Here is a 61124-nt window from a genome sequence, read left to right on the forward strand (position 1 = left end):
TGTAGGCATTCCTTGGAATAACTTTCAGTCAATTGTTTCCCCAACCTAGGGCAAGGTTTTCTTTAGCAGTCAAAATGAAGGGGCTGATTAAATAGTATCAAGATCCCTTTGGTTTTAACTTTCTATAACATTAAAAAATGTAATAGTAATAGCATACTAATATAGTTTTTTTTACCTTATCCTTTTTTATTTTTTATCATTTTTTAAAATATATTTTATTGATTTTTTTACAGAGAGGAAGGGAAAGGGATAGAGATAGAGAGATAGCTAGAAACATCGATGAGAGAGAAACACTGATCAGCTGCCTCCTGCACATCTCCTACTCGGGTTGTGCCTGCAACCAAAATGCATGCCCTTGATCGGAATCGAACCTGGGACCTTTCAGTCTGCAGGCCGACGCTCTATTCACTGAGCCAAACTGGTTGGGCTTTATCCATGTTTTTGTTTTTTTTGTTTTTTTTTAATTATCTTTATTACTGAGAGTACTACAGATGTTCTCCCCCCTTTTTCCCTCTTAATTTTATCCTTGCTTACAATTTGTCAGAACCCATTTAATTGAAGATGTGGTATTAATATATTGGTTTCAAGTATATCCTTTCTAAAACATATTTCAATGCATATTATTAAACAACTAGATGCCCAGTGCATGAAATTTGTGCACGGGAGGGGGGTGTCACTCAGTCCAGCCTGCACCCTCTCCAATCTGGGACCCCTTGAGGCATGTCTGACTGCCCGTTTAGACCTGATTCCAGTGGAATTAGGCCTAAATGGGCAGTCGGACATCCTTCTCACAATCCCAACTGTTCGCCTGCCTGCCTCCTGAATGCCCCTAACCACTTCTGTCTGCCTGCCTGATCACCCCCTAACCACTCCCCTGCCAGCCTGATTGATGTCTAACTGCTCCCCTGCCAGCCTGTTTGCCCCCAACTTCCCTACTCTGCCGGCCTGGTCACACCTAACTGCACTCCCACACAGGGTTGATCACCTCCAAATGCCCTCCCTTGCAGGCCTGGTCCCTCCCAACTGCCCTCCCCTGCTGGCCATCTTGTGTCCACATGGGGGCACTCATCTTGTATGTTGGAGTGATGGTCAATCTGCATATTACTCTTTTATTAGATAGGATAGAGGCCTGGTGCATGGGTGGGGGCCAGCTGATTTGCCCTGAAGGGTGTCCCAGATCAGGGTAGGGGTTCCCTTGGGACGTGAGACAGCCTGGGTGAGGCGCCTGTGGTGGTTTGCAGGCTGGCCACACACACACACACACACACACACACACACCCGGGTGACCCAAGCAGAGGCCCTGGTATCTGGGATTTATTCATCTTCTACAATTGAAACTTTGTAGCCTGAAGCAGAGCCAAGCCTTCAGCTCGCTCCATGGTGGCAGCCATTTCTGTTGGGACTTATTTATGTTCTATAATTGAAACTTTGTAGCCTTAAGCAGAGGCCTGGGCTGGCCAGGGTGTGCAGAAAGCTTGGCTTCCTCCACCACCGGGGAAACCCAAGTCTCCCTCCTGCTCTCTCTGTGGCCTCAGCCATCTTGGTTGGGTTACTTTGCATACTTGCTCCTGAATAGCTTGTGGGTACAGTGGAGTGATGGTTAATTTGCATATTACTCTTTTATTGGATAGAATTTGCAGTAATAATGGCCTCCACAAACATTTCAGCTTCCTCATAAATCTGACTATAAAACATCCTACATTTTAGCTGAAACCAGTTTGGCCTGAGGACTGAAGGGTCTCAGGTTTGATTCTGATAAAGGGCACGTGTCTTGGTTGCGGGTACATCCCCAGTGAGAGGTGTGCAGGAGGTGGCTGATCGATGTTTCTCTCTCATAGATGTTTCTGGCTCTCTATCCTTCTCTCTTCCTCTTTGTAAAAGTCAAAATATATTTTAAAAAATCCTACATTTCAATGGATTTAACTCAACACTAAATCTGAAAATCACCAGTGATATCTATTCAAAATTTAAATACATCTTTTAATATTTTGCATCACAGAACATCAGTGTCAGATGGAACACTGGACTGATTTAGTCCACAGCACTCACATTAAAATAAATAGGTCCAGGGAGGTTCAAGTGATTTTCCTATGGTCACATACCTAGACAGAAACAGAGTAAAGACTAAAAGTTATTTAAAAGCCAGGTCTGTTTATTTCCTGTCCAGTGTTTCTATTCCATGTTTGTAAATGTACTGTGGTCCAGTACCATATAACTTGATAATCTGTCTGGGTAACTTTCAAATCAATTATTTAGTACCAAACAGGAATTAAATAGTCACAGTGTTCACTGACTGGGACAAAAGCTAGATGAACCATTGAAAACAGCTATTCGCCAAAACCGGTTTGGCTCAGTGGTAGAGCATTGGTCTGTGGACTGAAAGGTCCCAGGTTCGATTCCAGTCAGGGGCATGTACATTGGTTGCAGGCACATCCCCAGTAGGGGGTGTGCAAGAGACAGCTGGTCGATGTTTCTCTCTCATCGGCGTTTCTAGCTCTTTATCTCTCTCCCTTCCTCTCTGTAAAAAATCAATAAAAAATATGAAAACAGCTATTCATCTACTTATCTTGGCTGTTTTGACTAATCTAATGGTGATTACACTAATGAAGGATAACATATGGAATCCTGGAAGAATGCAACTCAACCTAGAATTTCCTTCGGCCATCAAATTCACTGTCATTAGGACAATAAGAAAGTTAATTATATTTTTCAAAATGGAATATCATAATATTACAATACTAGTAGTTTAGAGTTTTAAATTCACCCCCCTTTTTATGTTAATAAAAAACTCAGAATTTAGATTGTAAAAGTTTATTGACATGGTCAAAAAGCAAACAGCCAGACATTTGGTTATTTTTGCCACTACAATGTGTCATTTTGAATAGTATTTTTAAAATGTATAACAAATAATATTTAAACCATTACTAGAAAAGTAAAGAGTCTAAGGCACTTCATATGAAAGCTAATTTCAAAATTTTCACAAAGTTAACACTATTCTAAGTGTAGTAAACCTGCTTTCTACAGATTTTAGCCAGAATGCAACTTTTCTCCTTACAGAAAAAGAATGTGCTCTTAAGGAAGATAAAACAAATGCAACAAAACTGTCATTATTTTAATGCTTATGGCAAAGTATCTGGAGCTATACAGATTACATGACAGTAGTATTTTCTTGATCAGTCTATATAGATTAGGGCATTTTAATACAAGTCTCATAGGAATCACAGCATGAATTTATTTGGCCTGAGACAAGTACAAGAACAGCAGATAAGGTATCCAGAATCACAAAATTTATAGGGGAGTAACTAACAAAAAGTGGCTCCATTAAAGAGTAAAAGGTTTTCCTCGTCAGCTCTGCGTGCGCCTGCGCGTCTCCGGGTTCCTGGAGTTGCTATAAATTGCAGCGCAGCCGCAGGCTGCAGGACTCCCAGATGCCCCAAGCTTGAGGCAGCCGCCGCCAGGATCCTGGCGGTAGAGGGACTTCGCTGTCCTCTTTTTTTGTTTATCTACTTAATTTGTTTTGTCTTGATTTTTTAATAAAACTGTTGGTCTAAAAAAATAAAAAATAAAAATGAAATAAAATAGAGTAAAAGGTTGACTATATACCTCCACCCACCAAATCTAATGAAAAACACAAAAAGACCCTACATAAAACATTTCTTCTTATACAATTATATCCATCTCTTTCTGCAAACCTCTATTATATAAGACTTCTAGATCACATGAAAGACTTATTAGATAGTAAATAGTAGAAGGCAGTCACAGTATTATTTTGATTCAATACTCCTCAAGTTTCTTTAAAATTTTTTATCAATCATAATTCTAATGTCATTTCAGTATACTGTTCATAACTATGAGAAGATTATAACTAGATCTAATTATAACTATCAACTTTCATTCTTCAAAGAAATTTCTTTAGCACATATGGTTATTTCCACTGACAAAAAAAAAAGACAAAATTCAAACAAAACCCTTTTAAATGTTTACTTTGTTTCTCCACGTAAAGTGGAGAATAAAGGCTACAATAATAGCAAAAACAGAATAGCTTTCAAGAAACATTTACTTTTTATTCACAGGCAATAACAATTATTTCCTTCTTTTCCTAACCTTGGGGACTTATTTTCCTAAACACAAGGATTATTAAAATATTTTGTAACTAAAAAAATATTTTGTAACTGTAATACAGTAATCAAATTAACCAGATAAGCCTATTTTTCCCCCTCTTAGATACAAATGAAATAAGTGACAATCTCAAATTTGCAAACATTTTGAACCATTTTTAAGTTACATTGATTTTTAGCTACATTTTTATTAGAGTTGGCTACCTTAAATAAAACTAGGGAGACAGAATGAACCTGAAATCTTTCCAAATACAAGGTAGTTACTTCCATACTTATGCAGAAATCATAATCCTGTTTTTAGAGATACTTTTTTTTTAAACATCTACAGCCACCAGGAAGCATAGACAGTCAGTACTGTATTTCAATAGGGAAGATGGAGGAGGAGGACTAGCTACTTTTTTCCCCCCTAAAAGCTAGACATATACTCTGAAGAATGGTATTTTGTTTTCAGAAGATCACATAGCACATATGACTTCTCTGCCGGAAAGGAAAGATGTGCAAAAGTATACACATCCATGCAAAAATGGAAAAGCTAACATTGGCTTCCTGATGCAGTTATCTATAACAGGCATATGCAGGAACACCTGGTCAGAACCAACCCCCCACTACCATCTTTGGGTAAGATAAAATCATTTGGCCAAAAGTTAACTAAAGCAGTTTTGAACCTTGTTCTAATTAAGACTGAGTCATAGTTTTGAAATTTTCATGAAATTTTCAGTATTACTAAATTAAAGGTTCCATAAAGTTCACTGGGAAGGGTAGGTAAAGAGGAAAATTGTATTCAAATACTTAATGATTATGATAGGAAATTGCTGTTAAGGCACTACACATCTTCTTTGGTTAAATGATTAACTAAAATCACTTAAAAAAGGAGGTAATACAAAATACACAAATTGCATTCTTCTTTTCATACACGCAACTTTTTCATTTTTCAATTTCCATTACTCCAGTGTTTATATATCTCTGGGATCCTTTTTAGCTCATCAGAAAGCTGAAACAAAAATATATAACAATCTATTAGTCTCTGAAAGAAAAGTAGGCTTTAAATAGCTTGATTTTAACATAGCAAAGAATGTTTGAATGTATGTATTGTATAATAAACTTTGAGTATCGATAACAAAAAGTGAGAAACCCTGAGATACTGAGGTAGTCTTAGAAGAGAAAATGTAATAGATATAACTTCAAGTTAAAATATCTCCTAAAGCCGAGGCCAGTTTGGCTCAGTGGATAGAGCGTTGGCCTGCGGACTGAAAGGTCCCGGGTTCGATTCCGGTCAAGGGCATGTACCTTGGTTGCGGGCACATCCCCAGTGGGGGGTGTACATGGGGCAGCTCATCGATGATTCTCTCTCATCGATGTTTCTAACTCTCTCTCTCTCTCTCTTCTTCTCTGTAAAAAATCAATAAAATATATTTTAAAATAAAAAAATAAAAAAATGAAAAAATAAAATATCTCCTAAAGAGCCCAGCTGGCATGGCTCAGTGGTTGAGTTGATCTATGAACCAGAAGGTCACAGCTCGATCTCCAGTGTGGGGCATGTGAGCCCCAGTGTGGGGTGCGCAGAAGGCAGCCGACTGGCGATTCTCTCTCATCACTGATATTTCTATCTCCCCCTCTCTGAAATCAATAAAAATATTTTAAAAAATATCTCCTAAAGATAGACACCAATTAATAATTGAAGTAATCATAATTATCAAATAAGTAACAGAAGTCCCAGCAAAATTACCCTTGTATCCCAGTTAGTATTCTACAGAAGAGAATACTTACACAGAGCAATGAAAGTATAAAGTTGGTAGGTTATAAGTCAAGAATCAAGACCTAGTAGGATTTAGTCTTAAATAAGTTTGCAAGGAAAAAATGCAAGATTAATTTATATTTTTCACTGATTAAAAAGCATCTAAGAATGTCACAATATAATGAATCAACTAGAGAGTTGTTCAAAATTATATATGAAAAAGTTGTGTTAAAATATAAAGATTGAATTTAGGTTTAAAAATATCATTGGATATACTTTACCTTTAGTGTTCATAATCATTTATATAACAGTAAAATGTTGTATTAAAAGACTAGGAATTATAGTAACTGGCACTCAGGTTATAAAATTAAACTAAATCACAATAATCCCAATTTATGTAGGTACATTTCTCTTGGCTATTAACAGAGTAAAATTGATAACTTATAACCAGGAGATTAATTTCCTTCCTGAGCCTATGAACATTTCAAGATGTTCTTACATACTCTTTTGTACACTGTCTACAAAATGGATTTTCATCAAATGTTCTGTTTATGGCATAAAGAGCCTTGAAAAGTAGAGGTAAAAAGTCTTCAAAAACATTTAAAAATAATTATCCCCTTGCCCTGGCCGATTTTGCTCATTGCTTAGAGCTGTGGTCAGCAAACTGTGGCTCACAAGCCACATGTGGCTCTTTGGCCCTTTGATTGTAGCTCTTCCACAAAATACCACAGCCTGGGCGAGTCTATTTTGAAGAAGTGGCGTTAGAAGAAGTTTAAGTTTAAAAATTTGGCTCTCAAAAGAAATTTCAATCGTTGTACTGTTGATATTTGGCTGTGTTGACTAATGAGTTTGCCAACCACTGGCATAGAGCATCAGGTTGCAGATCGAAGGACCACAAGTTCGATTCCTGGTTAAGGGCATGTACCTTGGTTGTGTGTGTGAGGCAACCAATTGATGTGTTGCCTTTCTCTCTCCTCTTCCTCCTCCCTGCCTCCCACTCTCTCTAAAAAATATCCTCGAGTAAAGATTTAAAAAATAGTAATAATTTCCCCCTCAAGAGATAGTATTGCATTCACACAAGGAATTATTGTAAGTAGATATAGTATAAAATGTTCTAATTATTTTGTTCTATAGATTTCTAGATTAAATTAGGTGATGTTAGAATGACCATGAAAGATGATCCTGAGAAATCAAATACCATTGTCCATTATATAATTAAACTAATTTTATATGATATATACCTAAATTAAATTAAAGCCTATCTCTTTGCTTTACAAGCTAGAAGAAAAAACAAACAAAGAAAAAGTATTATAAAGCAGCATAAGCTCTGATCTTTGTAAATATAGGTAATCATTATATAAATCATACCTATATGGATATCCATGATATTTAGATCTAAAAATAGAGAGCAACCAACTGAAGAATAATACAACGAGTCCAATACCAGCCACACACATTACTGTAGAAAAACAAAAGCAGAGTAAAATGAGCATGTTAAGAAGTGTAATGACAAACCAGTGCATACATTTTAGTCTACACTTTCAAGAGTGAAAAAACAAGAGCTATAACTTATTGGTAAATCTCAACTTTCCATCCCCATTCTTTTCTCTTCAGGATTCTGCCTTCCCCTTTAATTTGTTCTATTACAATATACTAGAGTAGCTTCATTTGCATAATTGTGCAATTTAATTGTATGAATTAATGAATTCCTTTCATGCCATGATAATCAAGAATTTGGTGTTAAAAATAGTTTTATTATCAATAAGAAAATTACTTATTAAACTCCTTTTAAACCCTTAAATATGTTTTTTTATTTATACTGATTTAAAGATATCTGATCACATTGTAACAATGTCACTTGAAAGTACCCATGCATAAGTAACTACACTGCCTGCATAAGGAACTCATTCAACATGGATGCCTCATTTATCTAAATGAGGGGGAGAAACCCTGATTCCTAAATTCATAGCTCTTTGCGTTAATCTCATATGCTCTGGTTTAGCTTAGAAGTTAACGACTTTAACTCCATATACTGATTCCACAATGCTCAAGTATGATTCCCATAACTTGAGACTCTTTGAGTCCCTGGACTAAGACTGGCTACGAAGCATAAAGATAGGGATGTAGGAAAGCATGTGTGCTACAGCAGTGGAGGTTTGAGTGAAATATACTTATTGGCCAATACTGAAAACAAATTTTACTTTTCTTATATTAGAACAATTCTTTTTCCCTTTTTAATTTCCACACAATATGATTAGGGGTTAAATGTAAAAGTTAAACATATGTAAAATACATATAACAGCTGATTCTATTACATTTTCAAAGTGTATATACATTTTTGGGATACTATATATATATATATATATATATATATATATATATATATATATATATAGTATCACTCTATATGTTATATTTTACTTTTTTCACAGAACATATCTAAAAGTACTTAGGGCAGTTCCTGGTACACAGTAAGTACTAATGAAATTTTTATTATTTATGATTATTTCATTAGGTTAGAATCTTAGAAGTATATCAAATTGTGATGATTTTAATGTCTCCAAAGTGTTTTACAACTTAAATTCATGCCAGCAGTGTAGCACCAAGATGGCTTTTTTCCAGTAATGAATACTGAAATAGACAATTTTTAAAAAGTCAAGCAATTAAAAGATGTATATTAACTGAATAAAAAATTGATACATTAGTTATATTTTCCTAATATGTAAAAATTCATGTTAATGTAGCAAAATAAATAACTTTCAAATTTGAAATCTAATGTCATCATCATTTTTTAGAAGAAAAAGTAAGTAGATTTAGCTAAGTTAATTTTGATGACTTTTAACTTTTAACCATAAAAGGAAAACTCGCACTTAAACTGATTTCATGTAAGTAAAATAAAACTATATTGTTAGCATTACTTTGCAACAAATACCATGTGTGAATATTCGAATATATAAAAAGTCCATGCAAACCAATAGGAAAAGGACTAAGACTAACAGATAAATGGCAAAAGTCAAAAAAGATGTTTTACAGAAAGAAAAGCACAAAAAGCTAATAAGCATTTAGGAAAATATTCATTTCACTAATAACCAATGAAGTACAATATAATATAACATCTCCCCCTTGTCTGATTAGACAATAAACACACATGTACACATGCTTTGTTAAGGAGGTTACCTAATGCTGATAAAGTTACAGTGAAAGAAGCATTCCTAAATACCACTAGTAGGAATCTAAATTATTGTAACATTTGGGAAAAGAAGTTGGCATCATCAATTTAAAACATCAAGAGAATTGAAACTACCCATACACAGAACCACACAGTCATTCTATTTCTAGGAATCTACCTTAAGCTATTGTGGTTTTTTTTTTTTTTAGTTTTTATTTTTATTTTGGGGTGAAACTGGACAACTTGAACATATAGGTTTCCAGTGTGGGTTTCTATGTTATCATACAAGATCTGTATATTGCACCATGTGCTCACCACCCAAAGTCAAATCTTCTCTTGTCACATATATTGAACCTTTTTCTCCCCCTACCTTAAGATATTAATATGAAATGAGGAAAAAGCTTAATATACCATGATACTCACTAAAGTAGACTTTATAATAATGAAAGAAAAAAGCACACTAAATATAAGCAAAAAATCAGAATGGTTAAGTAAATTACAGTATAGAGTATAAATTCAAAATTATGTAGAGGAAAATATTTACTAGTGAATTATTTAACTCCAGTTAAAAAGGGGGAGTACAAGACTCAAACTGTGATACTACAACTTAAAAGATGTTTTACATAATGGATAGAACTATATTACAACATTAAAATTACTTATTTTTAGTGGTGGAATAATGGGTAACTCTCTGCTCAAATGTTTCATACTCCTATTTCACATCACATTTTCTATAATTACTTTTAAAATAGTAAAGAAGTAAAATAACATACTTATAAACAAGAGGGAAAGTGATTAGAGGACATGCTTTTTTATACTGGATTAAAGGCAGATTGGCATATGATATGACTTACTCTTTCGCTTTCCAATATCCATGTCAGATGTAGCAGCTTCACATAAAAGTACCATCCCTAAGGTAACTCCACCATCTTAAAAACTGTTTAAGGACCAATTCACATAGACACAAAAGGCATACCACTTTAAAGAAAATTATAACAAATACATAAATCTACATTTAATTACATAATACTGTAAATAACTAACCTTGTGTCTACACAGCATAAATATTTACTATGAAGATATAATAAAAGCATTTAGGGTAGGTTGAACTATTACTTTATCGTTAAAAATAAAAATTGGTATTTTAAACAAATGTACTATGAAACTCATAGATGAACTATGAGTTTTCCTTTGATATAACATTCCTGGACAGTCTTCCAACTCTTGCTTCAATCTCACACACATTTTAAAATATTACCCAGCTGGCATGGCTCAGTGGTTGAGCATCAACCTATTAACCAGGAAGTCATGGTTCGATTTCCAGTCAGGGCATATGCCTGGATTGCAGGCTCAATCCCCAGTGTGGGGTGTGCAGGAAGCAGCTGATCAATGATTCTCTCTCAACATTGATGCTTGTTTCTCTCTCTCTCTCTCTCTCTCTCTCCCTCCCTCCCTCCCTCCCTCCCTCCCTTCTTCCCTTCCAGGTTCGATTCCGGTCAAGGGCATGTACCTTGGTTGCGGGCACATCCCCAGTAGGGGGTGTGCAAGAGGCAGCTGATCAATGATTCTCTCTCACCGATGCTTCTAACTCTCTATCCCTCTCTCTTCCTCTCTGTAATAAATCAATAAAATATATTTTTTAAATATATCAAACAGACATCTGAGTAATATTTCAACCACCCTCCAAAGAACACATTTAAAATACACACAATTTAGAGAATAGCAACTAATTTTTACCTGAAAAAGAACTTTTCAAAAATTCTCCAGAATTGCAACAATTAGCTTTTAAAGTATAAATTACTAATTTTGTCCTATTCTAATAAAACAAGAAAATCCTACATACCATGACTTCAAAATTAGTCCGCTTAGTATAGAAGTTATTGTATATAGCCCTAACTGATTTGGCTCGATGGATAGAACATTAGCCTGAGGACTGAAGGGTCCCAGGTTCAATTCCGGTCAAGGGCATATACCTTGGTTGCAGGCACATCCCCAGTGGGGAGTGTGCAGGAGGCAGCTGATCAATGTTTCTCTCTCATTGATGTTTCTGGCTCTCTATTCCTCTCTGTAAAAAAAACTCAATAAAAAATATATATATATATATATATTTAAATATATCTTATTGATTTTTCTTACAGAGAGGAAGGGAGAGGGATAGAGAGCTAGAAACGTCAATGAGAGAGAAACATCGACCAGCTGCCTCTTGCACACCCCCTACTGGGGATGTGCCCGCAACCAATGTACATGCCCTTGACCAGAATCGAACCTGGGACCTTTCAGTCCACAGACCGACGCTCTACCACAGAGCCAAACCGGTTTCGGCTCAATAAAATATATTTTTAAAAAATATAGAAGCTAAATAAATAAATACAAAATAGGCATTTCCAGCAAATAGGTAACATATGGCATGGTTGAATGCTAAAATAAAAACTGAATTTAAAACTAATATAATGTATTCTAGTAGAAAACAGAGATACATCCTGAAGTTTGGTTAATACAAACAGCAAGTAAAAATACCCAAATTAATTATGCATACATGCATGCACACTGTATGCTCTGCATGTGGGTATACTTAAAGTAGAAAGGGAAATAAAAGTGTTCAGATAAGGCCTACATTAATAACTGGGTCTCGAATTTGTCTATTCATCCCTTCATTACTATCTTGCGCTTTCTCTTCCATAGCCTCATTAGGAATGATGCCTATTCATCACATTTTCAGTTGCTTGGCTAAGTCTTCTTTTCCAGAGATTATTTTTTTCTTATTGAGGTTCTTTATATCCTGGTATGTATAAAGATTGATCATTCCTATAGGCTCTGGTTACAGGGTACTTTAGTTAATGGTTGACACTTTTGTATTTGAAAAGATTAGGGCCTTGCCTTACTTTCTTATTTCTCTGTGATTCCCATGCACTTTTGTATCTATGAAGGCCATACAATGATATAGAAAATGCTTATAATGCATTAAGAAACCAAACTACTGCCGAAACCGGTTTGGCTCGGTGGATAGAGCATTGGTCTGTGGACTGAAGGGTCCCAGGTTCGATTCTGATCAAGGGCATGTACCTCAGTTTCCGGCACATCCCCAGTAGGGGGTGTACAGGAAGCAGCTGGTCGATGTTTCTCATCGAAGTTTCTAGCTCTCTATCCCCCTCCCTTCCTCTCTGTAAAAAATCAATAAAATAAATTTTAAAAAAAGAAAGAAAGAAAGAAAGAAAGAAACCAAACTACAGTTAAAATATGTCTTTTTAAAAAAATGTTTTCAGCCGGGACCGGTTTGGTTCAGTGGATAGAGCGTCGGCCTGCGGACTGAAAGGTCCCAGGTTCGATTCCCGGCAAGGGCATGTATCTTGGTTGCGGGCACATCCCCAGTAGGGGGTGTGCAAGAGGCAGCTGATCGATGATTCTCTCTCATCGATGTTTCTCTCTCTCTCTTCCTCTCTGTGAAAAATCAATAAAATATATCTTAAAAAAATGTTTCCATAGATTTTTTTTTTTAAGAGGGAGAAAAAGAGAAAAGGGTAGATAGAATCATCAATGAGAGAGAACATCTATGAAGGAGAACATGGATTGGCTGCCTTCTGCATGCCCCCTACCAGGGATTGAACCTGAAACCTGGGCATGTACCCAGAGCGAGAATAGAACCAGTGACCTTTTACTGTATGGGTCAATGCTCAACCACTGAGCAACACTGGCTGAGCTTAAGTATGTCTCTACGTGCAGGGGCCTCCTACAGTCCATCCTGACCCACTGGGAGCCCATGTTCTCCCGCCCTGCGCCCGCTCAGGGGCCCTGAGACCCGGCTGCCGCTCACGGCCCCGCGTGCACCGTCGCCGCCCTGGTGGTCAGCTGGGTGCTGTGCATGGCGACCGAGGGCCCGTTCAGCGGGGCTGAGGCTGCGGGCCTCCTGGCCTGGCTGCGGGCCCACGTGGAGCGGCAGCCGGAGGTTGTGGCCAGGCTCCTCGCGGAGGGCGCGGTGAGGGGCGGCCTGTTTCGTTTGTACAGCCGGCTCTGCACCGAGGGGCCAGCGCCCGAGCTCAACGCGCTGATGCTGCCGCTGACGGCGGCCCTGAGCCCCTGGGTGGTGGTGGTGGGGGGGGTGGTGGCCCACCTCCCGGCCTCGGAGACACTCTGCCTGGCTTCCCTGGATGACAAGGAGGAAGCCACGCGAGCCTCCGCCGCCTTCCTGCTGTCCCTGCACGTCCAGGACGTCTGGCTGGGGGCCCAGCGGCCAGACTCACTCCTCGCCCACGTCCCCATGGTCTGCCCAGCGCCGACCAGGAGCCCAGGAGCCCATCGTCCGGCTCTGTGAGGAGATCGCCGCCCTGGCCCCGGACAGTGCGGTCCTCCCAGGTTCCAGGAGGCCCGAGGTGGGCGGGGCTGTGCAGTGACTCACTCTTCTATTTATCTGGCAGTGAATGGAAGGCAGGCGGGGACGGGAGCGTGATGGCCATCCGTGGGCCGGCCCTTCTCTCTTTCCTCCCTCTCAGAGGAACTTCTCACTCGAGTGGCACTGAGCACGCGAGGGTTCCTGTGTGACGTTAAAGCTGCCCGTCCACAATGTGTCCCATGAAATAAAGGGCGCGGACGGAGGTGCTCGGGGCTGTCTGTAGGGCTGGACACGTGTAACGGGTGCCACAGCTTAACTCCATTAAATGCATGGGGCTGCTCAGACCCTTAGGGTGCAATCGCCTTGACCTCTGCTCGGGGAAGCAGCCTGTTTTGTAACTGATAATAAATGTCTACTTTTATTAAAAAAATAAATAAATAAAGTATGTCTCTAACTATAAAAAAGAACCCCTCCCTCCTACCCCTTACTGTAAAATACAAAGAATATGAGCAAAGACTGCAAGAAGATATGCAAAAAATAAATACATAGTTTAATAATAGTGTTTTAGATTACAGGTGAAAATATTGCTACCTTATAATTTTTTTCAAGTATAACTATTATTATGATTAATATCATAAGCGATGGGTAAAGACAATTTTAAAAAGTCATTTCTGAGTTCAGAATAACCTATAGTTATAGACCTGGTTTATGTCTTAGTACAGCTTCTACTTTATTTAATTTAAATATATTTAATGTATGAGTCTATTTATGTAAAGTTAAAAAATTAGGTAAAACTAATACATGGTGTTAACAATTTAAAAGTTTAAAATATAGCTGAAGCCGGTTTGGCTCAGTGGTAGAGCATCGGTCTGTGGACTGAAAGGTTCCCGGTTCGATTCCGGTCAAGGGCATGTACCTTGGTTGCGGGTACATCCCCAGTAGGGGGTGTGCAAGAGGCAGCTGGTCGATGTTTCTCTCTCATCGACGTTTCTAGCTATTTCTCTCCCTTCCTCTCTGTAAAAAATCAATAAAATATATTTTAAAAATAAAAGTTTAAAATATAATTTTAAAACTTGCTCAGTAGAGCAGGCAAATCATCATACAATTTGCTTTATTAATCATGCAACAAATTGTAGAATATTAAAAACTAGTAGCCCATTGTGCAATATCGCGCACAGTAGGCCACCCATTGCTTCCGCCCTCTCCACTCCCCCAGGACTGGGGGACTCAGGTGGGGCTGAGTCTGGGCACCACCATCTTTGTGATGGAGTCATGGTTAATTTGCATATTACCCTTTTATTAGATAGGATGATGAGTAGGTGGATATTTTCCAAAATCATTACTACTTAGTAATAGTCTCATTATATTAATTCTTATCAACATTTAAAAAATTGTTATCTGAGTTTTGAACCTTTAGGCTTTGTGTAATTTGTTGCATGATTAATAAAACAAATTATATGATGATTTGCCTGCTCTACTGAGCAAGTTTTAAAATTATATTTTAAACTTTTAAATTTGAAGTATTGTATTCATGTAGAAAAGTTTACAATTCATAAGTGTACAGTTTGACGAATTTTCATGAAGTGAACACAATTGTGTAACCAGCACCCAGTTGAAGAAATAAAATTTTACTCACATCCCAGAGTAACCTTCTACCTCATCACCCCTCCCGATCATTCTCTTTCTGCCCAAAGTTAACTACTATTCTGATTGTTAACACCATGAATTAGGTTTACCTAATTTTTTTTATTTTATTGATTTTTTACAGAGAGGAGGAGAGGGATAGAGAGATAGAAACGTCAATGAGAGAGAAACATCGACCAGTTGCCTCTTGCACACCCCCTACCGGGGATGTGCCCTCAACCAATGTACATGCCCCTGACCAGAATCGAACCTGGGACCTTTCAGTCCGTAGACCGATGCTCTACCACTGAGCCAAACCGGTTTTGGCAGGTTTACCTAATTTTTTAACTTTACATAAAACACTCCCCTTCTGTGGGAGGCAGGCCTGCCATTTCCTCCCCGGGCCTGTGCTCAGCAGTGGAGGCTGCTGCCCAGAGGCCCTCCCTGGGGCTGGGGCAGAATGGTTGCCTTGGCGATGAAGCAAACATTTCGCCAGGCTGCTCAGGCTGCCTGCTCTCAGTGGCTGCCCCCCCAGGACTGGGGGACTCAGGCAGGGCTGAGGAGACTGGGCACCACCATCTTTGTGATGGAGTCATGGTTAATTTGCATATCACCCTTTTATTGGATGGGTTGATGAGTAGGTGAATATTTTTCAAATCATTACTACTTAGTAATAGTCTCATTATATTAATTCTTATAACATTTTTAAAAAATTGTTATTGCCAAAACCAGTTTGGCTCAGTGGATAGAGCGTCGGCCTGCGGACTGAAGGGTTCGATTCTGGTCAAGGGCATGTACCTTGGTTGCGGGCACGTGCCCAGTAGGGGGCTTGCAGGAGGCAGCTGATCGATGTTTCTAACTCTCTATCCCTCTCTCTTCCTCTCTGTAAAAAATCAATAAAAATATATATATAATTAAGGCCATTTCCAGATACCGAAAATTTTCCATGGTATAATAACTGGTTAATCTACCAAATCATAAATGAACATTTTCAACATAAATTTTGAAATAATTTAAAATAAAGAGAAAGACAAATACTATATGATCTCTGTGGAATCTCTCTCTATATATCTCTATCTCTATATCCAAACAAGCTTTTAGATATAGAGAACAGGTTGGTGGCTGCCAAAGGCAAGGGGTAGAAAGTGAGAGAAATGGATGAACTGTTTGTTGTTTGTTTTTCAGTTTAAATAAATTGAATAAAAATAAATAAATTTTAGAATTGAAGAAAAAAAAACATGAAGTTAAGGTAATATATTTTTTTTCAATCTTCTTTCTCATCATTGGGACTTATTACATATTATACTTTTCAGCTCACCATTCCACGGTTGAATAGATGAAGTCTTCTGACTACAGACTGAATTTTAAGCAGGTATATTTATTTTTCATATTACATAATATTGTTTTAAGAAAATATAATTTCCCCAAATGTTCTCAAAAAAAAAAAAAAAAAAAAGACTTAAATTTTTTTTCCAGAATGTTTTCCTTAAAACATCTCTATTAAATCACTGACATATCCCTAACCAATTTGGCTCAGTGGATTACGCATCAGCCTATGGATTGAAGGGTCCTGGATTTGATTCCAGTCAAGGGCACATGCTCAGGTTGTGGGCTCGATCCCCAGTGGGGCGTGTGCAGCCGATCAATGATTCTCTTCATTGATGTTTCTTTCTCTCCCTCTCCCTTCTTCTCTGAAATCAATAAAAATATATTTTAAAAAATTACTGACATAAAATGGGGAATGATTTACAAGGGGTCGGCAAAAGTAGGTTTACAGTTGTATGTGAAATAGTTTATTCTTATATTATTTTTTAAATTAATTATTGTATTTATCATGAACAACTAAAACCTACTTTTGCCCACCCCTATACATGAACATTTACTAAAGGTGGTATTTCAGGGGTTTTGACTTTTTTCTTTCCTTTTTTTAAAAATATATTTTATTGACTTTTTATAGAGAGGAAGGGAGAGGGATAGAGAGTTAAGAAACATCTATGAGAGAGAAGCATGATCAGCTGCACACCCCCTAATGGGGATGTGCCTGCAACCAAGGTACATGCTCTTGATTGGAATTGAACCTGGGACCCTTCAGTCCACTAAGCCAAACTGGCTAGGGCTGACTTTTTTCTTTATATAGTACTTAAACTACTGGTTTCTTACTGAATGAAGAACACTTTTCTCTGAAATCATACATTGATTCATATTAAACATTCCATTCCTGCCTGGAGGATAAAAGTCCCTCAATTTCCAAGTATAAATTTTTTTGTTAAAATGTATTTTTATTTATTTCAGAGTGGAAGGGAAAGGGAGAAAGAAGCATCAATGATGGGAGTGAATCACTGACTGGCTGCCTCCTGTACGCCCCCTACTGTGGATCGAGCTTGCACATTCTGACCTGGAATTGAACCGTGATCTAGTTCATAGGTCGACGCTCAACCACTGACTGAGCCAAGACAGCTAGGCTACAAGTAAATTTTTTTTTTTTTGACAATTTGCATATTAGCCTTTAATTATATAGGATTGTTGTTCATCATTTTCTGTGCCTAATTTATAAATTATAGGTATGTGTGTATAAGACAAAACATATATAAGGTTTGGCTCTAGCTTGCCAACCTGATGTTCACTGATACCACTGCCAGTGTGTAAACGCTGCGGGGAAGGTCACTTCCCTGGAAGACTTCTTCAGCTGTCCCCTGTCGCGGGTGTTAGATGATGTCTCCAAACTCTGGCTGACGCCAGCTCTATGAAATACTTCCTGTTACTAACTCCCTTGTCTCGGTGAAGCAACTTGTTAGTCCACACAGCTGGGTATTTAAGACCTTCCTCACTTGTAAAATGGGGATAATTAATAGAAACTACATCAAATGGAAATGTTAGGATTCATGGCGTTATTGCATATAAAGCATTCAGAACAGTACAGTAGCCCCGCCTTATCTGCAGGGAATATGTTCTAAGACTCCAATGGATGCCTGAATCCACGTAAAGTACCCTATATATGTTTTTCTTATTGTTGTTGTTTTTACAAGTAAAATTTTTTAGTAGCCTCTATTTACAACCAAAGTATAGAGCTTCAAATAAAGAGTTCTGAAGACAACAATCCCACATTTATCTAAAATTTGTAGTTTCCAAGAAACAGAACCCTGTCCACTTCACAGTCCCAACCTGGGGCTGACCCCTTTACAGTTAGCCAGGTATTGCTTTGAGTTTAGCAAGACATTGTTTCATCTACATTTCACATAAGCCCCACTCCTTACCCAAATCTTAGAACCCTATCTTTCCTAAGGTAAGATGTCCCTTGGTTCCCCTGACATGCAATCTACCTTATAGCAAGAGCCAATAAACCTGGCTTTATCAGACAGCAGGTTTGTCCCTGGTGGTCTTCAGTTGATCAGGCTAAAGACAGATGATATAGTAATATGATTACAAAGATATTAGGACTTGCATTAATAAGAGAGTAGCCTCAACCGAACTGTACAGAGAATACTATAATGTGAAAAAAAAGACAAAAACTCAGCACCAAGGGCTTATTTTAAAGAGGATACTGAATAGAAGAACAATATGTGTTTCAGCTACAAACTGGGCTTGACTGCTTCCATGGATATAATTCTGGGAGGAAAAAAAGAGACAAAATTAAGTCTTTAAATATACATTAAATAAATGTATGTTTTGGTATCTTAATCCTAAAATGGGCTATTTTCAAACTTTATGAAATTGATTCACCTTATATATGTAAGCATCAGGTCTGTTGCATTCAACATAAATAAAAGCTATTTCTGTGTTATTTAAAATTTTTATTTTTTCATTGTACTTATACTGTCTTTTCAACAACAGAATCAGGAGAAAACTAGTATTTCAGTATATAGATCTGTGAGGTACATAATGTAAGCTCCAGGATGACAGGGATCATATTTTTCTTGTTTATCACTATATCTAATAATATATAGCACAGTGCCTAGAAACAGTAGAGGCTCAAGTACTTGATCAAATATTGTATTTAGCTGAAGGAAGACTTTCATTCTTAGCTGGATAATTCAAAAGGACACAACAAATAGTATAAGGAACTTTTAAGAGCACTGCATCTTCTTTTCAACAACTGAAGCTCATAAACAGAAAGACTGAAAATACAAAACTAAATCTAGTTCTCTCATATGCTGACACTGGTCTCACAGGCTAATCATTATTAAGGTTAACTGTGGTATACAATGAAAAGAAATCCTGGACTTTCCTTACCACATGTCCTGTGTGGGGATTCTTATGAGCATATGGTGGTCCTCTTATATGATTCCACATTTGACCAGATGTCATAGCAAGCACAAAACACTAGGAAACAAAAGATAATGACATACTATTTAACATAATGCAGTTGTTTCCACCTTGATTAAATTGATAGGCATATGAAAAGTACATCTGCTTAAGTAATATATGAAGAACATATTTTTTCAGATAAATTATTTCTTTTTTAAAAACATTTTATTGATTTTTTACAGAGAGAAAGGGAGAGGGATAGAAAGTTAGAAACATCAATGAGAAAGAAACATTGATCAGCTGCCTCTTGCACACACCCCCCGCCCCCGGTGATGTGCCCGCAACCAAGGTACATGCCCTTGACTGGAATCGAACCAGGGACCCTTCAGTCCACAGGCTGATGCTCTGTCCACTGAACCAAACCGGTTTCGGCAAATTATTTCTTAATTAAGGCTTATATTTCACAAGGATCACAAGAATAAATATTTACTTCAAAAGGAAAACACATTTAAAAATTATAAATAAGTTGATACAAGTTTTAAAATTGAATATTGAAAAGACCTTTAAAATAATAATTTTAAAAAAACTAAAGATTTTCTAGAGGTGACAGTCTATCACTTAGGTTGAACAAAAAACTAGGTACTCTCCAAGCTCTGGCCATCCTAATGATATAATGGAGGAGACAAACTGATTTTAAGGCATAAAATAAAAATACATAAAATCCTTTCCACAGTAAGAAATAAACAAAATGCTACCTACCAATACAATATTAGTTTTATTCATGTAATTTTTTTCTAAAATGTACTCACCAAAGCTGCAAAAGCCCATCCAGTTTTATTAAAGAGAAATTCCATATTGCTTCTTCGGAGATACACAAGTCCACCAATAACAGCTAAAAGCAATCCCAACATAAGGGGACCAGCATAATTTGGAGGTCTTATTACTCTAATCTAATGGAAAGGAGAGAAAAATATTTTAAATTATGAAATTGATTCACTAATTACATAGGTCACCATAATTTGAAATGAAAGCAATCAAATCAGTGTAGTTCCTTTCAGGGAAATTTACACTTTTTTATTTTCATCCTAATCATGAGATTCTACATGCTTGGCTCTACAATGTATCTTAAAATGGGATGGAGTAAGTACAATATTCTGTTTAACCACAACATAATTCCTTTCATTAATAAGTATTTGCCAAGTACAACTAGAAAGTCCACACTTAATAATGTCAAAAGAGTGGTTTCCATTCTGAATTCAATAACAAAGGATGTTTTGTAATTTTACTCTTTCATCATGACGATTCTGTTAAATGCTACTTATGAAGGGACTGCCAAACTACTTATTATCACCTCAGTGATATGGGTTCAAGACTAATTAGGATATCCCCAGTAAGATTCCAAGTGGATAATGGCAAAGTAACTTTCTACAAAGTAGGGAAACTTACAGTGACATCAGTTCTGTCAGCAATCCACCGGGCAATCTGCTCAGCTGAAAAACCACGCACCTGCAACTCATACGTATCACCTCTTTTGGGTTTCCCTTTTGCAGGAAAGTTGATAAAAGTTGGAGCTGAATTCATGTTTAGCTAAATTAAAAGTAGTCCATGAAAATATAAGTTATCAAGGAAAAGAAGTAACAGCAAATATTATCTTGAAAATTAGGCATTTTATGAAGATGAGGAAGCCCAGGTTTAAGTAGGTTAAGTGACTTGCCTGAGGAAAATGGTAAATGGCAGAGACAGGATTCAAATCCAAGGCTGCCTGTAACATTAATTAGCATACTGCTGACCAAATAGAAACTCCTAGCTAAGAAACCTACATTTTACTCCTGCAGAATGGAAAATCGCCCATACCACCAACATTTTAATCTGTTCTGAGATTATGCAAAAAAGAATACATTTATTATAATAGAACTAAAACTCTTATGTAGCTGAGGCAAGATCCAAATAGAGTACATTCTCAATTAGAAAGAAACTAAAATAGGGCTCTGACATTGCAATGAAAACCAATACAAAATGGTAGCCATAAGCAGAATAGTTAATTCTAAAAGGTTCATAAATGTTTACTGAGAAGCACCACAGTTCTCAATACTCTATGATGAAACCAAGGTATGTTTAAGAAGACAACAATGAAATTGCTAAAATAAAGAAACCATGACTGACTTATCTGCATTCTATTTTTCCTGAACTAATTGTTCTTGTGAAAAACAGAAAGTCTGACTAAGTCCAGGGAAAAATGATGGACATCAGATGCAAGCATTCAGGTTAACTCAACAGGTAACCCTAAAATGAAGACTACCTAGTATAAAACAATTATAATTAAAAGATATCAGCCAATATAATAACCCAACTTCCTTGCTTTGATTTTGTACTCACAATAAAACCCTTCTAGACATAGTTATTTAGACTTATCCATAGTGGAGAGGGTATACTAATTAGTGGATATGATTACTTTGGTCTCCCTGGCAGTATATTACAGGGAATTAATAGATTAGCTTTTTGGCTACCAAATCCTATGGACTTGTAAAAAAATGTTTTTATTGATTTCAGATAGAGGAAGGGAGAGGGAGAGATAGAAACATCAATGATGAGAGAGAATCATTGATCAGCTGCTTTCTGCTCAACCACTAAGCCACACCAGCTGGATAAATACACTTCATTTTTTTTAAAAATGCAGGTGAGACTGAATGGTGTGGATCAGTGGTTGAGCATCGACCTATGAACCAGGAGGTCATGGTTTGATTCCTGGTCAGGGCATATGCCCAGATTGCAGCCTCAATCTCCAATTGCGGGGCATGTGGGAGGCAACTGATAAATGATTTTCTCTCATCATCAATGTTTCTATCTTTCTCTCTCCCTTCCTCTCTGAAGTCAATAAAAATAAATTTTTTTAAAATTAAGAAAAAAAAATTAAGCAACTGTCCGGCCAGCATGATTCAATGGTCGCGTCTTGAGCTATGAACCAGGAGGTCACGGTTCGATTCCTGGTTGCAGCTTGCCCGGGTTGTGGGCTCAATCCCCAACATGGGGCTTGCAGGAGGAAGCTGATCAATGATTCTCTCTCATCACTGATGTTTCTATCTCTCCCCCTCTCCCTTCCTCTCTGAAATCAATTAAGAAAATATAGGTGAGAGAGGTCATGATTGACAGAGATCATACACTATGGGATCCAGGGCACAGGAAAGGGGTGAAGCTTTGAACAAGGAGCTTTTTCACTAAGACAAGAAAGAAGGCAAAACCAGTTTGGCTCAGTGGTAGAGCGTCGGTCTGCAGACTGAAAGGTCCCAGGTTCGATTCCGGTCAAGGGCATGTACATTGGCAGCTGGTCGATGTTTCTCTCTCATCGACGTTTCTATCTCTCTATCTCTCTCCCTTTCTCTCTGTAAAGAATCAATAAAATATATTAAAAAAAAAAAAAGAAGAAGAAGCAGGGGGTAAAGACAAGTACAGTACCTAACTCGACTAAAAACTTCAATATTACAGTGATGGTATAATGATGGATTAATGCTGTAATCTAAAAAGTTACTTGATAAACTGTCAACTAAAATTGTTTAAAATGGTAATTTTTATTATGTATATTTACCACAATTGTGTGTGTGTCTATTACTTGATTACAACCCAATTTCCATATTCTATTAGGTTAAGCACTGACTATTACATTTCATGGCTACCTCAAGTTCAGTTTTTATTTTACTAAGTACTCTAGATCTTACATAAAACAAGTCATATTTAACTTCTTGTGGCCATTAAAAAGATGTGTTTCACTTTATCCATAGTTTGTCTATTCCTACTTAATAGAATAAACCAAAGATCTTACCATCTGAAATACATCAGAGCCTTCATCAAAATCCACCATAGCAAAAAATATCCTGTTTGTAAATGCGTTGGAGTATCGCCAGGAGTTTGCCAGGATCTGGAATTCTTCATCTGCTTGCCTGGATATAATCAGATTTGTGAAGATAAAATATAAAACATTTTAAAAAGCAATCTAGTTTATTAGAAGTAACACAGATCCAAAGACTCAACAGTAATTTTCCAATGGTGGGGGGCAAGTCAGGCTCTGCTGATGGGATTAGGACAAACGCTGACTAAGTCTGTCATTGTTTTGGCATAAGAGAAGTCTTATCCCAACTGTTTGGAGATTTCAATAGAAAGTAATAATTACCTGTCTATATCTCATACTTTGTGCCTATTTCTTATCTTAAAGCCCTTTAGTAGTCACTGGAAAATCCACCTAATTGTCTCTACCACAATTAAAAAAAAATGTTTTTATTGATTTCAGAGAGAGTAAGGGAGAGGGAGAAAGAGATAGAAACATCAATGATGAGAGAGGTTTTTTACTAAATTAGTTCTTCACAGGGCTGCTTTGTCATTTCATTTAAAGTAAATTGTCAGATCACACATACTTATTTTAAAATATATTTAAAAAAACACACAAAAAACACAAAAAGCTAAAAATCCACTATTTTTCATTATTTTTTAAAATATATTTTATTGATTTTTTACAGAGAGGAAGAAAGAGGAATAGAGAGTTAGAAACATCGATGAGAGAGAGTCACCGGTCAGCTGCCTCTTGTGCACCCCCTACTGGGGATGTGCCCGCAACCAAGGTACATGCCCTTTGACCGGAATCAAACCTGGGACCCTTCAGTCCACAGGCCGATGCTCTATCCACTGAGCCAAACCAGTCTCGGCCTCTATTTTTCATTATTCATAGTATTTTTTTAATAATTATTTTTTTAATGTATTTTTATTGATTTTTTACAGAGAGGAAGGGAGAGAGATAGAGAGCTAGAAACGTCGATGAGAGAGAAACACCGACCAGCTGCCTCTTGCACACCCCCTACTGGGGATGTGCAGGCAACCAACCTACATGCCCCTGACCGGAATCGAACCTGGGACCTTTCAGTCCGCAGACCGACGCTCTACCACTGAGCCAAACCGGTTTCGGCAATTCATAGCATTTTTGTTTGAAGAAATATCAATCTTTATTACTAAGATCATTCAGAAACAGTAAAATAAATCAATAAACCATTATTTGATGAAAGTTTATGTGAAAGTGACCTAGAATCACTGCAAAATAATCTAGAAAAAAAAAGAAACATCTCTACCATAAATCATTTATTTTCTAAAAAACTTCTCCTGTTAATTCCAAACTTGGATGCAGCCACCATTATTGTATTAATAAATCTCTCTATCTTTGGGTAGACCAGTTAAAATTTTAGAACTTGTTTTTCCCAAAATGAGAGAATATTTCCTTTACTACCTTCTGGGGCTGCTGTGATAAAACAAGAGTATGAAGTTGAAAACACAAATAATAAAACACTACATCAATGCTATTGTCATACATTTATATAAGTTGACACCAATTTAGAAAATAATTTAGATTTATTCCTGGTGGCTCCAATAACTTTATTCATGCTCTTTGTTCCCACTACTAATATGGACAACCAAGAAGTGACTATAAAAGAACAGTAGTATTGTGTGTTAGTATAAATATCTTAAGTAAGATATACACATTATGTACCCACTAAACTAATTTAGTTCTCTGGAATTGAAAAATGGTTAAAATCTTATAAGTTATTTAACTTTAAAGTGTAGTTGAAGGTTCATACTTGCACACGACACATTGTCTATGAAGTTGGAGAGCAGTGAACATGACAATAACGGAGTAGTTTCTTGGTGGGGCTTTAACAAGGCGACGGAACTTGTCTCCATTCATTCTTATTACGGGTCTTTTATTGGTCCATTCCATCAGTTGACTAACCTTTTCAGATAACACCATCTAAAAAAGACAAAGGGAACATGCCGTTCTAAACTTGTCATGTAAAAAAAAGATTAAAAAAGTAAACTTGTCATATAAAGTTTCTTTTATCTAGGCAACTTAACAGTAAGACTAACAAGTAGAGTTCCATAGGAAATTTGAGAGACCTAAAAGTAAAATTTAGGAATTGGGCCTAAAGATGATACTTATTCTTAAAATTAGATTATTTTATGATGAGATTTAGTGAAATACTATACTTTTGATATGACTTACTAATAAATAACATAAAGTCATAAACCCTTTCATCTTTGAAAGATTTCAAAGAATATGGAGTTAAACCAATTATATAGCTATAATAAGCAAGGCTGGGTGGCGGTGATGAAAGGATAGACACACAGATCAATGCAACAGAACCCAGAAATAGACTCACACAAGTGTAGCCAACAAAGTTTTCAAAAAAAATGCAAACAGCAACTCAGTAGAGCAGAGGTGGGAAATGTGCAGCACGCTAAGTCATTTAACCTGGCCCTGCTAAGGCAAATGAAGGTGGGTCTGGAAATTCAATAAATCTGGGAGCTTTCTTCTTCTTTTTTAAAAATATATTTTATTGATTTATTTATTGATTTATTTATTTATTTATTTTTTTACAGAGAGGTAGGGAGAGGGATAGAGAGCCAGAAACATCGATGAGAGAGAGACGTCGATCAGCTGCCTCCTGAACACCCACTACTGGGGATGTGCCCGCAGCCAAGGCACATGCCCTTGACCGGAAACGAACCCGGGATCCCCCAGTCTGCAGGCCGATGCTCTATCCACTGAGCCAAACTGGTTTTGGCAGAAAAAGGCGTTTTAAGGCAAAGGAGTAACAGATGAGATGAGAGTTTTCACGTGGGGACTTCTAGTTCCCTGGAGGGTCATGAACACAAGGTATCAGCTCCCAGGCATTTAGTAAAAGGAAAGCGGACAGAAATAGTGCTGTTTTGTGGACGTTTCTTTCCATTCTCTGGAAGTGCTGCTGCCCTGTTCTTGTCGGTGCGTCTGGGCAGGAGGGAGCGGGTGTGAAATCCCTCAGAGGTGGCAGGACCCATCTGAGGACCCACCTAGATCACATCCCTGGCTTGTGAACCTTCAGTTCCATGAGCCACATCACGTCTAGTCTGGTGGTGCAGCTTTTCAGACATAACTGTGGACCTCGTGCCCATCAGTGGGCGCTGCTTGTGCGGCGCCGCCCCACCCCCTCCGTGCCTCCCTGCCTGGCCCAGGCAGCCACGAGTCTGGTCTCCGTGTCTCGGGATTTATTTACTCTGCACATTTCACTAAACGGACTCGCACAATGTGTGGCTGGGATGACAGGCTTCTTTTACAGGGCAGCATGTTCTTTTAGCCCACCATGCTGGGGCATCCTCTTTATTACCAAACATATCCTATTGGGTAGACACACCGGATTTGTTTACCCACCCACCCCTGGTGGGCTTAGGGGCAGTTTCCACATTTTGATATGATGAACATCCCTGCACATGTTTGAATGGACATATGTTCTCATTTCCCAGGATAAGTAAGTATCAATACATAGGAGCGAAACTGCTGGCTCCTACGGTCACTGGTGGTATAACCCCCGAGGCCTCTCCTAGAGCAGCTGCCATAAAAAAGAAAAAGAAAAAAGGGAACCAACACTATGAGAGACAATATTTGCCAGTGATATATCTGATAAGAGGCTAAACTTAAAAATATATACACTACTCATACAACTCAACAAAAGACAAACAATCCAATTAAGAAATGGGCAGAGGTCCTAAATAGACATTTCTCCGAAGAGGACATACAAATGGCCAAGAGACATATGAAGAAATGCTTCAGTTCACTAACCATCAGAGAGATGCAAATTAAAACACCTGCCAAGCCAAAACCGGTTTGGCTCAGTGGTAGAGCGTCGGTCTGCGGACTGAAAGGTCCCAGGTTCGATTCCGGTCAAGGGCATGTACGTTGGTTGCGGGCACATCCCCGGTAGGGGGTGTGCAAGAGGCAGCTGGTCGATGTTTCTCTCTCATCGACGTTTCTAGCTCTCTATCCCTCTCCCTTCCTCTCTGTAAAAAATCAATAAAACATATAAAAAAAAAAAAAAAAAAAAAAAAAAAAAAAAAAAAAACACCTGCCAAAATGGCTTCCATCAATAAATCAACCAACAAGGCTGTGAAGAAAAAGGAACCTTAGTACACCGCTGGTGGGAATACAGACTGGTACAGCCACTATGAAAAACAGTGTGCATTTCCTCAAAAATTTTGAGAGTCGACCTATGAACTAGGTCACGGTTTGTTCGATTCCTGGTCAAGGCACAAACCCAGGGTGCGGGCTTGATCCCTAATGTAGGGTGTGCAGTAGGCAGCTAATCAATGATTCTCTCTCACCATTGACGTTTCTATCTATCTCTCTCTCTCCCTTCCTCTCAGAAATCAATAAAAATTTATATATCTATATATATAGTAACTGGCCTCTGACCCAGTGATTCCAATTTTAGGAATATATCCTAAGAAGCCTATAACACCAAGCAGAAAGAATATATGCACTTGTGTAAAGAGCGCTTGGGAGGGCAATTGGGCATTTCTTTAAATTGTCAGCTGAATCCAGTGATGTCTGGTTTGCCAAAAGGCAAGGGTGTGTGTAGTCAGCTGACCTTCAGACCAGGTGCCTGGAAGTGGGTTTTATTATGTAAACCCAGCCAAGCACCAGGAATGAATATGGAACTGGGCCCACCCTAGAATGCAAACAATCTCCTTTGTCTTGACTTTTAGTTAAACTCACTGGTATTTGGTGTATAAAATAAATGTGCTGCAACGGTCCCTGGCTCTGGGTCCCTGTCTCTCCATCGGTCCGGTCCCAGCTTTCCCTACTGTATCTGTGCCTATCTCTCATTTTCTCAATCCCCTGTCGCCCCTACTCAGGAACCGGATCGCCTTCTATCCGTGCTGGACTCAGAAAATGGGATCCCCCTCTACACACTTGTATGTTCATAGCAGCATTATTTACAATAGCTAAGATCTGGATACAGCCCACGTGCTCAAAAGTAGATGAGCACTCCTATATGCAGCTGTAATATAGGAGATAACATGGAGGGACCTGGAAAATATTATGCTAAGCGAAATAAGCCAATCAAAGAAAGACAAAAGTATCATGATCTCACTTATATATGGAATCTTAATGAACAAAATAAACTGACAAACAAAATAGATCCAAAGACATGTAAGCATGCAACAGACTGACGATTCTTAGAGGGAAGTGGAGGTGGGCTGAAGGGATCAACCAAAAAACTTGTATACATACATGCATAACCCATGGACACAGACAATAGGGTGGTGGAGGCCTGGGGTGGGAACAGGGGCGGTATAAGAGGTCAATGAAAGAAAAAGGGGGACATATGTAATACTTACAACGATAAAGATTTTTTTAAAAGTAAATTACAGAATACCTTCAGTTTGATACAATTTATATAGCTCAAGAGTAGTCAAAGCAATAGTAAATTATGAAGAAATCCAAAAGAGAGATTAACACAGAATTCAGATACTACTCTGCTGAGGGAAGGATGCAATTTGTGTGATAAATATGGAAGGTTCCTCTGTATGAAAAGTGGCTGGTAGATTCATGGATATTCACTTTAATATGCTCTATACCTCCTTGTATATCTTCTTAAATAACTTTATATGTTCTTATATGTTTTCAACCATTTTTACTATTTTAATTAAAAATAAAATAATACGAGCGCTCGGCTCCGCGGGCGGCGCGGCGAACGGAAGTGGAGACGCTGGTGTCCCCGGAGGCGGCGGCGGGAGGCAGCGGGCGGCAGTGACGGCCCCGGCGCGAACTGCGGTGGTGGGGGTGGGGGGGCGGCGTGGACGCCCGCGGAGCCGGCTGGGGCATCATCGCCGGCCTCGACCCCGAAATGGCTCTGCTGGCCGAGCACCTGCTGAAGCCGCTGCCCGAGGACAAGCAGATCGAGACCGGGCCCTTCCTGGAGGCGGTGTCCCACCTGCCGCCCTTCTTCGATTGCCTCGGGTCCCCAATGTTCACGCCCATCAAGGCGGACATGAGCGGTAACATCACGAAAATCAAAGCTGTGTACAACACCGACCCGGCCAAGTTCCGGACCCTGCAGAACATCCTAGAGGCGGAGAAGGAGATGAACGGAGCGGAGTGGCCCAAAGTGGGGGCCATGCTGGCGCTGATGTGGCTGAAAAGGGGCCTCCGCTTCACCCAGGTCTTCCTGCAGAGCATCTGCGATGACGAGCGGGACGAGAGCCACCCCAGCCTCATCCGCATCAACGCCACCAAGGCCTACGAGATGGCACTCAAGAAGTACCACGGCTGGATCGTGCAGATCTTCCAGGCCGCACCGCGCCCTACAAGTCCTCCGACTTCCTGAAGGCACTCTCCAAGGGCCAGAACGTGACGGAGGAGGAGTGCCTGGAGAAGGTCCGCCTCTTCCTGGTCAACTACACGGCCACCATCGAGTCATCTACGAGATGTACACCAAGATGAACGCCGACCTCAACTACAAGGTGTAGGCGGTCCTGGCCGGCCCTCCCAGAAGCAGAGCCAGAAAGAACACTGTGAACGGCCGAGGCCGCCCTGGCTGCGTCCCCTCGAGCGGCCCGCAGTCTGGCTGGCGCTGCAGGGGCTGCCCTGGTTTCTGAAAAGTCAATTTGGGGTCTATCCTAACAGAGCAATAAATAACCACCCTACTTCTGAATCACCTTTAATTCCACGGCAGTGCAGACCGGCTGCCTCCATTTCAGTGTGATAAAAACCAGTTAATGTTGCTAATACGTCAAGTCCTAGGGTTTCCCGTCCCCGTCCCGCCGCGTGGTGCGTGACCCTGGGGAGCCCTGTCATACGCCTCATTTTATTTTATTTTTTTAAAAAATATATTTTATTGATTTTTTAGAGAGGAAGGGAGAGAGATAGAGAGCTAGAAACCCCGATGAGAGAGAAACATCGACCAGCTGCTTCCTGCACACCCCCTACCGGGGATGTGCCCGCAACCAATGTACATGCCCCTGACCGGAATCGAACCCGGGACCTTTCAGTCCGCAGACCGACGCTCTACCGCTGAGCCAAACCGGTTTCGGCACGCCTCATTTTAAAAACGAGCATCTGAGGGGGGTGGGGAAAGGGCAGAGGGTGGGGTAGGAACCTGGTGGAGGGGAAAAAATGAGGAACTTTTGTAATAATATGAACAATAAAGGTTTATTAAAAAAAAAAAAAGATAAAAGCGCGCATCTGGTGCAGTGATGTTTCGGATCATGTGAGGACCAGGAGGAGTCTGATTGGAAATCATTCAGGATCTTTTAGGCTGGGCTGTGTGCCCTGTGGTTGCACAGCCCAGCCTCACAGCGCTGTCAGCATAGACCCCTACTCTTTCCTACTGTCTTTTTCCACACAGGTTTTCATAGTTGAAAACAACCAGCAAGCCTTTGATGACCTTGACCAAGGAGACTTTATTTTAAAGCTATCAGGCATGAGTAACTGACCAGAGATGACTGAATCTGCATTCTTCTGCATAAGTATTTCCTTCAGGGACAGCTGCCCCGCCTAAGAAACATGTGTGCTCTCTCCCAGGGAGACCACGAGCCCATGCCGAGACCCAGGAAACACCTCGTTGCCTTAACTGTCCCTCCTGGCACTAACAAGAGCTGTATTTTGAAAGTGTTGGGGCGAATAGAGGGATCCCCAAAGAATTCATGTGTGTTAAAAACCCAATGAGGAACAATTGGTGATTTTTATGCAAACATTAAATAATTCTTAATGAATAAATCTCTATTTTGGAATAAAAATAAAATAATACTTAAGTATTACTTTAAAATAAATGTGTAAAAGATGCATAATTAGAGAGAGAGAGAGAGAGAGAGAGAGAGAGAGAGAGAGAGAGAGAGAGCGCACCCGTGCGCACGTGAGATAAAAATACCTATTGACTGCCTCCAGCACACCCCCTACTGGTGATCAAGCTGCAGTCTGGGTATGCGCCCTGATCTGACCAGAAATTGAACCAGCAACCTTTCAGTGCATAGGAGGATGACCAAACAAGTGAGCCACACAGGCCATGGCACATGATATCCTTTTAAATCATGCCTAAATTCAGGTAATACTGAAAAAAACAAACAAACAAACCCTGAGAACACCCTTATGAATGAAAAGAGATAGATGGCATAAAAATTAGTTTTGTAGCAAATGTAAAATATTTTCAGTAAGAGCCAGAAAATGAATATACCACACATGTAAAACTGAATATGGACTCTAAGCCCATAGAAAAATACATACACTCTCAAAAGATTGGTATAGCAAATAACAAGACTTATGGAACAATGAATGATACTAAGGAAACAGGTCATTGCTAATGGCAGTGAAGAGAGTGAACTAGAATAGAAGGTAGATAATGTAGAGGGGTAAAGGGTAGAAGCTAGTTCATCTTTCTTTCCCCCTTTTTAAAAAATATTTTTATTGATTTCAGAGAGGGAGAGAGAGATAAAAACATTAATGATGAGAGAGAATCACTGATCAGCTGCCTTTTGCACACCCCACACTGGGGATCCAGCCCGCAACCCAGACATGTGCCCAGACCAGGAATCAAACCATGACTTCCTGCTTCCTGGTTGACACTCAACCACTGAGCCATGCCAGCCGGGCTAACAGTAGAATCAGTTAGCAATAATTGTCAAGAGTAGAGAATATTCTATTTAAATAAAAGCTGAATAGATTAAATGTTTTCAGTTTTTCCAACAAAATTATTTCTTGTTATTTGATACATCCTTAATGAGTCTCACAGCTCAGAGAACACTGCTGGTTCAGTTTTTTAAAATATGCATCTTTGTACCCTAACTTCAGCAACATATATACTAAAATTGACATGATACAGAGAAGATCAGCATGATCCCTGTGCAAGAATAAAACACAAATTCATGAAAAAAATTAAATTAAAATCATATGCATTCTCTGTTTTTAAGCAGTCATTAATTTTGTTTCATTTTCAAATTAAATTTGATAGATACCAGCAAATTCAAACATGATTTGCCTATTTTATTTACCATGGCTGCAGATTCTATTTGTGGCTATTTTAGACAAAAAGTGAAAACCCGTAACAAGTAATACAATAGTTTTTTATATAGTCTATCTCTATTTAATCACATAGATTTATGATCATTCCAACAAAACAACTATATGTGCTCTGATATTAGATATTAATATGTGGAGTCTTCTTAAACAAAAGTCCTGAATAAACTTTTCAACTTGGTCTATGTAAATCATTTATAATATTCCTGTTCCTCTTTATTAACAGCCTGAAAAGACCAGATTTCTGGCTATTCAATCTCCAAATAATTTATCCAATAAAAGAAATTAGTTCAGAGGAATTACAAATTCTCTTTAAAGCTCTTATAAAATGAGATTATCGCCTCAAAAGACTGCTTAATACAGGGACCATTAGGTTACTTTGAGTTCATTTACTTTAAAATGAATTGTAGATAGATCACAACAAAAGAAGAACTAGAACTAGTTTTAAACTTTCACAAAATTACATGAGCACATAATCACATGAACAGAATAATTAAGTTATAATCTTTATTCACAATATTAATATTTTAATATATCTTAATATAATGCCTCTCTTGATTTTTTTTTTTTTTTGGAGAAAATAGCAGCTAGTAAAGTAAGTCCTTAACATCATCCATTGGTTCTGTGACTTTAAATGAAATGAAGTATGAAGAAACCAATTTTAACGTAGGTTAATTGATACCAATAAGGATCGCATCAACATTATAAGGAAACAAAAGGATGCTATCCAGGGACTTGCTGTATTTGCAATGCTTAGTATGTATGTATCAGGCAGCAACTCCTCTTATATAAAGTACAGTGTTTAATTCAAACCTCAAAACAACACTATGAGGTACTCTATTTTTATGCTCATTTAACTTTTGAGTAACCAGAATCACAGAGGTTAAGTAACTTGCCCAAATTGTCCAAAGTTATAATAAGACACAGAACTAGGATTCAAACAATCCATGATCATTCTAAACCAGGGATACTCAACAGCACTACTAATATCTTAGGCTAGATAATTACTTGTTGAGGGGAGCTGTGCTGCACATTGCAGGATGTTGAGCAGCATCCCTAAACTCTACCCACTAGATGCCGGTAGCACCCCTACCCCCAGCTACAACCTCCAAAATTATCTCCAGACTCTGCCACATAATCCTTGGGGAGCAAAATTTCCCCCATCTCTTATTGAGAACTGTTCTAAAATGAAAAAATCTTTCACAATACGATTTGTTAATTGTTTTATGTATATTCAAAAATATTTTCTTCATTACTGCTCAGAACACATTACAAAAGATTTGATGATCAAGCAAACCAATGGATAATAGACTTTCTACACTCATGTTTCTCAAAGTGTAGCCTGTTAAAAGTACAGACTTCTGGATTTCATCCTCCAATAAATTTGATTAATTGGGTTTAGGGTAGATTCCAATAATACAGAAATTTAACATGTACCCCAAGTCTTTATATGCACTGAATTTTGAGGACTACTGCTCTACATTCTTAATTCTTATGAATAGGGATCACGTTACATAAATTTTTATGTGCAACACTGAGAAATTATATCAATATTAAGTGATTCAAATAATGAACAGGACAAAAATATAACATTTTAATAATAAATCACTACCTGATATTCCTGAACAGTTGAAGAATGTGATATAGTCTGAATAACTCAAATATAACACCTATATATTTCCTAGACACTTCTTTTTAAAAAATATATATTTTATTGATTTTTTACAGAGAGGAAGAGAGAGGGATAGAGAGTTAGAAACATCAACGAGAATCATCAATTAGCTGCTCTTGCACACCCCCTACTGGGGATGTGCCTGCGACCAAGGTACATGCCCTTGACAGGAATCGAACCCGGGACCCTTGAGTCTGCAGGCTGATGATCTATCCACTGAGCCACACCAGCGAGGGCCTAGGGATACTAAATAGCCTCTAGGAATATTTATGTATCAGACTTTTAATATATTTATATTACCAAAAATAACACTAATTCTATATAAGAGTTATTACAGCAATGTAAAAAGCATGTTTACGAGTAGATTAAGTGAAAGCAAAAAATTAATCTCAGTATCAGTCTTTGTGGGCAGATACGTTTATGCCTATAAATACACCTATGTCAATTAATTAATTCAATCTGAAAATTGTTTTGTTGTTTGGTTTAAGTAACATTAAAAATCAATTTATCGCCCTAGCCAGTTTGGCTCAGCAGATATAATGTTGGCCCATCTCAAGTGAGATTCCGGTCAAAGGGGACATACCTCGGTTGCAGGTTCTTGTGGAAGGCAACCAATTGATGTCTCTCTCATATAGGTATTTCTTTCTCTCTCTCTCTCTCTCTCCCTCCCTCCCTCCCTCCCTCCCTCCCTCCATTCTAAAAATCAATGGAAAAATATCCTCGGGTGAGAATTAACAAAAAATCAATTTATCTCTCTTGACAGATGTGTGTGGAGCTCTTGAAATTTGCCAGGGACTATGCTGGGCTATGGGAATACAGTAGCAAACAAGACAGGCCTGGCTCTTTTCTTCATGGAACTTACAATTCTACGTTGGAAGAGGTGGTAGAGTGGGGGCTTCATGTGATCTGATCCCAGCATGACTTTATGACCTTTTCTTGACCATTTCCCCACTTTTCCTAATATTACATATCAACATACTTCGTCCTCTCTTTAGTGGGTTCCTTCTTTTTATATTTGGTGCTCTTTGGAAAGTTTTTTTCTGTAACTAATCACCCCCAACATCTACCAGGTATTCTCTAGCTAAATTCAAGTTCCTTTTTTAGGTCTCATTTCTGTTTTTATTGATGAATGAGCTGAGGGTCTGAAGCAAACACATTTTTCTGTTAATTACATGCATAGCACACTCAGCTTTTGCCTGTTGTGACAGTGGTATCCATCACCAGCAAAGAACTCTATAATTCCTACAGGTGTCTCTCTTTCCACTCAGCACTTGAAGTTCCTATGAATGATAATTTCTCAATAATATACCAGCTAATCATTCATTTTTTCATATCTTTGTTTATTCCCTAAATATTCATCAACCAAATACTCTATCCCAGGAATTTTGCTTGGCCTTGGAATCCATATCATTATGGATCACAGAGTTTAGTAAAAAACACAGACTTTGAAAACATGGTGGACGACGTGGACCAGCAACAAACTACCAACACTATAGAAGAGCCCCTGGATCTTATCAGGCTCAGCCTGGATGAGCGAATTTATGTGAAAATGAGAAATGACAGAGAGCTTTGAGGTAGATTACACAGAGAGTGGAAGGGAAGGAGGGAGGGAGAGGGAGAGAGAAATGTGGATGTGAGAGAGACCCATGGATCCGTTGCCTACCGAACACACCCTGACCAGGCTTAAGATCAACATTTAAATATGATATTGGGAGATGTGGAAGAAACTGTGACCACCATAGAAATTGATGAGGAAACATATGAAGAGATATATAAATCAACAAAACGGAATATTCCAATGCTTTTTGTCTGGGGAGATGGTGTCCTAGTTGCCCCTCCATTGAGAGTTGGTTGAAACGAAGAATATATCCTATGTGGAAATGAGGAGACTTTATATGATTGCGTCTTTAAAGGTAGAAGATATTCAAAAGAGAAACCTGCGTAAATTTTGATATTAATAAATGACCAAGAATTCTTCTGCTCCTGAAATGAGTTTATGTGCAGATAACACAAATTCTTAAGCTAAATGGCATTTTTATTTTTCTCCAACCCTTCCAATAAATGTGATCACTAAAATGCAAAAAATAAAATAAAATAAAAAAAACACAAAAAACAAAAAACAAACCCACAGACTTTGGACAAATAATATGAAGTATAATGAGTGATAAAGAGAAATTTTGGGAAATACACAAGCTCAAGTAAACTTGAGAAAGGAAAACATTAAATTTATTAGTAAAGACTTTCACAATCAATTTTCCCCCTTCTTGGAGTACATTATTGGAGAACATTTTCAACTATTCAAATAAAACAAAAAGAACAATATTCATAATTAAAATATAATACCAACAAAGTAAGCTTAGTTTTTCTCTTTTCTTGAAACATTTTTTTAATCCTCACTGTAGGATATTTACCCCCCATTGATTTTTAGAGGGACTGGAAGGGAGCGGGGGGGGGGGGGGAGATATTGATTTGAGAGACACATCGATTGGCTGCCTCCCACATGTGCTCCAACCAGGGCCAGGGGTCAAACTGCAACTGAGTATGTGCCCTTGGCGGGAATCAAACCTGAGACCCTTTTTTGATCTGAAGGTCAAGGTTCTAACCACTGAGAAAACCAGCCAGGGTTCTCTTGAAATATTTAAATGAGTATGGCTACACAGCAATCCCACTAACATGAAGTCAATTAATATACCTAATCCTGTTAGTAATAATCAAGTATGAAGAAATTTTAAGGACTACAGAGATTAAGAGGGCCAAAAAAAGCGCAGTGAGATGTTTAATTTTATTCTATCTGCTTGCATAATAATTTTAACTAAATTGGTAGATTAAGCCTTAACAACTACAAAGTCCCCTTCTGTCACTGAATATCACTCATCAAAAACAGCATATAGGAATCTATTATCATTTAAAGCTAAAATATGATCCTGCTATTAAGATTTCTTTGGCCGGGACCGGTTTGGCTCAATGGATAGAGCGTCGGCTTGGGGACTGAAGGGTCCTGGGTTCGATTCTGGTCAAAGGCATGTACCTTGGTTGCGGGCATATCCCCAGTAGGGGGTGTGCAAGAGGCAGCTGATCGATGACTCTCTCTCATTGATGTTTCGAACTCTCTATCTCTCTCCCTTTCACTCTGTACAAAAATCAATAAAAATATATTAAAAAAAAAAAAGATTTCTTTGGAATTCCAGATGTAATAAAGCTAAGCACCACCAGTCTGAAGCCCTCTGAAATGTACAACCCTTTTCCCTCAAATTAATTTTTTAAAAAAAAGTATTGATTTTTTTACAGAGAGGAAAAGAGAGGAATAGAGAGTTAGAAACATCGATGAGAGAGAAATATCGATTAGTTGCTTTCTGCACACCCCCTACTGGGGATGTGCCCACAACCAAGGTACATGCCCTTGACTGGGACCCTTGAGTCCTCAGGCCGACACTCTATTCCCTGAGCCAAACTGATCAGGGATCCCTCAAACTGATTTTTTAAAAATATATTTTATTGATTTTTTACAGAGAGGAAGGGAGAGAGATAGTTAGAAACATTGATGAGAGAGAATCATCGATCAGCTGCCTCTTGCACACCCCCTACTGGGGATGTGCCTGCAACCAAGGTACGTGTCCTTGACCAGAACCGAACCCGGGACGCTTCAGTCCGCAGGCTGACGCTCTATCCACTGAGCCAAACCGGTTTCAGCATCAAACTGATTTGATTGTACTTGTGTTTTAGACCATCAGGGTTTGTTTAAAAATTCTTCATATTTTTAGCTTTCCTAATCATCCACTATTCTTGAGACACTAGTAAAATAAATTTCCTGGTTAAGCAATAACTTTCCAACTCGATCCTTATATTATGAGTGAGACTGAACAGATCTGGAAACATAATTGGCAGGTAATGACTGAAGGAGACAATAAGCAGAGAAGAGTGCACATTTAATCCTTAAATGCTATCTGCTCCATTCTCAGTTCACTTACTTCCTGGACAGGGCTACAATATACCACTATCCCCTCATTGATGTTTTATTATTGGGGAAGTGTCTCAACTTGTTTTGCAACACTTACTGAGCCTTTGGTTCTTAGTAATAAGGTATTTTGTAAAGAACTGCAGTTTTGCATGTGTGACACGTTCACATGTCAGTTCTCAAGGCGATGTCAGAGAAAGTAGAAGTTTTTTCCAATAAAATATGCAGGAAATTCCATTTTCTGAACAATCCTCATAAAAACACTACAAAAAGATCAATTGAGAAAACATTTCACTACAGCAGAGGAACACATTCTTATTTTATTTTCTAATATTCATCTAATATCTTCTACATGCCAGGGGTTTCATTTGGCACTTCATAGCCTTCATCTCATTTAATTTTCACAATATTCAAAGAAGTAGGCATTTTTCTCATTCTACTGATAAGGAAAATGAGACAGAGTAACTTGTTAAGATCACTTCAGTTACATTAACACACATGCTCTTTAAAATGTTACAAAGTTTTTTGGAGAACTGAGAAAAGGGAGGCGAACTATCTGATAATCTACCATTACTATGACCATTTTTTATTATGCTTCAGTATTCTTTGTACATTCAACTCTTTTCCATATTTCATGTTATTTTTTTTCTTTTTTTAAATATATTTTATTGATTTTTTTTTACAGAGAGGAAGAGAAAGGCATAGAGAGTTAGAAACATTGATGAGAGAGAATCATCGATCAGCTGCCTCCTGTACACCTCCTACTGGGGATGTGCCTGCAACCAAGGTACATGCCCTTGACTGGAATCGAACCTGGGACCTTTCAGTCCGCAGGCCGACACTATCCACTGAGCCAAACCGGTTTCGGCTCATGTTATTTCTTTTTTTTTTTTTTTAAATATATTTTATTGATTTTTCTTACAGAGAGGAAGGGAGAGGGATAGAAAGCTAAAAACGTCAATGAGAGAGAAACATCAACCAGCTGCCTCTTGCACAACCCCTACTGGGGATGTGCCCGCAACCAATGTACATGCCCTTGACCGGAATCGAACCTGGGACCTTTCAGTCCGCAGACCGACGCTCTACCGCTGAGCCAAACCGGTTTCGGCGTCATGTTATTTCTTTATTACAGATTCCCAGAAGTAGATCAAGAAACATGGACAATTTTATCAAATACCATGCTTTTTCATTGTTATCACCCCCCCAAAACAAAAACAAAAGCAAAAACAAAACACCAAATGCAAGGATAAGCAACTTCCCTTCTACCACAGGGAGGGAATAATTCACCATAAAAACAAAACAAGTCACTGGAAAACAAACCTTCATGTCTAGCAGAGAGCATAGGCTTTGGAATCAGACCAGGGATGAATCCCAGCTCATTCTCTAGAGCTGTGCTTCTTTGAACAAACCCCAAACCTTCCTTTTGCTCAGCATCAGTTCCCTCATCTTTCAAAAGGGGTTCATACTACTAATAAAATAAAATAAATAAAAATAAATTTAAAGGGTTAATACTCTGCAGTGTTGTTAGGCTTATAGATAATGCATGTAAACCATAGTGCCTGACATGTAGAAGGCATTGAATAATCTATACTAATAAAATGGTTATATGCTAATTAAAGCTGGAGACCTTATCAGCCTATATTAATCCCTTGTTTATTGATGAGAAAAATCCAACTTTAGGATTTAAAACCTAAACAAACCTGCAAGTGAAAGAACAGAGTTGTGATTCTATGCACACAGTTAATGAATTAATTGGATGTTTACTGAGGACCTTTCTGAAAGACACTGCTAGGGAAAGAACACTAATTTAAAAGTGTCTGTATTCAAGATGCACACAGTCTAATGGGAAAGACTGGTATATAAACAATTATAATACAATATTCTGAATTGCTCTCAATTTGCCAAAACCGGTTTGGCTCAGTGGTAGAGCGTCGGTCTGCGGACTGAAAAGTCCCGGGTTCGATTCCAGTCAAGGACATGTACCTGGGTTGCGGGCACATCCCCAGTGGGGGGTGTGCAAGAGGCAGCTGGTCGATGTTTCTCTCTCATCGACGTTTCTAGCTCTCTATCTCTCTCCCTTCCTCTCTATAAAAAATCAATAAAATATATATATATTTTAAAAAGATGATTTGAATTGTTCTCAATTCACGTGGAAGAACCAGGACAAACTTAGTTAAGGAAGAAAGTAATGTTTGAGCTAAGACTTGAAGAGTAGGAAACCTCAGGGATGGGGTAAGAGAGAAGGGAGATTCTCCAGCAGAATTCCAGCAAGTATAGACACAGAGAGTACAGAAGATCAAGGCAGGCAGTTAATTCCAAACCGGTTTCGGCTGCTTATTCCTTTTAAAAACAATTTATCTCCTACTAGGCCCTTCTGCTTCTAGTTCAGTGAGAGATTAAAGTATAAATATAACTTAACTCGTTTCTATTTTCTTTTTTTAAATAACTTTTTAAAATCTCCGCTTGCATATTTAAAAAATAAGTGGCCCTTGCTGCTTTTGCTCAGTGGATAGAGTGTGTGTCTGCAGACTGAAAGGTCCTGGGTTCAATTCCAGTCAAGGGCACAGGCCTGGGCTGTGGACTCGATCCCCAGAGAGGGGCATGCATAAGGCAGCCAATCAATGATTCTCTCTCATCATTTATGTTTCTATCTCTCTCCCTCTCCCTTCCTCTCTGAGATCAATAAAATGTATTTTTTTTTAAAAGTGGTCATTATACAAATTCAGACAATAGCAGTACATAAGATAAAAAGTTAAAGTGTTTCCCTAATGAACAATCCCAACTATCCCACAACCACTGCTAACAGATTGATGTGTATTCTTACCAAAGTTTCATTACACACACACACACACACACACACTATTTTTAACATAAAAGTAATCCTAAATATAAAAGTACATATTGCTCTCTACATCTTGTTTTACATGTAAAAATAGTTTGGATCCCTCCTAAAAAAAACACATCAATTTCTCGTTCCAGTGTATGAACCTGCTCACTTCACCATACATTTAAAAATTGTATATTTTTTTATTTTACTTTTTGCCAAGCTAATAAGCAACCGTTTTAAATTGCCAGATTGCTCCCCCCCCCCTTTTTTTAGGGAATAGTTCAAATATTCAGAAACAAAAGATAGGAATCTTTTTAAATTCAGCTCAAGTTGACAAACATCTGAGATGTTTAAATAGTATTTTAAAAGTGCATGCACAGATACTGTGTATTAGGGGAAGCCCAGAAATGTACAGGAAATAGCATAAGACTGACCAGATATAGGATTTTAGACCTTTTTCTGCAATTTAACTGTGTAAGCTTAGGGCTCGGTTTTCCTCATCTATAAAAAATAAAACTGGAGAACATAAACTATTGCTAGTAATTGTAAAGCTCTAAGAGCATATAGCTCTAAGTCTCTAGTATTTCAACACAGTATTAAAATGCCTGTTTGGATTGCTTAATTGTGAGTAAAGAATACTGTTACCTCCTCCACTCTCTAAAACCAGTAAATCTCACAAGGAGGGATCTTAGTTTTGTTCACTTATGAATACCAAGCTCCTAGAACAGTGCCCGGCACGCTTGATATTTGTTAAATGACTGAAAATGGTTTAATAGCTTCCGCTCCCCTAAATTGCTTTAAATTATTTTTTTGGACAATTTGATAAACGTGGCACAGTTTCACTCTTCAGTTTAAGTCTTACATTCCTAATTTTCCCGTTCTTACATTTCTGGAGTGAAAATGCTCTTAAGCGTCTGTAAAGGAATTTGCATCTGCTGACAGGAGAAGACTCAGATATTCTACCCGCTGGACCTAAAGTCGAACTTCCACCACCACCTGGGAGGGCCCATACTCAAAAAAGTACCGAAAGTTCTGTGTACATGCACAGGCCTAGAGAAGCCAGGCTGTCACATACCCAACCCCACTCTCAGACTCAGCATTCCCAGAACACAAGGAGTTACTTTCTTCTCTCGCAAACCCCCCAACTGCCAACACGGCGGAACTGGAGGCACTTAAGGTAGAACCGGCGGGGAAAGGAGTCAGGAAGGAGAGAACAGACCCTCTCCAGCCCCGCTCATTGGGGAAAGCCCGTGTTGCTGCAAATAGCGTCCTCACCTCCTTCTTTCTTTGGGCAGAGGCTGGAGGAACCCCAAATACAAGCAGCAGCGCCACCGCAATGGTTGCAGAGACACACCAAAGCCACGATCGCGCTGCCATGTTTGCTCCTCTCCCTCCTGGAAGCGAAACTTTCCTCCGGCTGGGGTGGCTGGTTGGGCGTGAGAACAAGCTAACCAGCCCCTTGGCCCTCCTCATTGGTCTGGCTCGGCCTCAGCAGGCGACCTCTCACTTTACGTCACGGCGCTCTGCTGGGAGGCGCCCGCTAACGACGGCTCACTTCTGATTGGTTCCCGTCAGCCAATAGGAAAAGGACAATCTGGAGGTTTGCCATTGGCCCGCTGGGACGTGGCCTCGCCCCTTTCATTTATGGAAGGAAGAAGCGCTTCGTGGCATTTCAAACGCGCATGCGCAGTTGTGAGGCTTTGCGGCTTTTCAGAGGCCAAGATGGCTTAAGCTTAATAAAATGGGGTTGTAGCAAAATTGGATCTAGCCATACGATGGATAGGATCTTAGTCCCTCAACCTACCACCAAATTATTTCAAATGAAAATAATAATTTTAAAAAGAAGGAAAGTCATGTATGGGAGTGTGTGGGGGCAATGGTAAGATATGTACACATATAATACCTTAATAAAAAAAAAAAAAAAAAGAGCCGAAACCGGTTTGGCTCAGTGGTAGAGCGTCGGTCTGCGGACTGGAAGGTCCCAGGTTCGATTCCGGTCAGGGGCATGTACGTTGGTTGCGGGCACATCCCCAGTGGGGGGTGTGCAAGAGGCAGCTGGTCGATGTTTCTCTCTCATCGACGTTTCTAGCTCTCTATCTCTCTCCTTTCCTCTCTGTGAAAAATCAATAAAATATATTTAAAAAAAAAAAAAAGAAAGAAAGAAAAAAAGAAGGAAAGTGCTCCAGTGTTAAGCTATAATCAAGAGGTCACGGTTCGATTCCAGGTCTGGGCATACACCCAGGTTTGGGAATCCGTACCTAGTTGGGGGATGGGGGGCATTCAGGAAGCTGTGGATCAATGATTCTCGTCATTTATGTTTCTCTCTCTCCTTTCCTCTCTCTAAAAGAAAAGAAATCAATATATATATATATTAAAAGCAGGAAAGCAAAATATATACTTAATATCACTGAAGGAGATTTTTAAAAAATATTTTTTTTGATTTTTTTACAGAGAGGAAGGGAGAGAGATAGAGAGCTAGAAACATCGATGAGAGAGAAACATCAGATTAGCTGCCTCCTGCACACCCACCACTGGGGATGTGCCCGCAACCAATGTACAGGCCCTTGACCGGAATCGAACTTGGGACCTTTCAGTCTGCAGGCTGACGCTCTATCCACTGAGCCAAACCAGCTTCAGCTGAGGGAGATTTTTAAAAGTAAACAAGTAAGTGCTCTTTGAATACTTTCTGTGTCCCAGGAACTTGCTGAAAAGAGCAGACATCAAAGTCATTTTAAAATGTTTTGTTTATTCATTACAATTTTAAAGTTAAAGTTCTTATTTTTAGGACTGTAGGGCAATTCAATCCTTAAGGACCATTTGTAATCTTCCTGCCACAGGAGAACAAAAGACCAAGAAAACTCGCTGAACACCAAGAGTGAGAACATACAAGGAATAGAAATGTCCTACAGTGAACTCATAAAACTCAACAAAAGGAAGATAAACAACCCAATCAAAAACTGGGCAATGAACCTGAATAGACACTTTTCAAAAGAAGACAGAAAGAAGACCAAGAGATACTTGAAAACATGCTCAAAGTCACTAATCATCCAAGAGATGAAAATCAAAACAACAATGAGGTACCATCTCACACCTGTAATTATGGCTATCATCAACAAATCAACAAAAGACAAGTGCTGGTGAGGATGTGGAGAAAAAGGAACCCTTATGCACTGCTGGTGGGAATGCAGACTGGTGCAGCCACTGTGGAGAACAGTATGGAGTTTCCTCAAAAAACCAAAAATGGAACTCCCATTTGACCCAGTGATCCCACTTCTAGGAATATATCCCAAGAAACTAGAAACACCAATTAGAAAGGACATATGCACCCCTATGTTCATAGCAGCACAATTTATAATAGCTAAGTTTTAGAAACAGCCTAAGTGCCCATCAGCAGATGAGTGGATTAAAAACCCGTGGTACATCTACACAATGGAATACTACGCTATGGTAAAAAAAAGTTCTTACCATTTGCAACAGCATGGATGGACCTGGAGAGCATTATGCTAAGTGAAATAAGCCAGGCAGAGAAAGATAAACATCATATGATCTCACTCATTTATGGAATATAATGAACAACATAAACTGATGAACAAAAACAGATCCAGAGACCGAGAAACATCGATCAGAACGTCAAACCTAAGGGAAGGTAGGAGAGGGTGTGGGTAAGGGGGAGAGATTGACCAAAGGACTGTATGCATGCATATAAGCCTAACCAATGGACACAGACAACAGGGGAGTGAGGGCATGAGAAGGGGCTAGGGAGGTAATGGGGGAATAAAGACACATATGTAACACCATAATCAATAAAGAATTTTTTTTAAAAAAAGAAACTGTCTTGAAGGCACCTGATTGTACATCTGCATTCCATCTACATTTCAAGCCCACCAGCTCAGCCTCCAGACCCACTGAAGGCAAGTTTCCCACCAGGGACAGTGTATAAGGAAGAAACTCCAGCTCCTGGGTGTTGCCATCATCTACCCAATGTCTCAGTGCTGTGCAGTCCTTCTCTTTGGATATCCTATCTCCCATCCCCTTTCCTTAAATAAATTCAATATTCTTTTTTTTAAATAAATATTTTATTGATTTTTTACAGAGAGGAAGGAAGAGAGATAGAGAGCTAGAAACGTCGATGAGAGAGAAACATCAACCAGCTGCCTCCTGCACACCCCCCACCGGGGATGTGCCCGCAACCAATGTACATGTCCTTAACCAGAATTGAACCCGGGACCTTCAGTCCGCAGACCAACGCTCTACCGCTGAGCCAAACCGGTTTCGGCTCAATATTCTTTTATCACACTTATTACTTGAGGCATCAACAGGGACTTAAATTTTAGGTTATATGGAGAAAATGTCTTTTTGTTTGGCGGATGGGAGCAAAACTAAGGTTGTAAGGAAGCACTTCTGTTTTTTTAGTTATTTGTGTCATTACTTTCATCAAACATTCAATTCCCCTATCTAAAACATAATAGAAACCCTACATAGCTGAAGAAGTTTCCATTTATTTGGCCCAGGTATGTTTATCATAGTAGGTTGTAAAACTGGGATGATTTTAATAGGGAATAATAATATATTCAAGAGGAAAAACACTAACAATAAAAACAATTACCTGTAATTTAGATTTATTTTGATAATGTGGAACATCATCTGACTATTCTTGTAGGCTCTGCTGGGAAACTCAGGCACACAGAGGAAAATAATGTCGTTATGTTGAAGAGTCAAGAAGGTGAGTATGGAAAAGAAAATAGCTGGTTTTGAAGTGAAGAGGTACTATCAAGCCCTAGCTGGTTTGGCTCAGTGAATAGAACATTAGCCTACAGACTTAAGGGTCCTGGGTTAGATTCTGGCCAAGGGCACATGCCCAGGTTGTGGGCCTGATCCCCAGTAGGGGGCATGCAGGAAGCAGCCAATTAATGATTCTCTCTCATCATTGATGTTTCTATCTCTCTCCCTCTCAGAAATCAATAATAATGTATTTTTTTTAAAAAAGAGATGTAGCCGAAACTGGTTTGGCTCAGGGGTAGAGCGTCGGTCTGTGGACTGAAAGGTCCCAGGTTCGATTCCGGTCAGGGGGCATGTACGTTGTTTGCGGGCACATCCCCGGTAGGGGGTGTGCAAGAGGCACCTGGTTGGTGTTTCTCTCTCATTGACGTTTCTAGCTCTCTATCTCTCTCCCTTCCTCTCTGTAAAAAATCAGTAAAAATATATTTTAAAAAAAGAGATGTAATCGAGAGTTATTTTAAAAATTAAAAATGTTTCCAGACATTCAAAATAAGAAAAATACAATGAGACATCAGTATGATTCCATTTATATAATATTCTGGAAAAGGCAAACTCATAGGAAAAGAACAGATCAGTGGTTATCAGGCTGGAGGTTGGAAGAGGGGCCACATATATTTGTGATTTGAAACTGTTCTGTCCTTAATTGTTGGAGTGGTTACACACTTCTATGCATTGTCAAAACTTGCAGAACTGTACACCAAAACAGAGCAAGTTTTACTGCATGTAAATTTGACATATAAAAAGTAAGGTAAGCCGAAACCAGTTTGGCTCAGTGGATAGAGCATCGGCCTGTGGACTGAAAGGTCCCAGGTTCGATTGCGGTCAAGGGCATGAACCTTGGTTGTGGGCACATCTGCTCAATGTTTTTCTCTCATCTATGTTTCTAGCTCTCTGTCTCTCTCCCTTCCTCTCTGTAAAAAATTAATTAAAATATATATTTTTTTAAAAAAGTAAGGTAAGTTTTTAAAGTATACAAAGACATTTATATCTCACTCGGCAAAATTCAGTAGAAGCTTTTATCAAGGCTGTGGGGAAACTGACACCCTCATACACTGCTGGTGGGAATGAAAGTGCTACATCTATGAAAGGTAATTTGGCAATATCTAAAAAAATGCAAATGCATTTACCTTTTTTTTTTAATCATAACCTGGGGATATTTTTTTCATTGATTTTTAAAGACAGTGGAAGGGACAAACCAGACAGAGCATAGACCAAGAGAAGTTAAGGACCCCATACTGCCTGGAATAAAGGAACTGTTCAGAGTGCATTACAGACTATGAGAGAGCAAATAGGCATGTCTTGTCTCTGCATGGAAGAATCCAGTGGCTCAGACTGACACGTGATCAGTGCTTTAAGCAGGGAAAGGGCGAGGAGAGAGAAGAGGACAAGGACACAGAGGAAATGGGAGGAGAAGAAGTTCTTTAAAAAAAAAATACATTGTAATGATTTTACAGAGAGGAAGGGAGAGTTATAGAGAATCAGAAATATCAATGAGAAACATAGATCAGCTGCCTCCTACACAACCCCCACTAGAGATGATCCTGCAACCAAGATACATGCCCTTAATCAGAATCGAACCCAGGACCCTTCAGTCAGAGGGCCAATGCTCTATCCACTGAGCCAAACCAGTTAGGGCAGAAAATTCTAACTTAAAGTTTTAAAGGCTCTGTCCCCTCTATTCCAGAGAAAGAGAAAGAGAGAGAGAGAGAGAGAGAGAGAGAGAGAGAGAGAGAGAGAGAGAGAGAGGGAGAGAAAGAGAAAGAGAGAGAAGAGAGAGTTAACTAAAATAGTCAGATACAATGAAATATTATTCAGCTTTTTAAAGGAAGGAAATCCTGTAATTTACAACAGAATGGTTGGACCTGGAAGACATGCTAAGTACAGAAAGACAAATACTGCATGATGTCACTTACATGTGAAATCTTAAAAATTAAAGTTTATAGAAACCAAGAGTTTGGTGGTTATGGTGGGGGCTGAAGGTTGAGGGAAATGGGGCGATGTTGGTCAGAAGATATAAAGTTTCAGTAAACAGATGAATAAGTTCTAAAGATTTTAATAAACAACATGCTGACTACAGTTATTAATACTGTTTGTACCCCTAGCCGGTTTTGCTCAGTGGATAGAGCATTGGCCTTCGAACTGAATGGTCCTAGGTTCAATTCCAGTCAAAGACACATGCCCAGGTTGTGGGCTCAATTCCCAGTAGGAGGCATACAGGAGGCAGCCAGTCAAAGATTCTCTCTTATCCTGAAGTTTCTATCTCTCTCCCTTCCTCTCTGAAATAAATAGAAATATATTTTAAAAGTATCTATTTAGGTCCTTTGCCCATTTTTTGATTGGATTATCTTTCTTTTGTTAAGTTATATGAGTTCCCTGTAAATTTTGGAGATTAAACAGTAAGAAGTTTCCTCAAAAAACTAAAAATGGAAGTCCCATTTGACCCACTAATCCCACTTTGAAGAATATATCCCAAGAAACCAGAAACACCAATCAGAAAGGATATATACACTCCTATGTTCATAGCAGCAAAATTTACCAAAATATTCTGAAAACTACCTAATTGTTCAATTATAGGAGACTGATTGTTGTTCATTAAAATAAATCAGAATGGAATATAACCTATTCGATTAATAAATCCATACTGATAATGAATAAATAGAAAAGATAAAATTTTATTTGTACAGTTGAACATACACCATTAAATATAGAAAGAATAATAAAAAATAACCTTTGCCCTAGCCAGTTTGGCTCAGTGGATAGAGCGTTGGCCTTTGGACTCAAGGGTTCCAGGTTCGATTCCGGTCAAGGGCACATGCCCAGGTTTCGGGCTCAATCCCTGGTAGGGGTGCAGGAGGCAGCCTATCGATGATTCTCATCATTGAGGTTTCTATCTCTCCCTTCCTCTTTGAAATCAATAAAAACATATATATAGAAAGAAAATAATCTTTTATGTAATTTTCAAACTAATAATCAATTTAGGCAAAAATCATCAATGGATACAAAAACTAGTGGGCGAAAGTTTGACAAAAAAAAGAAAAATAAATAAAGACAAAAAAAGAAAGTTTGATGAAGAACAGGATATTTACATATTTTCTATGTATTCTTCATGTTATCTTTTTAAAAATAAATATATTTTATTGATTTTTTACAGAGAGAAAGGGAGAAGGATAGAGGTAGAAACATCAATGAGAGAGAAACATCGATCAGCTGCCTCCTGCACACCCCCTACTGGGGATGTGCCTGCAACCAAGGTACATGCCCTTGATCAGAATCGAACCTGGAACCTTTCAGTCCGCAGGCTGACGCTCTATCCACTGAGCCAATCCGTTTCGGCCATGTTTAATTACAAGGGAAAAATAGTAATTTTATAGTGTAGGAACTTGAAGGCCCCTTCTTCAACCAAATTATTATTATTATTATTATTATTATTATTATTATTATTACTTTTTGAAGTGAGCATTTATTTGCACAATTACAACATGCGGACAAAACCCAGAAGAGGGGAGCAGGCCTCGCATTTGCACCCCAGTGCAATAGTTGGTCACACTACCAGCACAAAGCGAGACACACAAAGGGGCTACTATCTGCGATGATCTGTCAGAAGTGGCAAAGGTGAGGGTGCAGGCGATGCAGCTGCTACTTGTCCTCGTCAGAAGACTCTCAAATGTGCAGGCCATGAAGCAAGGGTCGGGTCTCTTGGGGACAGGGCGTGCCCCGGTTTCACAATCTCAAAGCCCATACAGCTGAAGGTAAGGAGCAGAGCGGCTCTGTCATCACGGTTCTTGTGGAAGCAAATGAAGACAGGGTCAGCACGCAGCTGCTCCTCTGCAAACTGCAAAGCTGTCTTTGCTCCCCTCTGGCAGAGCTCCGCCTGGGATCTCGATGTAGAGGCAGCTGCTGCTCAGCACTGCTCTTTAGATACCGTGTTTGACATCTGTGAACCTGGTCTGGATTGAGAATTCTCGTCTTGTACTGGAATTGGAGGTACATATTAGACATTAGTTCCTCTGTTACATCCAGCCTATTATCAGAGTAAAATAAATTAGCTGAAATATTGTGATCCCTCTGACTATTCCCTGGCGTGAATGGTGGCGCTGTGTTTATTCCCTTCCTTCTCTCTGGCGAAACAGTGGCTGTTGAGGATCCGCTGCAGGGAGGAATTCACCATCCACCCGCTGGGCTCCGAAACCAGGAAAACCTCCGCTGTGCCTCTCCACGTCTCTGCCGCTGCTCGCCATTCACCTTCAACCAAATTATTAAAGTTGGCATTACCAATCTAATATTACTTGCTTCCTATTAAGATGCCCTAAGGAGACACATCTGTTATGTAGCATTCCTGCCAGAGATACATAAACTGAATCTAATTATGAGGCAACATCAAAACATACAATTTGAGGGAACTTTTACAAAGTAACTGTCTTGTACTCTTCAAAAATATGACAGAGCACAGACCTGTGTGGCATCATAAGTTCAGTTACCAATTCTTGCACTTAGAATTATCTGATCTTGGTCTTTTAGAAGTCATTGAAGGATTCTTTACCACATTTACTTCATATGTAAAACTGCAAGAATAAAACTTAGTGAGAAATAAATTGATGCCATAAAAGACAGAGAAATGCTGAGGAACTGTTCAATTTAAGCACTGTGTGTACTTGAAAGAAATTATTTAAATAAATAAAAAACAAAAATAAAGAAAGCTTAAAAAATAAAAAGTAAAAGGAGACTAAAGATACATGACAACTAAATTCAATACAAGGACCTGGATTGAATTCTGGATGGAAACATTGGAACAACTGGTAAAATTGGAATATAAGCTATAATAGTATTATATCATTATGACGATTTCTGAATTTGATAACTGTACTGTGTTTATGTAAGAGAATATCTTATTCTTACAAAATGAACCCTGATGTATTAATGGGTAAAGGCCATACATGCATGTTATTCTCAAATGGTTCAGAAAAAAAGCAAATACACACACAGACACACATATATTTATACAGGGTGCTCCCCAAAATGTATACACACTTTGAATAATTATTAATTCAAAATGGGCTGAATCAGAAAAGAAAGAAACATTAATTGAACTATCAGCTGTTAAAGTGTGTACAGTATACATTTTTGGGACATCCTGTATATATATGTATTTATGTATAAAAATGCCGAAAGAGAACATATGTGGCAAAATATTAACAAGTTTTGGGGGGTGGGGAATTGGAATGGGGGTTTGAGGATAAATATGTGATACCTTAATCAATAAAGAAATTAATAAAAAAAAGTTTAAAAATATTAACAAATTTTGTATCTTGGTAATGTGTATACAGAAATTCGTCCCCCTCAATGTTTTATTATGAAAATTTCCAAACATAAAGAAAAAGTGGCTCTAGCTGGTATTCTACGTGGTTAGCGCACCGGCCAGGGCACACCCAGGGGTTTCTTGTTGGATTCTGAGTCTTGGTTGAGACGCATGCGGGAGACAACCAATATGTATCTACCTCCCTCCCTCCCACTTTCTCTAAAAAGCAATGGAAAAAATATCCTCCGGTGAGAATTAACAAAGATGAAAGAATTTCACGCTGAACACTCACCAAGTTTCTATAATGAAGTTACGTTTGGTTCATCAAAAATGTATCCACGAATTATGGATTCTTTTTACTATTTTTGCAACTTTTCTCTACATTTGAAATTATTTCAAAAGTAAAAGTTAAATGACTTAATATCTACGGTAATAATAGGAGACAAAAAAAATCAAAGTGAAGGAACTGGTGTGGAGCAAGACACAAGCTCAAGCCTCTGAAGCTGGTGCCTCTGACGACTCAGTAACATCAGTGCTTTAGCGCTCCTCTATAGGGTCCCAAACCTGGCTTCCAGGTTGGGGGAGGGGTGTAACGTAAGTAATTTATAAAGCTTGAAACTACATTTCCCAAAAGGCCTTTATCTTTCCGTGTTTTGAAGAGATTACAATGCTATAGGTTTTCACAGGTCTCGCGAGATTTCAGTAGATCTCATTAACGTGCCCTCCTGAAAGCCATTTTGTTTTTCAGATTTCTTCGCAAGGGTACTTGCCTCCAAGTCCCAACAACCGGCCGCTGCAGTTGCTGCAGTGCAGTCCTCAGCTTCACGATGTTTCCGTTGGCCAAAAACGCGCTAAGCCGTCTCCCAGGTGAGCAAAAATTGTGATAAAATCATTTCCAAAGGGCCTTTTATCCATTTGTCCTCGTGGTCGCTTCTGCCCTTTCCCTCTCCCGGCTTCCCGACCTTCTAAGTGCTTCCTCTCCGAACTAATTGGGAAGATATCCTTAGCATTAACTTAATCACCGATTGTTTCTGTTACTGGAGTTAAAAGCCTAGCTCTGCTTTTTAATTATTCAATAGTAACTTATGATTTCAGGGAAGAACACGTTTGGCGGACACCTCTTGTTCCTTAAGTAATTTTGTTAATTTCAGCTTTGGGGGCACATTTATCCCTCCTCCCTCAAAGAAGAAGAGCCTCCTGTCCAATTCCTGTAACCAAAATGGAGGAAGCGGTAAATCTAGGTCTTTATCTGGTTTCCTCACAGGGAGACAACTTAAATGGTAGCCCCGCGGTTTTTGTTATTTGTAGATCATTTTTTAAAATATATTTTATTGATTTTATACAGAGAGGGAGAGGGATAGTTAGAAACATCGATGAGAGAGAATCATCGATCAGTTGCCTCTTGCACACCGCCTACTGGGGATGTGCCCCCAACCAAGATACATGCCCTTGACCGGAATCGAACCCGGGACCTTTCAGTCCCCAAGCCGACGCTCTATCACATTGAGCCAAACCGGTTTCGCCTTGTAGATCATTTTTTTATGTAAAAGTTAGGAAGGTACAGGGAAATTTTGAAACCTGTATCACGTATTTAGAATGCGCTTGGAGAGAGGAAAGTCATTTCCATGATTGATTTGCACTGAAGGTGACCTTGTGTAAAGTGAGTAGTTTTTTTGTTTGTCTTGTTTTCACAATGAAAGTGGTAATTTTGCTCAAAAACCTTTACCTCAACCCAAACAGTGGCCCTCCATAATCCTTTTAGTTTTATCCCTTATTGCTTATCTATGCACCTCATTTGTCCTTTAACCAAATTAACTACTTTTCTAGTACACCGGCCTTTTCTGTCTGCCTTTTCAGATTCCCCTTTCCCACATCTACATAACTAAATCCTAACTGCTATTCATAGTGTTTAATTAACATTCGACTTCCTTGTATTATAGTGATTGGTGTCTACATGCCTAATATCCTACTTTAAACCTGAGGACAGGATCTGTGTCTTACACATTTTCATATACCCCATTTCCTTTAGCATGGTAATGTATTAATTAGTATTTATTTTAAAAATCAAGACTAGTTTTTGGAGTTTTGGGGGGCAGTTTTAAGGTCATGAACATTTAGTGTGCTTTAATTTGAAGTTCACTTTTAATTTACTTACCCTTTTATGATAAGTTGTTGAGCACTGTTGAATAAACGAGTGAAAATTTGTCATAAATATTCAAATTAATGAATATGAGCCAAGTTTCAGCTGTGATACAAATACCAGTTTGTAAAGAATATTATTGACATCACCTGTTCTTTTTATTTCCCCCCAAGTATTTTTAATTGAGCAATTAATTTAAATTTTTTACTATGCTTTTATTACTGACACTGTTACATTTCCCCTCCCTTGCCCACCTCCGCCCAGATCCTGCCTCCCTTCACTCCCTATGATAAATATTCACATATGCACAACATAGATTCTACAATGAACATTTTGCTCTATTTGTTTTGTCATTTATCCATCTGTCAATTCATCTTATTTCTGATGCCTTTCGAAGTAAGATACTTTTAGCTTCAATATGTTTTAACATTGTATTGAACTGCATAATACATAGAGTTAATTGATACTGTAACAGGCTTTCCTGTTTACAGTATCAATTACATACATTCTCTTTTTCTGATAATTCATAAATATAATTCTGTATATTTTTTTTCTTTAAGTTCGAAGCATTCAGCAAACAATGTCAAGGCAGATTCACCAGAAGAGGACACCTGATTTCCATGACAAATATGGCAATGCTATTTTAGCTAGTGGAGCCACCTTTTGTGTTGCTACATGGACCTATGTAAGTACTGTTGATTGATAATTTCTGGTTTAGATATTTTTCATTTCCATTTAGCTCATGTATTCAAAGTATTTTCATATAGTAGAATACATTTCTACTTAGGAGGGACTTTAGAGATATTCTAATGTAATCACACCCACCAGTGCAGGAATTTCTTAATATTTAGCATTCAACCATCATCCTGTTCCTTTTCTGTATGTTTGTTAATTATTAACTGAAGATATTTATCCATTGATTTTTTTTTTCCCCCATTGATTTTTTAAAGAGAGTGAAAAGGAGAGGGCGAGACAGACAGAGAGAAACATCAATGTGAGAGAGACACATCGACCAGTTGCTTCCCACAGGAACCCGGACAAGGACCAGACACTCTATCCACTGAACCAAACAGGCCAAGGCCATCATCTGTTCTTAACATTTCCAGTAACAATTTTTTTTTTTTAATATATATTTTATTGATTTTACACAGAGAGGAATTGAGAGGGACAGAGAGTTGGAAACGTCGATGAGAGAGAAACATCGACCAGCTGCCTCTTGCACACCCCCCACTGGGGATGTGCCCGCAACCAAGGTACATGCCTTTGACTGGAATCGAACCCGGGACCTTTCAGTCCACAGGCCGACGCTCTATCCACTGAGCCAAACCGGTCCCGGCTCCAGTAACAATTGCTTACTGGATCATAAGGCAGCCCTTTCTGTGTTGTATAGCTGTTTTATTTAAAAAAATATATTTTTATTGATTTTAAAGAAAGAGGAAGGGAGAGAGATAGAAACATCAATTACCTGCCTACCGCACACTCCCTACTGGGGACTGAGCTGGCAACCTCGGCATGTGCCCTGACGGAATAGAACCTATGATCTCCTCATAGATTGATGCTCAACCATTGAGCCACCCTCGTTAGGCATTGTATAGCTGTTTTAAAAGGATTGTATATTGAGTTAAAATCTGCTTCCTGCATATTCTGCCAATCATTGCATCGCAACACAAGGATTCTGATCTTATTTCCATATATTAACCATTAGATATTAGGAAAAATTGCTATCATGTATCTTGGATCTTCTTTCAGATTAAATACCCTTAGTTCTCTTAGTCATTTTTTGTTATATGGTTTCCAGGGTTTTCACCATCTCGGGTCACCTTCCTTCCTTCACTGAATTAGTTTTTCTTCTAAAATTCTGCCCTCAGAACTGAGTACAATATTTATGATGGATGAGATAAAAAATTACTTGCTTTCAATATTTAATTTTTAAAAATATATATTTTATTGATTTTTTACAGAGAGGAAGGGATAGGGATAGAGAGCTAGAAACATCGATGAGAGAGAAACATAAACCAGCTGCCTCCTGCACGCCCCCCACCGGGGATGTGCCTGCAACCAATGCACATGCCCTTGACTGAAATCGAACCTGGGACCCTCCAGTCCGCAGACCAACGCTCTATTCACTGAGCCAAACCGGTTTTGGCAACAATATTTAATTTTTTTTTACATCATACATTTAACAACCTACTAACTAGTTACTGAACTTGCTGATTAAAAGTAGGAGTCGTAAAGTTATAATTAATATATAAGTTGATCTTATTTAATCTTATTGTTTGTTTTATTTTTTGTTTTTTACTTGTTAATCTTCACCTGAGGATATTTTTCCATTGATTGATAGAGTGGAAAGGAGGGGGAGAGACACAAGGAGAGATGTGAGAGAGAGACATTGACTGGTTGCTTCCTGCACGCGCCCCAGTCAGGACCTGGGATCTAGCTGCAACCGGTACGAGCCTTAGGTCTGTGGGCTGATGCTCTATCCCAGGGGTCCTCAAACTTTTTAAAGTGGGGGCCAGATCACGGTCCCTCAGAGAGCTGGAGGGCCGGACTATATGAACTACTAATTCCTACTGTAACACCTCGGCTGCACTCACTGCCCGAAAAACCTGGCAGGCCGGATCAGACTCCTCTGCGGGCCGCATGTGGCCCGCGGGCCGTAGTTTGAAGACCCCTGCCAGTGTTTCCCAAAGTGTGGTACGTGTACCCCCAGGGGTACAGGAAGAGTTTGGTGGGGGTACGCCTCGCACCGGAGTTTGGTGGGGATATGCACTGCACCGTGCTAAGCTGCGCCTAATTCTACGTTCTCATGAGTACGAGGGGTACTCAGCGTTACGAAAATTATAGAAGGGGTACACATTTGCCAAAAGTTTGGGAAACACTGCCGAAACCAGTTTGGCTCAGTGGATAGAGCGTCGGTCTGCGGACTGAAGGTTCCCAGGTTCGATTCCGGTCAAGGGCATGTACATTGGCTGTGGGCACATCCCTGGTGGGTGGTGTGCAGTAGGCAGCTGGTCGATGTTTCTCTCTCATCGATGTTTCTAGCTCTCTCTATCCCTCTCCCTTCCTCTCTGTGAAAATACAATAAAATATATTTTAAAAAAAAGTTTGGGAAACACTGCTCTAGAGAATTAGTACAGCAATTAGAGGAGGGCACTATGTGGAGGGCACTATATCCCAAAGAGTTTCTATTTGTTTTTCACTTATATAGCAGAATACCTTTGTCACTTTTAAGAAATAGTCTCTAAGGGAGAGTAGGCTCTGGTTTAAACATGTATAACTGACAGTTGTTTTTTTTAATTACAGACAGCAACACAAATTGGAATAGAATGGAACCTGTCCCCTGTTGGCAGAGTCACCCCAAAGGAATGGAGAGATTAGTAATCATCCTAAAGTTGGTGTGATAATGAATTATTTAAAACCAACTCATGATTGATGGCAAGTGAAAGCAATGTATGCCTATTAAAATATGGCATGAATGGAGAAATAAAATACATTTGAAACCTTTATTGTAGGTTTGTTTGTTTCTTTTGTGAATGAAAGCAAGCTTGATCACTTTTCATTTATTTAACCTTTGTGTTAATAAAATAAAAATGCTATACAACTTCATAAATAGCTTTTCTCATATGAGGTAGTGTGAAAAGGAAAACTTGGCTATCACCTTGAAGTCAACTTTATAGTAGGCTGAAATTATAATTCATGAATAAGTGATCACAGAATTATTTTAGGTCAACTTTGAGCTAAAATTTGATGTCCACATCTTGGTTATGCCTACTACTTTCTACCTTCTATTTATGTTTATATTTGGAATTTGCATTATTAATTCCTTTTCATTTCTGCCAAGAGAACTTAGGGTGTCACTGGACCAAAGGTAAGAATGGCCTATCAAATGAACTCCTTGGTTCCTGTGACACATTTATCTAAATTAGATCTTTTTAAAACTTTATTGTTGAAAGTATTACAGATGTTTCCTTTTCCCTCATTGATCCCTTCAATCCTGCTTAATTGGGTTTTTAGATTTTTCTGCATTTTTATCTGAGATGTTTATGATATTTTAAAAAGGATCTGTCAAATACAGTTTTTCACTTCTCTACTATCAGTGACCTCTGCTGTTGGCTTTCTGTAACTATACCAACTTTAGAGTTTTGATCCTGAATTCATTATTACACTAGATTTTATATGTAAGCTGTTAACTGAAGAAGACATATTTACAACATGCTTTATTGCTTCTTGATCAAAGGCTGTAAAGTAAGCCTCAGGAAGTAGTTTGTTGATACAGCTCAAGTAAGTAGAAAATTGAATTTCAGAAAATAAGTGGCTTTTAGGAATCTCCAAATTTACCTGATCTAGATAAGGATTTACACTTAACCAAACAGTTGAAATATTTTTATATGAAATACAGGCAGACCTTGTAGGTGCTGCATGTTTAGTTCCAGACTACCACAATAAAATGAATAATATGAATTTCTTGGTTTCCCAAGTGCACTTAAAAGGCATGTTTACACTGTACTGAAGTCTATTAAGTGCCATAACATGTCTAAAAAATAATGTACATATCTTTTTAAAAAAATATTTATGTATTGATTTCAGAGAAGAAAGGAGAGAGTGACAGAAATATCAGTGATAAGAGAGAATCATTGTTTGGCCTACTGTATGCTCCACACTTAGGGATTGAGCCTGCAACCCAGGCATGTGCCCTGACCAGGAATCAAACTGACCTCCTGGTGCATAGGTTGATGCTTAACCACTGAGCCATGCTTTCCAGGCCAATGTACATATCTTTTTCTTAATATATATATTAAGAAAAAAATATATATATTAAAAAATTATATATTAAAAATATTTTAATATATATATTAAAATATATATATATATATATATATATATTTTTCTAATTGGTTTTAGAGAGGAAGAGAAAGAAAGAGAGAAACATAGTGATGAGAGAATCATTGGTTGGTTGCCTCCTGCATATATATCCCCTACTAGGGATTGAGCCTGCAATCTGGGCATGTGCCCTTAACCAGAAATGAACCTGGAACCCTTCAGTCTGCAGGTCGGTACTAACTATTGCTGTCCTTGGCGAGGTAGCTCATTTGGTTAGAGTGTCATCCTGATACACCAAGGTACTGGGTTTGATCCCCAATCAGGTCACATACAACAACCAATGAATGCATAAATAAGTGGAACAACGTGTCTCCCTTCTCTCTCTAAAATAATTAAATACTTTATTGTAGGGGTGTCGAACTCAATCAGAGAAGGGGCCAAAATCTAAAATCCAGCCTAAATCGCGGGCCGAATGGTTTACTGAACAGTCATAAACTGACAGCGGAGTGCAGTGATGACAGCGTGGTGCGGGCCACATTGCAAGGCCTGGCAGGCTGGATTTGGCCCGCGGGCCTTGTGTTTGACATATGTGCTTTATTGCCTTTACCATGCTAACTTTACTGGCCTTGCCTTGATGCTGACTGGTGCAATCAGGTAGAGGCAGGTAAGTGGTTGGGAGCCAGTAGTCCTGGATTGTGAGTAGGGCCCCAGATTGGAGAGGGTGCAGGTTAGGCTGAGGGACATAGACCCCTGTGCAAAAATTTCATGCATCAGGCCTCTAGTTCTATAATAATAAAAGTGTAATATGCAAATCAACTGAACAGCAGAGCAACCTTCCGAATGACCATGATATGACATCCACTGGCGCCAGGTCAGCCAAGGCAGGTGTGATGTGATTGGTCAGGGGCCTGGCCATCGCCCCATGATTGCCCTGCAGAGGGAGGCCCAGGCCACCAACCAGTGGGTGGGCAGGGCTTACCTCTTTTTTCCCCCAGCACTAAGTCAAGCCCCGCCATGCAGGGAGTGTGCCCTGAGGTCCCCTGTCAAGGCCCGCTGGGCAGGGAGCATGGGCCTCAGGTCCCACAACCTTGTGCTGGGGCATGGGGTCCGGTCTCAGGTCCCTTGTAAAGCCCCACCAGGTGGGGGGGTGCATCCTCAGGTCCCTTCTGATTGCTTATTAAGGCTCTTTACGGGAACTCGGCCTCTGCTGTGGGCACGGCTATCTTTTTTTTTTTTTTTTTTTTACTAAATTATTATCTGTGTACATATCTTAACATTACCCTTCCTCCCATACATAACCTCCCTCCCCAGAGTTTTGTGTCCATTGGTTGTACTTCGGTTGATCTGTTATCTCCCCCAGATCTCGCTACCCTCCCCACTGTAATTTGGCAATCTGCTTGTTGCTTTACTGTCTCTATATCTATCTTTTGGTTCATCAATTTATAACGTTCTTTATTATCCATAAATGAATGAGGTCATGTGGTGTTTCTTTTTCATTGACTGGCTTATTTCACTCAGCATGATGTTCTCCAATTCCATCCAGGTTGCTGCAAATGATGAGAATTCCTTTTTTTATGGCAGCATAGTATTCCATTGTGTAGATGTACCAAAGTTTTCTGATCCAATCATCTGCTGACGGGCATCTGCTGTTTCCAGATTCTAGCTATTGTAGATTGTGCTGCTATGAACATAGGGGTGCATATATCCTTTCTGATTGGTGTTTCTAGTTTCTTGGGATATAATCCTAGGAGTGGGATTACTGGGTCAAATGGGAGTTCCATTTTCAGTTTTTTGAGGAAACTCTATATTGTTCTCCACAGTGGTTGTACCAGTCTGAATTCCCACCAGCAGGGGCACAGCCATCTTCTGTTATGGAATCCCTGCCTCTGCTGTGGGCGCAGCCATCTTGTTATGGCATGATGCTCAATTTGCATATTCCCTCTTTATTAGCTAGGATAGCCAAGATATGGAAGCAAACCAAGTGTCCATCAACAGTTGAGTGGATAAAGAAGATGTGGTACACACTTTTTTTTTATATATATATTTTATTGATTTTTTGCAGAGAAGAAAGGAGAGAGATAGTGAGCTAGAAACGTCGATGAGAGAGGAACATCCACCAGCTGCCTCTTGCACACCCCCTACCGGGGATGTGCCCGCAAACAACGTACATGCCCCTGACCGGAATCGAACCTGGGACCTTTCAGTCCGCAGACCGACGCTCTACCACTGAGCCAAACCGGTTTCGGCGATGTGGTACACACTTTAACAGTTGGTAACTCACTTAATTTTGAAAATGAACTGAATGGTAATAAACACTGACTTTATAATCATTCTAAATGTGTATACATTTTTGGGACACCCTGTATACAATGGAATACTACTCAGCTGAAAAAAAAGAATCTTACCTTTTGAGATAGCATGGATGGACCGAGAGGGTATTATGCCAAGTGAAATTAGACAAAGACAAATACTGTATGATTTCACTTATATGTGGATTCTAATGAGTAAAATAAACAAAATAGAAACACACTCATAAATACAGAGAACAGACTTGTTAGAGGGAAGAGGAGTTTGGGAACTGGATGAAAAAGGTGAAGAGATTAAGCAGTACAAATTGGTAGTTACCGAAGAGTCACAGAGATATAGATTACAACATGGGGAATATGATCAGTAGTGTCATGATAACTATATATAGGACTTGAGGTAGTGGGGGGACCACTCTGTAAGTGCATAATTCTCTGACCACTTTGTTGTACATCTGAAGTAGGTACAGAAAAATATTGTCATAGCTGGTTTAGCTCAGTGGATAGAGTGTCGGCCTATGGACTTAAGGGTCCTGGGTTTGATTCCGGTCAAGGACACATGCCTGGGTTGTGGGCTCAGTAGGGGGGTTGCAGGAGGCGCCCAATCAATGATTCTCTCTTATTGTTGATATTTCGATCTCTCCCTCTCCCTTCCTCTCTGAGATTAATAAAAATATATTAAAAAAAAGAAAATTATTGAATGTTAACTGTTCAAAAAACAAAAAATATGCAAAAAAAGTGTGTGTTTGAAGAATTTAGGTGATTTACTTTATAATCATTGCCAATTTTCATTTATTTATTAAAAAATTTAAAGTGTAAAAAAAAAATTAAAGTGTAGTGCTAAGGGTGAAGGGACAGAGGGCTGGCAGGCTCCAGCAACAACTGCCTAGAAGCATTGCCAATTTTTAAATGTTATTGAGGAATTATCAAGTATTTTAAAATTAGGGTGAACGCCATGAATCCCGTTCTTTTTATAAAAAAAATATATATTTTATTGATTTTTTACAGAGAAGAAGGGAGAGAGAGAGTTAGAAACATAGATGAGAGTCATCGATCAGCTGCCTCTTGCATGCCCCCTACTGGGGATGTGCCTGCAAGCAAGGTACATGCCCTTGACTGGAATCGAACACGGGACCCTTCAGTCCGAAGGCTGATTCTCTATCCACTGAGCCAAACCGCTTTTGGCCTGAATCCCATTCTTAATTTCACCCTAAAATATTATTTTAGGGGGTGTGTTCTGTTCTTTTAGATT

The 61124-nt window shown here is 38.9% G+C and overlaps 2 protein-coding genes and 2 pseudogenes across 4 annotated transcripts; 2 read left to right on the forward strand and 2 right to left on the reverse strand.

Annotated features, from left to right (window-relative positions):
- Window positions 1-2801: 2801 nt before the first annotated feature.
- Window positions 2802-42022, reverse strand: MAGT1 (magnesium transporter 1). Its single transcript, XM_084869706.1, has 10 exons — window positions 41809-42022; window positions 24833-25002; window positions 23035-23152; window positions 20664-20804; window positions 20027-20167; window positions 19203-19292; window positions 18515-18578; window positions 9877-9951; window positions 7222-7312; window positions 2802-5109 (listed from the first exon to the last, which is right to left on the reverse strand). Exons 1-10 carry the CDS (start codon window positions 42004-42006, stop codon window positions 5094-5096), a joined length of 1104 nt encoding a protein of 367 aa, XP_084725832.1. The 5' UTR covers window positions 42007-42022; the 3' UTR covers window positions 2802-5093.
- Window positions 28836-29537, forward strand: LOC311614932 (glycolipid transfer protein-like; annotated as a pseudogene). The gene has a single exon. The product of its transcript is annotated as a glycolipid transfer protein-like (transcript).
- A 6730-nt stretch (window positions 42023-48752) lies between the features above and the next one.
- LOC311614853 (ornithine decarboxylase antizyme 1-like) lies at window positions 48753-50928 on the reverse strand (annotated as a pseudogene). Its single transcript, XR_014797107.1, has 2 exons — window positions 50901-50928; window positions 48753-49554 (listed from the first exon to the last, which is right to left on the reverse strand). The product of XR_014797107.1 is annotated as an ornithine decarboxylase antizyme 1-like (transcript).
- A 364-nt stretch (window positions 50929-51292) lies between these two features.
- COX7B (cytochrome c oxidase subunit 7B) lies at window positions 51293-56254 on the forward strand. Its single transcript, XM_084871258.1, has 3 exons — window positions 51293-51475; window positions 53309-53433; window positions 56052-56254. The coding sequence occupies exons 1-3, from the start codon at window positions 51436-51438 to the stop codon at window positions 56124-56126; spliced, it is 240 nt and encodes a 79-aa protein (XP_084727384.1). The 5' UTR covers window positions 51293-51435; the 3' UTR covers window positions 56127-56254.
- The last annotated feature ends 4870 nt before the right edge of the window (window positions 56255-61124 follow it).

Source organism: Pipistrellus hanaki (assembly GCF_964339955.1).
Source record: "Pipistrellus hanaki genome assembly, chromosome: X".
Taxonomy (NCBI): domain Eukaryota; kingdom Metazoa; phylum Chordata; class Mammalia; order Chiroptera; family Vespertilionidae; genus Pipistrellus; species Pipistrellus hanaki.

Bases quoted from the DNA above. Each gene is read 5' to 3' on its own strand.
- MAGT1 (XM_084869706.1), bottom strand. From the start codon at position 42,006: ATGAGGAGGGCCAAGGGGCTGGTTAGCTTGTTCTCACGCCCAACCAGC. The intron at 20,805-23,034 runs GTAAGATCTTTG...CTTTTAATTTAG, and splicing joins GCTCTGATGTATTTCAGATG to CTAAACATGAATTCAGCTCC. The intron at 20,168-20,663 runs GTAAGTTTCCCT...CCTTTCCATTAG, and splicing joins CTGACAGAACTGATGTCACT to ATTAGAGTAATAAGACCTCC.
- COX7B (XM_084871258.1), top strand. From the start codon at position 51,436: ATGTTTCCGTTGGCCAAAAACGCGCTAAGCCGTCTCCCAG. The intron at 51,476-53,308 runs GTGAGCAAAAAT...TTTTTCTTTAAG, and splicing joins CGCGCTAAGCCGTCTCCCAG to TTCGAAGCATTCAGCAAACA. The intron at 53,434-56,051 runs GTAAGTACTGTT...TTTTAATTACAG, and splicing joins GTGTTGCTACATGGACCTAT to ACAGCAACACAAATTGGAAT.